Source organism: Xenopus laevis, chromosome 6L (genome assembly GCF_017654675.1).
Source record: "Xenopus laevis strain J_2021 chromosome 6L, Xenopus_laevis_v10.1, whole genome shotgun sequence".
NCBI lineage: Eukaryota > Metazoa > Chordata > Amphibia > Anura > Pipidae > Xenopus > Xenopus laevis.
The window spans coordinates 128,879,698-128,935,794 of NC_054381.1; the positions used below are offsets into that span (position 1 = coordinate 128,879,698).

The window sequence follows — 56,097 nt, forward strand, 5'->3', positions numbered from 1 at the left end:
ATATCTGGGCCATTCTCTATACCTGTGTGCTACTTATGTATTATACTTCCATACTTTATATCAATATATTATACATTCATATATTTACACTGTCTACATAAAAATAAAAGGGTCAAAAAATAAACAAACAGCATTTTAACCATAATCTCTTTGAAATAATTGTAGAACTATGTGCAGTTTTTATGCTCATTTTGTATCCTCTGATCAGCAGCTAGTCATGTGACATATCATTGTGATGTCATAATGGACATTATCACAGCTGTTCATAACCAGCCCAGACTGTCTCATTCTTGATCAGGAGACTGAGGTGAGTGGAGCTCATGACACGCTGGGGAAATTTTTAAAATAACAATATTAATATAAATATAAAGGTAGCTGCTGGATAGGCCTTATTAGTGTCTGCTAGTGGGGTAAATGCAGGGGGGGGGTTGCTTGGCCCAACAAACAACAATGGTGGCATTGCCTGTACTAATAGCCTATATATAATATTAGCACATTCCTTATTTTCATTTAACATACATATAGCAATGCAATAGAGTTATTATAATATCATAGTGCAGCCAACAAAAGAAATATTCCATTTTAAACACAATCTCAATACAGTCTTTCTATTTGCATTAATTTATAACTGTCCTTAAAAGAGCAGGTTATCTGCTAAACCTGAATTTCCTGACTGTAGTTTGCAGGAGTGATGTCATAATGTGGGACATAATACATTGTGATGTCACAGTGCACACAGAGTTAATGTTTGAAAACAATCTCTAACTGCCTCATTCTGTATCAGGCAACTGAGGTGAGTGGAGCTCATGACATGCTGGGGAAATTTTTAAAATAACAATATTAATATAAATATAAAGGTAGCTGCTGGATAGGCCTTATTAGTGTCTGCTAGTGGGGTAAATGCAGGGGGGGTTGCTTGGCCCAACAAACAACAATGGTGGCATTGCCTGTACTAATAGCCTATATATAATATTAGCACATTCCTTATTTTCATTTAACATACATATAGCAATGCAATAGAGTTATTATAATATCATAGTGCAACCAACAAAAGAAATATTCCATTTTAAACACAATCTTAATACAGTCTTTCTATTTGCATTAATTTATAACTGTCCTTAAAAGAGCAGGTTATCTGCTAAACCTGAATTTCCTGACTGTAGTTTGCAGGAGTGATGTCATAATGTGGCACATAATACATTGTGATGTCACAGTGCACACATAGTTAATGTTTGAAAACAAGCTCTAACTGCCTCATTCTGTATCAGGCAACTGAGGTGAGTGGAGCTCATGACACACTGGGGAAATTTTTGAAATAACAATATTAATATAAATATAAAGGTAGCTGCTGGATAGGCCTTATTAGTGTCTTCTAGTGGGGTAAATGCAGGGGGGGTTGCTTGGCCCAACAAACAACAATGGTGGCATTGCCTGTACTAATAGCCTATATATAATATTAGCACATTCCTTATTTTCATTTAACATACATATAGCAATGCAATAGAGTTATTATAATATCATAGTGCAGCCAACAAAAGAAATATTCCATTTTAAACACAATCTCAATACAGTCTTTCTATTTGCATTAATTTATAACTGTCCTTAAAAGAGCAGGTTATCTGCTAAACCTGAATTTCCTGACTGTAGTTTGCAGGAGTGATGTCATAATGTGGCACATAATACATTGTGATGTCACAGTGCACACAGAGTTAATGTTTGAAAACAATCTCTAACTGCCTCATTCTGTATCAGGCAACTGAGGTGAGTGGAGCTTATGACACACTGGGGAAATTTTTAAAATAACAATATAAATATAAAGGTAGCTGCTGGATAGGCCTTATTAGTGTCTGCTAGTGGGGTAAATGCAGGGGGGGGGGTTGCTTGGCCCAACAAACAACAATGGTGGCATTGCCTGTACTAATAGCCTATATATATAATATTAGCACATTCCTTATTTTCATTTAACATACATATAGCAATGCAATAGAGTTATTATAATATCATAGTGCAGCCAACAAAATAAATATTCCATTTTAAACACAATCTGAATACAGTCTTTCTATTTGCATTAATTTATAACTGTCCTTAAAAGAGCAGATTATCTGCTAAACCTGAATTTCCTGACTGTAGTTTGCAGGAGTGATGTCATAATGTGACACATAATACATTGTGATGTCACAGTGCACACAGAGTTAATGTTTGAAAACAAGCTCTAACTGCCTCATTCTTGATCAGGCAACTGAGGTGAGTGGAGCTCATGACACGCTGGGGAAATTTTTAAAATAACAATATTAATATAAATATAAAGGTAGCTGCTGGATAGGCCTTATTAGTGTCTGCTAGTGGGGTAAATGCAGGGGGGAGGGTTGCTTGGCCCGACAAACAACAATGGTGGCATTGCCTGTACTAATAGCCTATATATAATAACAGCACATTCCTTATTTTCATTTAACATATATATAGCAATGCAATAGAGTTATAATATCATAGTGCAGCCAACAAAAGAAATATTCCATTTTAAACACCATCTCAATACAGTCTTTCCATTTGCATTAATTTATAACTGCAGGTTATCTGCTAAACCTGAATTTCCTGACCGTAGTTTGCAGGAGTGATGTCATAATGTGGCACATAATACATTGTGATGTCACAGTGCACACAGAGTTAATGTTTGAAAACAAGCTCTAACTGCCTCATTCTGTATCAGGCAACTGAGGTGAGTGGAGCTCATCATCATACACTGGGGAAAATGTTAGAAAAATTAATATTCATATTCATATAGCTGCTGAGTAGGGCTTAGTAGCTGTTAGTGGGGTAATTGCAAACCATTTGAGTTTGAAGGGGATGAAGTGCTTGGCCCTACAGACAATTATGGTCGCATTCCCTTTACTAATGGTATACATATGTACATATATTATACATTCCCTATTTTCATCTACATATAGCAATATAGTTGCATATAGTTGTTGTGTAGGCCTAAGTATCTGCTAGTGGAGTAATTATGAGGATCGGAAAAGATATTAGTGTGCTTCAAAATGCTCATAATTACCTTAATGTTACCTTAATGTTACTGGCCATTCATTTTCAGTTACCTGTTAAAAAAATGGTTCAAACCTTATTTATAACCAATTCATAGGATTATTACATAGTGTGTAACCAATGATTTTTCTCTCTCTCCACAGAAAGAATTTTCAACATACAAATCTACAGAAATAATTTTTGACTTACAAATCTACAGAAATAATTTTTGACTTACAAATCAACAGAAAGAATTTTTGACTTACAAATCTACAGAAAGAGTTTTTGACATACAAATCTACAGAAAGACTTATCGACATACAAAAACCATCATGTTTCGACGTATATGCAGTATTTTCAACTGTTTTACGAAAGTAAGGGGTTTTTTATACTCATATCCTAGATTTTTAATTTGTATGGAAAAGCTGTGTAAACTGTTAATGACAAACTAAAATGCATGTGATTAAAATTAAAATTTCATCAAATGTACCTTTGAAAACTAATGTGCTATATATTTTCCTGTTAACTCAGGGGTCCCCAACCACTGAACTGGACTACTGAACAATTAACACGGTGCGCCCAAATTGGACGCTGACCTCTGCCTGACTCCTCCGACCCCTTCCCTGACACCCTCCCCGACCCCTCCATACCCCCTCCCTGATCCCTCCTGACCCCCCTCTCCGACCCCCCCCGGTCCTTGGAAAAAAAATTGGCTTTTTTGGTCCCCGTGCCAAAAAAGGTTGGGGACCCCTGTGTTAACTGATTCAAATTTGAGTTCACTGGCATAACTATAGAGGAAGCAGACCCCACAGTTGTGATGGGTGGCCCAAGGAACAGGGGGGCCTGGACCATGGGGTCCTCCTTCTCTATAGCTGTTTAAGGCTGAAGAAATCCCCCAGCCACTCTCCTACCTCCAGCCAGGGAGCAGGGGAAGCAGATGGATGGGGGACATCAGTGCAAATTAGGGGTGGGGAAGTAAATTGCATGACGTTTTGTAACAAAACAAGGAATGAAACAAAATGTTTTGACTTCCCACTCCTAATTATATATATATATATATATATATATATATATATATATATATATATATATATATATATATATATATATATACATGTGCAAATTAGGATTTGGATTCGGTGCGGTATTCAGCCGAATCTATCACAAAGGATTCGGGGGTTTGGCAGGATCCAAAATAGTGGATACGATGTCTAATTACAAATTTCATATATCTTTGGTTTTGGGTAGATCTAAACCAAATCCTTTCATTACTCATTGTAAGAAACAGCTTATAATAGCCTTATATTTTGTAAACTTTCTGCATATCTAATATTAAATAATACCTTGTTTTCTGTATTGCTTTATAAGGAAAATAGTTTTAGAGGTTGGGAATGGGATCTGCTAAGTTTCCTAAATCTAACTTCTAATGGACCTATTCATTTAGTTACACCTTGATCATTGCCTCTAATATTTGAACCTATTTTCTTTTGCCAGGTTAAAAAAGAGAAAAATGAAGTCATTTTGGTAAGTAGAGAAACTTAGCATACATAAAGATGTAGGATAATGTAACAATTTTAAAAGTACATTTTAATGTCATAAAATATAATAAAACTTAAAAACAATTCTAGCAGATATAACACTCTTCTTGAACTATGATGCATAGCCTAGCATATGTTACTCCCAAGGGGCCACATTTTGTTCAGTTTGTTAATTAGATTTTGTTAAATTACAAGTCAGACTTATCTGTGGATCAGTAGCCTTAGACACCAACTCTACACAAATGTATCTAACATTTCAGTTGATTTACAGATTGGCCATTGCCACTTACATACCAACATTGACCTGATTGCTAAGAACCCATTTCATTGCTAATGTCTAATTATCCTTTTCTTTTCCAGCAAGGGGCAGTCCAGTAACCCCTTGCATTTTACTGAGAAAAGAGATTCCAACCCTGCATTCATTTATACTCAAAACTATATCTCATAGTATAATGTGTCTTTTATTTATCTTGATCAATAATCTCTTACCCCTCTTTTTTTTTATTTAAAAAACAGGTACTACCGAAGATGTACACAGAAATGCCCTGTTTGGTAAGCAAATAATAGTTTATTATTAGTTATATTTAAATAATTTTAAATTAAATAAAGCAACATTACATATATGAACTGTTCTACTTTGCTGCCTTTAACAGGTGCAACCGACTGGATATGGCAATCTGTTCTGCCAGCTAAATATTTAGGCTAAAACAATTAAAATAAAACAAACCCATAATATCATGGGCATTTGGTATTTTCCAACAAATAATTGATTTCATAATTTTTTTTCTTTCAACTAGGAACCAGTAGAAACCACTGTTAATAATATCAGTGAGGTAAGTAGGAAAACATGAAACTTTGAAAATACATTTTATTTTTTATTAAAGTTATCTTTGACAACTGCCAAGTAATTGAATAATGGGAATTATAAAAAAAAAATTACCTTGTCATAAATGCATGTTTTTGTACCTTTTCTATAAATCAGAATTAATTTAAAATGATCTTTGTCATTCACTCTCTCTCTCTTAAGCATCACCAACCAGATAATCACAGTATTGATACTTGAGAGGAAAACATACCGTAGAGTTGAGCAAAGTTTGATGCCCATAGACTTTAATGCATTTTGTCAAAATTTCGCCGCCAGCAAATTTTTGGCAAAGGAAAACATGTCAAATTCACCCATCCCTACAAACAAGATATTGACATAGCACATTATTAACGTTATTTTCCAATACTGAGTCACATTGCCATATGTAATAGATATTAGTATTGTAACAAATGGATTCATTGTATGTTTTTATTCTTAAACAGAAACAACCTGAGGAAATAATTTCCCATGACAATTGCCAGGAGACAAATATTGGCCATAACAGCTGCCAAGAAGAACCTGATGAAAACAATGGTCATGACATCTGCCAGGAAGAACCTGAGGACAATATTAGCCATCACAGCTATCAGGTAAGTAGTTATAAATGAACTAAAAAAACAAAAACAGGCCTCTTCCCCAACAATACATGGCTTTTGTTAAATATATTTTAAAGCCTTCTTTGTAGAACTCAATTCATTATCTCACATTTACTTAACAGAATCAATCATGTGATCAATAAACTTCTATCTCTTTTCTAGGAGCAACCTGAGGAGCCTGGCACAGAGATCAGCCAGGGTAATGCCTCAGAGGAAGAAGAAAGTCTAGAAGAACAAGAGGAAGAAGACAACAATAGTGATGACATGCTTATATCTAGTGAGGAAGATGAAAGCATTAGTGATGATCTGTTTCCATCACTTGAGGTATGATTTGCTATGAAGGACATTAAGACATTTTGTGCATTGAACCGATTGATTTATTGGGACATGTTTAGCATAATGTTTATTTAGTATGGCTTTGTTTAGGCCCACTAATGTCTGGGAACCTAAAAACCAAACTGCAGTTTAAATCACCAGTCCAGCTCTCATGCTAAAATACTTTAAGAACTATAAATTTTTGGAGTGTCCACATAAACTGCAGTGCCCAGAGGGAAGCCATCAATGCTTATCACTACAACACCATGCTGCACACATTACATGGGGAAACCCACAAATGGGTCATTTTTTTTCTTTGCAGCTCTGGAATACATTGAAAACTTTGAAAATAAATTTTACTTTTATTAAAGTTGTCTTTGTGTTAGAACTCCCGTTATCTCTCTCTTACCCAGGGGAAACCAGAGCAGAATGTAGAAATTGCCACAGACAACTGCCAAGTAATTGAATAATGGGAATTATAAAAAAAATTTACCTTGTAATAAATGCATGTTTTTGCACCTTCTCTATGAATCAGAATTGATCTGAAATTATATTTGTCATTCACTCTCTCTATCTTAAGTATCATCAACCTGATAATCACAGTATTGATGCTTGAGAGGAAAACATACCGTAGGGGTTGAGCGAATTTTTGATGCCCATAAATTTTAATGCATTTTGGCAAATTTTCGCTGCCAGTGAATTTTTGACGAAGTGAAATGGATCAAATTCTGCCATCCGTACAAACAAGATATTCACATAAAACATTACCAACTTTATTTTCCAATAATGTGTCACATTGGCATATGCAATAGATATTAGTATAGCAACAAATGGATTAATTGTATGTTTTTATTCTTAAACAGAAACAACCTGAGGAAATGATTGCCCATGACAATTGCCAGGAAGAACCTGAGACAAATATTGGCCATTTCCAGGAGCAACCTGAGGAGCCTGGCACAGAGATCAGCCAGGGTAATGCCTCAGAGGAAGAAGAAATTCTAGAAGAACAAGAGGAAGAAGAAAACAATAGTGATGACATGCTTATATCTAGTGGGGAAGAAGAAAGCATTTGTGATGATCTGTTTCCATCACTTGAGGTATGATTTACTATCAAGGACATTAAGACATTTTGTGCATTGAACTTATTGATTTATTGGGACATATTTAGCGTAATGTTTATTTAGTATGGCTTTGTTTAGGCCCACTAATGTCTAGGAAACTAAAAACCAAACTGCAGTTTAAATCACCAGTCCAGCTCTCATGCTAAAACACTTTAAGAACTATATATATTTTTGGAGTGTCCACATAAACTGCAGTGCCCAGAGGGAAGCCATCAATGCTTATCACTACAACACCATGCTGCACACATTACATGGGGAAACCCACAAACGGGTCATTTTTTCTTTCTTTGCAGCTTTGGAATACATTGCCCAAAGTTTAAGGGGTTATTTACTAAAGAGGTAAAAGAAAAAACCCTCACCATTTCAAACCTGTCATGTATAGGTCAATGGGAGATGTCCTTTTTACAATTTGAAGGTATTGTGATCTGCTCTGGATTTTGTCCGATAATCCAAAAAATTCTGGGTTTTCAGGCAATAACCTGAAAAAATGGAGGGATTTAGGATTCAAATCCAAGAAATTTGTACGATTTGGGTTTTTGCCCAAGTTTAGCAATTTTTTCCCAACCTGACTGTTTCAAGTTTATTGATAAATAAGATAAAATTGTGGATGGGAGTTTGGTCGAGCTTAGTTTAATACAAATATGAGTTTTAGTAAATAACCCCCTAAAAGTCTCACACACATTAGTTCTATTAGGACAAACCATAACCCATATACATAAGAATAATAATCTTTGTAATAGTTATGTCCCCCATTAACAACACTGTTTGGGCACAAGGCCTCTTTGCTATACTAAATATAAATTAAAAAACTGCTTAACAAGGAACACAGTGAGGAATCTTATGGGGATGCCTCTCAACCTGAACAAACTAAATGAGCAACTAAAAAGAAAAGCTTGCAATATTTTTTTTGTCTATTTACTAATAAAATAATGTTTTCTTTTACCAGGTCCGCACTAAACATGGATTTGACAAACTATACCCGGTATGCAAAAAAAATTTTTTATATTATTATCCCTGTTTTCAGCCTTCTCCCTCTATTCTCCCCCCACCACCTGGCATTATATTGTCTTATTTTCAAATTTTGCATTTTACTTTTTTTTAGGACCCAACTGGCTGGATAGACCTCGAACAATGTGTTGGATCAGGAGGATTTGGAGTAATCCATAAGGTCAGATATGAGATTTTAAGATTGTAAGGGGCGGGAATGACCTACCTTTTGTGGCCCTTAACATCTCAATGTAATTCTATATATTGTATATATTTATCTATCTAGTATATAAATATTCATACATATGTCATGTATCACTAAATTGCCACATATGCCACATTTTAAGCAGGATTCATATTTCCTTTTGGAGTTTGTTTTTTGTTTCTGAGACTGCAAAGACTCATGTCCTTATACTCAGGTACTTTATCAAATTCAAGTCAAAATTCACCACAAATCTGTTTTCTTTCAGGCATGGCATTTTAAGGAAAAGAAAGAAGTGGCCATAAAAGTGATAAAAGACCTTAGGGTAATGTATATTTTTACTATTTAATTCATTATAATGAGAAAGTTGCGGAAAATGTTGTGTTACACATACAAATCAATTGCCAGTAAAAACAGACTTTGTAAACCATGATTAGCAAGTCGCCCCCTTATATAATGGATAGTCATAATGCAAAATGGAATTTGTAATGATTAGAAATGGACTTCTTTATATGCCCCAAGCTCTGCTCAGCCCGGTGAAATATTGATAGTAGGGATGACCTCACTGGATCAGAAATCAGGGAAACCAATCTTGGATAAAACCTGTTAATTTTATTAAACTTTACTAGCTTTATGCGTTTCCTGACTGGAGTCACTTCATCAGAAGTTTTTGATGAAGTGACTCCAGTCACGAAATGCGTAAAGCTAGTTCCCCTGCCCGCTTACACTTTTGTATTCTTAACATGGATTAATAAAGTTAACTGGCTCTATCCAAGTTTGGTTTCCTCGAGTTCTGATCCGGTGAGGTCATCCCTACTATCAAGTTTGTTTGGGAAGTTAGTATCTGTGGTGTTGGCACTGTGGTACACTGATGGCAAACTAATGAATTCTATGTTTTACAACAAGGATTAAATAGTTATCAAGACTAATTTAATGATCATTATTTCTGTATCTAGGATAATGAAGAGATCGTTACTGAACTGTACGTACTTCAACGTGTTTCTGGCCACGACAACTTCCCTGCCTTTTATGGAGCCTTTTATCTACGGCCCAGCATTTCAACTGAAGAGGCGCTATGGGTAAGGATATACTTCTTAAATAAAAAATCTCCATCAAAGTTAATAAATATATCACTGATTATTTCAGACCCGTTACTGCTACTGATTACTAGGAATGTTACACAGACACACAGACAGATTTATAGATTTTAGGCAACATATATATATATATACACTATAATATTTATATACACTATAAATAAAAACATTTTATTTCTATTCTAGATTGCTATGACAATGTGTGCTGGTGGCTCCGTAGACGCCTTAATTAGGAGCACGCCCAATAGATCCTTGGATGAGACCTGGATTTCATACATATGCTGGAAAGTTTTAAAGGTAAGACAGATATTAACCCCTTCATTGCTTTTCATAATCTCTGCTCACCGACTTTGTATCCTATTAATTCTAGAATATAAAAATATATACATGTTCATCATGTTTGCTTTATTCATCTTTCTAGGGCCTGGATTACTTACAAGAACTGAATGTGATACATCATGATCTCAAGGGCGCCAATATAATGTTAACTTCTACGGCCCGTGTGAAGATAAGTAAGTGACGTTTATTATCTATAGGAAGAATGGGTGCCACAAAGGGAAAGGGTACATTTATTGCTCATCTCAATGCCTAGCTTTTCTTAGGCATCATAAAACATTAAAGGGGATCTCTACCCAAAAACTGCACCTTTGTATAATTCAAAAATATCATTGTAAGCATCGTTCCAATATACAGTCATTAAGAATGTTCAGTGTTTTATTTGTCTCTGTCTTTACACTCTCTTTGCACCTGGTTCAAATCAATAGTCAGCACCAGACAAAAGAAAATACTGCTTCAAAAATATATTTCCATTTGTAATAACTGTAGCACCTTTCTGTATTGTCATAGATGTTATTACTGCGTTGTACAAAGTTAATTCATGCTTGTTTCTTTCAATTTCAGTTGATTTTGGCCTTGCCACAATAGGGCCCATCAGTACAAGTAATGCAGGAACCCGCTGTTGGATGGCACCTGAAGTCCATGCATGTTTTACAGGAAGTGTACATTATAACTACAAGGTATAATTAATAAAATAGTTGTCATTTAGTTACATTTTTGTGAAAGTGATTAAACAAAATGCTCTCTTAGGGTTAGTTCACATGAGGAGATTCGGGGAGATTTTGTCGCTTGGCGACTAATCGCCTCGTCTTCTGAGCGACTATATCCCCGAACTGCCTCAGCGTTTTTCCCATAGGCTACAATGAAAAGCTCCACCCCTTTTTGTGTCACGGCCCGCTCCTTCAGTTCCCCTTCCCCACCATTGGCCGGTAATTATTTTTGGTGGCAACCCTAATTGACCCTGAGACAGGATGAGGAGGGATAGTCAGTAGAAGTATCTTTATTATCTGTAACAATGATTATAATTTGTTTTCTAAATGGTTGTTGCTTTTTGTTTTTATTTTCTAGGTGGATGTGTGGTCTTTAGGAATCACAGCCATAGAAATGGCAGAATACAATCCTCGTAAGTAATCTTAAATAACATTTTTTGTGCGTTTATGTTCATTTATGGAGGAGTGTTTTAAGGAAGGTCAGGGGGTATCACCCATTCTGTATGTCCAATATCTGTCTGTTCCATCCAGACTGCATTTATTTACTTGTCCAAAATGTGTAGAACATGGGCACACTCCACATAATGCTTCTGCAGACAATCTTTTGAAGAAAACTTCTTTTATTTATGAGATCCCAGCATGGGATCTCATAAATAAAAGAAGTTTTCTTCAAAAGATTGTCTGCAGAAGCATTATGTGGAGTGTGCCCATGTTCTACACATTTTGGAATTTGAGGAGGCTTTTTATTTGCAGCAGGGCCTACGTGGAGCACCACCTGTGAGTAATTAAACAGTTTTGCATACGAAACAAGTAATTACAGGGAATGAGTTTACAAGTTTGGATACATTTATTTACTTGTTATGTATGAAAGAAGGAAATTCTATCTCTTAATCTCAAAAAGTTAAAATAAATCATCGGTTGGTTCTGATAATGATAATTTAATTATTTGATGTAGTCACCCCTCTACCGTACAATGCTGCAAAATATGTTGGCGCCTTCTAAATTTGTAAGAATAACAATAATAATATTGTGTTCTCTTACACTTACAGCACACATTAAACTCCGTGGTGCGGAGCTTTCCGAAAGGATTATGAATGGTCCAGCTCCAGCTCTAAAAGAGGATAAATGGTGAGTCATTTTTTTTTTTTACAGAAATAGGACTTCAGGTGGCCATAGACATTACAATCATTACAATCTTTCCTGGAAAAGATCTTTTCAAGAAAGATTGTTCATTTCAATACAAACATGTAGAGATGAATTGTCAGATATACAGGTAGAAACAATTAAATTCTACCTTTATCTGATTCAGCACTAACAATGGGCGATATTGGGGTACCTTCAAAGGTTTCTGATCAAAATTTTCCGGCCAGCCTGATCGATAAGCCAACCCATATCCAAGTCTTCTGTCAATATCGGTTGGCTCGTTTCCCACCATACACGCACCGAATATGGTACCAGAATTTTTTTGTACAATATTATTGATGTGTCTATGGCCAACTTAAGCAGTGAGGGTGGGGGAATGGGGAAAGAGACACTGGAGCATAAGGCCGGGGAAGGTGTTAAAGTGGGAAAGAGATAAGTTCAATGAGCTCAAATGTAAGTGTCACTACTGTATCCACTCTATCCATTGCTGTGATGATGGGCTGTGTTCAAGTTATTAGTATTCTTTAAGAGACATCAGCCTTTTTATAAATTTCATAAAAGAGCTTACACTTTGTTGGCCAAAATGATTCAATGAAAAGAAACATCTCCTATTTTAATTCCCTATTACCCAACAGACTTCAGTGTCCTTTCTGAATAATTCTGGCTCTGTGTTTTATTACATCATCAGTAACACTTCTGCCTTGTTTCTTTCCCCCCAGGAGTAGTAAATTCCAGAGATTTATTAATAAATGTCTTCAGAAGGATCCAGCCAAAAGACCATTTGCAAAGGAACTCCTATTAAACCGATTCATCACATATAATCGAGATGAAGAGGAGGTGCAATATAGCATAGCAGAGCATATACATAAAGGTAATGCAAATGACTCATATTCTTTACAATCAAAAAGCAATTACTGTCTATGTGGTTATTCCAGGCTCTATTGATTAAGGATTCCTATTTTGATCACTATCCAAAAAATTTCGAAATTGCATCACATGCATGCAAAATCTGCCCCTTAGTATTAATGCTTTTAGGGAATTTTCATTTTCAGGTGTAATTAGTATTGTTACTTACTAATGGCTTTAGCTCCAACCAGTTCTGCTTTAAATCGTAAACGTTTCAGTTACTAACTTAGCTAGCCAGTTAAGGAATCACATTATGACCATTTTTACAGTGCCCTATCATGTGCATAGATATAAAACACAGATCTTCTTGTCTAACATAAAAACATTTTCTCCTAGGAGCAAAGAAATAAGACCCTGAAGCAAAATATTCTCTTGCAAAACCTCATTAAGAAGACTTTGCCAAGGAAATGGAAGAATAATATATAAATCCCAAAATGGATTCTACCCTTGCAAGATCTGAAATGTGGCTCCTTCATTATGTTCCCAAAAGGGAAAGGAGGGAAAGGGTTGGGAACACAATGTAGGAGCCACAGACCATCTACTTTGGATACTTTACCAAATGTTTATTTTTATATAATCTATTTAAATGTATATTTATTTTTATATATTAATAAAAAACAAAACAAGCTGATGTTTGATGTTTGAATAATTAATATATAGTGTAAGAAAAAGGGCTGTTGAAGACTTGCATTAATTGTACAGGAGAGAGAAAGGTTTTAGAAAATATCAACTGGGAAAATATCAATTAGGAGAATATTATTGTGGATATAAACAACTGCTAGTACTTGTTTCATAATCTTCTATAATGTTGTACTTTCAACAGCTTATGATGATAGTTATAGATTTAGTACCCCTTTTGTAAATTATATAGTAAATTAACATTTTATCAATTGGCACAAGAACTGCAACAATTTTTTGTGCAAGCACGTATCAGTTGTGTTTGGAAATAAGCCCTAATGTTTTATAACTTGTGGGGTAAGAATGATAGCTCTATGGGTGTAACTCACTGAGCCAAAAAATTCTAACATCAGTGCATACACATGTAACACTATAGTAAATTAAGTTTCACCATTCTCTAACTATGAGCTTCACCCCAATACTTTGCTCCGGATAAGACCTCACAATGGTGTGGAGTCAGGGTGTAGTACAACTGTAAATAGGTGCAGTGCACAATAATTGGGCAACAGTGGTTTTTGCAACTTAACCAGAGAACATATTTATTGAACAGGATAGTCCACAGAGAAGTGTACATAACCAAGCAGGAACATAGAGCAACAGTTGATAAGCATATACTCACAACACCAATGATCAGTATTAGTCCCTGCAGGGAAGAGAACATACACAGTAGCAATGAAGGTACACCCAGCTTTCAGACTTTTCTCTAAGTGGAACCCAGGGGAATCACTACATCCCTAAGTCTGTATACTAAGTCAGTGATGGACTAGGGGGCAAGGGGCCCCCCACCACCACTCCAGGCCCCCACCCCAGGTGCAAAGCACCCTCTGGCTCCCCTCCCTGAGCTGTAACCTGCCTCCCCACACCTACCTTTTTAGTAGAGCCGTGCTGGGGGATAAAGGAAGACAGAAGCCACTTCTGGCTTCCTCCAAGGATTGGGTCTGGGTAGAGCCCACTGGGTTTTTTTCCCGGTGTCCTGCTGGCCCAGTCCGACACTGCACTTAGTCCCTACACTGGGCAATTGGTACCAGGTCCATAAGCATTAGAAACTCTAATTGACAGATAGAGAAGGGACAGTGAGGTTGGCAGACATATCAGCAAAAAACAAGCAACATGACTTTTATTTTAATTAACATTATGAAGTGTAGTTTTTTACATACAGGATGGCATCATTTATCATGGAAAATAAGATTGTATGGGGCATAATTACTTGTATATACCGTTTCTCACTTCCGAGACTGGGAGGCAGCGAGTGGCGTTTCAGGGGCTGAGATGCCGCACCCCGCTGCATTAGCAGAGCCAAATTTCTGTGTTATAAAACAGAAATTTGGCTCTTAAATTTAGCAGAGATGGCTTTTTGCCGCCCCTGGTATTTGGCCGTTACATGCCGCCTGAGGCAAGTTTCTCCGTTTGCCTCATTGCAGGAGCGGCCCTGGAGGCAGCAAGCAAACAGTTGGAAAAATAAAAACCATAAATTCTTAATTTATGTTTTCTCATAACAGACTTAGTTACTACACTTGAAGCTCTAAAGACCAAACTGCAGTACTACACAAAACATGTAAATTAGTCCCTGATCAAGAGATACCAATATTCTCTCTGTACAAGAGGTCGCATGTGCAATGAGCCCTTACAAACATGGAGAAGTTGTTTCGGATGAAAAGAGGATAGCCCGTGTTGGCTCAATGAGTAGCACTGTTGCCTTGCAGCAATGGGGTCCTAAATTCCAACCAGGGCAATATGTGCAAGATGTCTAAATGTTCTCCCAGTCCTCATGTCTCCGTGGGTTTCCTCCCCATACAGGTTAATTGACTCCTGATAAACTTGTCCCTATTGTGTGTGAATGTGATAGGGGCCTTAGATTGTTGGGGCAGGGACTGACGTGAAGGGTGTACATTTGTCACCCATGTTTAAACCTGACACTACTGGCAATAAAGTAAGTTGCTGATGGGAAAACATTGAAACAGACACGGTACAGTCATTGGACACACTTATGTCCCTACAGTTGTGAAAAATACCAAGGGCTCTAACTTACTAATATGTCTGGTGATCTTTTGCTTATAAGATGCTACCATTAGCTAGTCCTCATTCAGCGGGTTGTGATTTCCATGGCTTTCACTTAGGTCTGGTTTTACCCCAGGGTTCTATGTTCACTGTAGCCTGCCCTATACCAGGCTTGAACATTTCTACCCCCTACAGTAATGAGAGCAACGAGACCCTGCCCTGTATTTAATGAGGCAGATGGACAAGGCAGGCATATGGGGTAAGATCAGGCCCGGACTGGCAATCTGTGGGTTCTGGCAAATACCAGAGGGGCTGCTGTATGGTTCCATAGAAAGTTACCATATAGTGGGCTGGTAGGGGGCTCTTTGGGCCTCTGTGTACTTGGAATAGCAGGGCCTATTTTGACTCCCAGCCCAGGCCTGGGTAAGATGTCCATGAGACAGAACATATTGTGCCTCGCTCTTTACAATACAATGTACATAGCCTAAGTATATTTTGACAAGAGCACTATTGTAATGCTGTGGACATTGAGAGTAAATAAAAACCCATGTTTTTACCATCCCTCGATTGAGGTGAATTATCTGTGACAGTGAAACATTTTCTTTTAGGCTATATAAAAATCAGAAAAAGATTGCTGAAAAGTGTGGTACTGGGTGGCCCAGATGTTTTAGCACTATGGACCATGCTTTGTGCGGGGTGGCAAGGGTGCTTGGCAGGGTTGCAGGGCCGGGCCAAGGGGTAGGCAGGGTAGGCAACCGCCTAGGGCGCAATCACTGGGGGGCGCACTTCTCAGGGAAATTTATTTTTTTTCGTTTTTTTTTTTCATTTTTACCAATCAGTTTGTTTGTTACTATTTATATTATTTATTTATTAATGACATGCTGCTGTTTGAAAATCGCATGCCCCGACCCCCTTTGTTTCATCCAATTTAAATTGTGAAGGCGCTCCCCCACCCTGGAGCCTAACTTGGAGCCTTCCATGACGACGCGCCGATGCACATGCGCAGTAGGCTGCGGCGCGGGGACGCGTCCATACATTTGGCGTCAGTCAGGCAATCTGTTTGTTCTGGCAAATGCCAGAGGGGCTGCTATAAGGTGCCATAGAAAGTCAGTATTTAGTGGGCTGGTGGGGGCTGATTTGGCCTCTGTGTACCTGAAACGCCAGGGCCTATTTTAATTCTCAGTCAGTCTGGTCAGAGGGGTGCCTGTAGGGGTAGGTACCAAGGCCCTCTATAGAATGTTGGATGGAGCATGGAGGACCATATTAGGATTGTAGGGGTTGGGAGAGAAGTACCATTCTTTAGGTTAACTTTTGATATCTTATAGATTGTTCAGGAGCCAGAACCAGTAGTGCAGAGAATAGCAAGACAATTACTTTCAGCACCTATTCTATTCATTACAACCGCTAAAAATATTTAATCAAAGTATATTTGAAAATGACTTATGATGCTAAAAAAGTGCTCTTGCTGCCACAGATACCAGGCTCGTGAGTATTGTGGGTCATTTTTATACACCAGGCTTGCTATGCAACACAAATTGCATTCGCTCTTTTCCTCTCTATGCAGAGTTCCCACAACATACACTTTAATTACTGTGCATTCTGCAGGTATAAACTTAGATTTATTTGACTCAATTGGGTTACTTTAAGTTAAAAAGTGTTTATTTGCAGCCTATTGGGAATCTGGATTACACCATGCAGCCTGGTGGGGAAGAGATTGTTGGTCCACTTCGGCATCAGTCAATCAAGCCAATTGTGATTCCATAACTCAAGAAAACTAGATTCTCATTGACATGCAGGGGTGGTACATGGTGTGTCAGTGGATGAGGAGATGAAGGGGAGCAGCTCATCTTCACTTTATGTTATGGTTGAATTTTGAGTTAGTTCTCATTTGATTCAATGCCATTAGGGGGCCCATTGTCAGACTTCTGACACAAAGCAAAATGGTATAGAACACCTGCAAAACCTCAGCGCCTATTTCCACAAACCTCAGACATATGTTGGAGATGTCTTGAGGCGAAGGGTGTGATGCTGCACATCTTTTGGGAGCGCTCAATGATAAAGGCATATTGGGATCAAATAATCACTCTATCTGAAGGAATACGAAATTATACATTAGATAGAGAGCCGGCGTTCTACCTGTTGTTCCACATGGAGAAGCCTATGTCCACTTTTAAAAACTGTCTTCAATGCTGCAAAATATCTCATTCCTTTATATTGGAAGTCCAGACAGATACCAACAGTAAAAGACAAGCTCTATTTTTTTAAGGGAACTATCCGCAAGCACAGAAGAACAAAACTTAATTTTCATGGCTATATGGTGGAGATAGCTAAAGTTCAAGGAATCGGAGCGGTATAATATATTTATTTAAACCCTCCCTTCCCCCCCTTTTTTCACCCCCCTTTCTTTCCCCTCTCTCTCTTTCCCCCTATCTCACCTACCTTCTAACAGTCCACTCATACCACAGAAATCATATGTTGATTAGTTGTTGTATGTTTTATGCTATAATGTTGAAAGTGCAGAATTATTGCATTGAACTGTGAAAATGCACTGCTTTCATTTTATATTCTGTTGAAAACTTCAATAAAAGATTACAATACAAAAAAAATAAAGTAGTAAGCACAGATCAGCTGATGTTCTGCCCCTACAACAATCGTACAAAAGTTATGTCCGACTTAAAGCAAGTGACAGTCTCAGTGCCGGGCCTCGCCAGTCAGGTGACCTAGGCAATCTGGCCGGCTGCTGTGCCAAATAGCCGCATACATGCACACCAGTGCACCAGAAAAAAGTTTTTATTTCTATAGAACAATCATAAAACAAGTCGACTGAAAACATGTTTGGAAGGTGAACAACCCCTTTAATGGCAACTGCCTGTCACTGTGCACACGGGGAAGATTCTGGTCCAAAAAGTCACACATGAGCATTTTCAGGCAGTAGATGGTGGTTACCAGTATGGCCAATGGCAGACTGCACAGGGGGTATCAGGGGTGTTTGTCAGGTATGGTGAGTGCAGTATTGATATAAGAAAGCCAGGAGTTTGTTCTGTATCTGTATACGGTCTCATTTTATAAAGTCAATCCTTTTATGGGGCTATTTTCATTATCAGGTTCAGACTTTACTTTAAAAACAGAGATTTCAGCCTCTATTAATCTGGGGGGTCTGGGCAATATCTACTATACTCAGAGCGCACCCATTGCTCCCAGACCATATCCACTGTCCCTCCCCCGGGTTTGGGGCCCTAAGATTTTCTGAGAGTTACCCTCCTTCCATTGTGATCTCGTCAATGGCAGCAATATCTGGAGTACTGGAGAAAAACTTGGTGGACAACAGGTCACAACTTGCTGCATGTTTGTGACCTGCACCGAACCCTAACCCTCCACTTTGTACCCAACTCTAACCCTCCACTCTGCACCTGACCCTAACCCGCCACTCCGCACCTAACTCTAACCCTCCACTCTGCACCTAACTCTAACCCTCCACTCTGCACCCGACCCTAACCCACAGTTCTGCACCCAACCCTAACCCTCCACTCTGCACCTAACTCTAACCCTCCACTCTGCACCCGACCCTAACCCTCCGCTCCACACCGAACCCTAACCCTCCACTCTGCACCTAACTCTAACCCTCCACTCTGTACCCGACTCTAACCTACCACATCGCACCGAACCCTAACCCTCCACTCTGCACCTGACTCTAACCCTCTGCTCCGCACCCAACCCTAACCCTCCGCTCCAGAGCTGGAACTAAGGGTAAACACAAAAGACAGGAGCCACTGCCTGGGTGCAATTGCTGGGGCAGTGAATGGATGGGCCTGTGTGTCTGTGGGGGGCATAGGGAGTTTTGGCACATAGGCCCGGGTCAAATGGTGTCAATATCACTTAGAGTTTACTGTAGTTATGGAGACATAAAAGCCCACTTGTGCCATAGAAAGCCATGAGACATGTGGCAGCTACAAATACCCAGGGCCGGAGTAAGATATGAATGGGCTCCCATCACTGCAGAAAGACTGGGAAAGCAATCAAAGCCAAATGGAGAGCAGGAATGTTCAACCTGCATCCCCCCCAGCTGTTTTTCCCCAGCTGTCCTTGCAACAGCCTTGGCCCACTAGAAATCAATGTTAATTGGTGTTCAGAATGGGAGGGGCAGAGGCGAATGTGTGTTTTTAATACTGGTCCTGAAAATATTAACTAGTTGCACTTTATGTGCAGCCCTAACAGCAGCCCTGCATATAAGCCTGCATGACATAAGCCGCTAACTTCCTCTGACGTTCCAAGCATCACATTTCACCCTGCGCCCTAAACTCACAGCAGCTTCTCCCCCTGCCTGGGACTAACTGGCTGATGAGTTGGGTGGGAGGAGTCATGGCAGGGCCGGGCCAAGGTAGTTTGGCACCCTAGGCAAGGGTTTCTGATCAGCGCCCCCCTGCCGACCTGGATTTGCATTTCCCACCTTACCATTATGTTTTTTAATAAAAGAAACCGCATTATTGAATAAAACTTTTCATTTAAATAAATATGTAATGCTTATAAACAAAAATACAGTACACCAAAAAATACAAAGGTTTTATCCTGGTAAGCAAACAAAGTGCAAATTAAGCCATCAATATTTCCCCCAAGGTGGCAGGCCCGCCCAAGCCCCCCATGATCTGTACCTGTGCCAGCAGCCAACAATGAGCCCAGTCATACTGCTGCCCAAGCCCCCACCTGTATCTGTGCCAGCCCAGCAGCCATCAATATTTCCCCAGGCCCAAGTCCCCCATGATCTGTACCTGTGCCAGCCCAGAAGCAAACAATGAGCCCAGCCTTCCTACTGGTGTCCACACCCACACCTGTACATGTGCAAGCCCAGCAGCCATAAATATTTCCAATTCCCCAGGCCCAAGCCCCCCATGATCTGTACCTGTGCCAGCAGCCAACAGTGAGCCCAGTCATACTGCTGCCCAAGCCCCCACCTGTATCTGTGCCAGCCCAGCAGCCATCAATATTTCCCCAGGCCAAAGCCCCCCATGATCTGTACCTGTGCCAGCCCAGCAGCCATCAATATTTCCCCAGGCCCAAGCCCCCCATGATCTGTACCTGTCCCAACCCAGAAGCAAACCATGAGCCCAGCCATACTACTGCTGCCCATGCCCACGCCCACCTGTACCTGTGCCAGCCCAGCAGCCATAAATATTTCCAATTCCCCAGGCCCAATCCCCCCATGATCTGTACCTGTACCAGCAATCGTCAGGCAGGGTCAGAGGAATAAAAGAGCCCAGTCCCAGCACCAGCAGGACAGGTCTTCAGCGCGAGATTCTCCATCTAGCTCACACAGGTCCTCTCTGCTGCTGCCTGATCCATCTCAATGATGTGACTGACGCCAAATGTGTGGACGCATCACGCGCCGCAGCCTACTGCGCATGTGCATCGGCGCGTCGTCATGGAAGGCTCCAAGTTAGGCTCCAGGGTGGGGGAGCGCCTTCACAATTTAAATTGGATGAAACAAAGGGGGTCGGGGCATGCAATTTTCAAACAGCAGCATGTCATTAATAAATAAATAATATAAATAATAACAAACAAACTGATTGGTAAAAATGAAAAAAAACGAAAAAAAATAAATTTCCCTGAGAAGTGCGCCCCCCAGTGATTGCGCCCTAGGCGGTTGCCTACCCTGCCTATCCCTTGGCCCGGCCCTGAGTCATGGGCTCGTAGGAGGAGTCAGTGAATGCTATTCTGTGGGCCAAGCCCTTCCTTAGCTGGGTGTGGTTATAACTTCAGAGTGCAGAGCCAGGCCAGGCCGGACAGGCACCCTAGGCAACCTGGCCAGTCAAGGCACCGGCTGGTTGCGCACATGTTCATAATGGCGGTAATACACGGGCATTTAGAACAGACCGTCAGAGAGAGGGGACCGGACAGAGGGTAGACGAAAGAGGAGGTACGTGCTTGGTGCCCCCCCAGCTTTTGGGCCCTAGGCATGCGCCTACTCTGCCTACCCCTAGTTCCGGCTTTTTGTTAAACAAGTGAACATTTCAAAAATATTCATTTATTTTTTTTAGACTTTTTTTCACTGCACATATTGTGCTATTTTTGGGCTACTTTTGAAGTGCCTCTTGGCTAGTATTGGGCTGGTTTTGAAAATTAGACCTGGCAACCCTGCCATAGCCCCAAATGTCTGACAAACACACAATAACTTACAGTGAAGTCTCTGCTCCCAATAGTTTATCTGAAGTCCCAAGTCGTTTAAATTTGCTGCTCAAGGTTTTTGTTTGTGCCAAGGAACGAAATAAAGACATTTTTTCCTGGTTGCAGACAATACCAAAGTCTCTGGGTGGTGTATTATGTGAAGACTAGGGCTAGACTCTGCACGTTTTTTAGATTGACCAAAGATAACTTATTTTGGTGGGTCCCTGCATTTTTGTACAAACAAGGGCCACAATTTAGGGAGAGAAGGGGTTGATCACTTTTAAACAGACTTTTAGTATGATGTAGAGAGTGATATTCTGAGACAATTTGCAATTGGTTTTCATTTTTTATTATCTGTGTTGTTTGAGTTCTTTAGCTTTTTATTCAGCATTGCAATACAAATTTGCAATTTCAGCATCTGGTTACTAGGGTCCAAATTACCCTAAAAAAAACCAAACATTGATTCAAATAATAAAAAGTAGCAATAACATTACATTTGTAGCCTTACAGAGCATTTTTAGATGGGGTCAGTGACCTCCCAGTTTAAAAAAAAACTATAAAAAAATGAAGGCCAATTGAAAAGTTGCTGGAGCTGTTCTAGAACATACTAAAAATTAAAATAAAGGTGAACCATCCCTTTAAGGTGAGGACTGGGTGAAACTGAACCAAAATCTTATTTTACTCTTTAATTACTTTGTTTTCAACTCCAAAGAGTGCAGGTCACCTGAATTTTCTGCTTAAGTTTCCGTGGCCCCAAAATGGCGTCAGTGAAGATCAGTGCTGGCAGGGGTTTCCCTGTTTCTTGGAGGAGTTACACCACAACTGCTGTGACACATGGTTACTCACAAACAGAACTTTAGCTGGTTTTAGCCCAGTGTTTTAGGACAAGCAGAGAGGTATAAGCCCTTTTATACTATGAATAGAGGTAAACAAGTTAGGGACCACCGTGTGGGGTTTACCTTGTCGAGGTTTGGTGGCTTATCAACTTTATGATCATAACTCTTTGTAAACACATGTACTTTCATTTATACTGAATTACTTATGAGACAGGGGACCAGGGAATGTGCATTGATTAATTGGCCAAGTCAGTAGCACTTCCATTATACTTTTAATAGATTTTTATATAGGAGTGCTCCCACAACCACCCTTTTGTAGAAGAGAGGCAGACACAGACAGAAGATGTCCCCTTTGAACGCTGCTCTCCAAATTTGCAGATTTATAACAGGTTAAAATACAGGGGCGCTTTTAAAAGGAATAGTGGCTGTGGGGAGGAAACTTGGTGGGGGGGCAATGGAGCAGAAGTGGAGGGGGCTAGGGTGTATTTCTCTTTTAGGGCAGAGACACACGGTCCGATCTGGGAATATTAGTCGCCTGGCTCTTCTTCTGGGCTACAAATCTCCCAGAACTGCCTTCCCGTCGGCTACAATGTAAATCGCTGGCAGGATGGCACTCGGAGACCTTCGTTTGCTGAAGTCGCCCGAAGTTTCCTCGTGAGGCAACTTTAGAAAACGAAGCACTCCGAATGCCATCCCACCGGTGATTTACATTCTAGCCGACGGGAAGGCAGTTCTGGGAAATTAGTCGCCCTGAAGAGGAGATTTGTCGCCAGGCTGAATCTGACCGTGTGTCTATGTCCTTTAAGGGTCTTTAGGACTTCCTCACTGTGAAGATCAATTGGCAGCCGACTGCTTTTGATTCTGGAAGAGACTTTGAGGCACATTTATCAAGGGTCGAATTTCAAATTCATGTGTTTTTTTTTAAACTCCCCTAAAATCCCATAAATTCGACTTGTCCAAATTTATTAATAAAATCAAATTTTTAAACACGAACGAATTTAAACAACCCGCAAACTCGAATCAAATTTCGATTTTTTTTTTTCCTCCGAATGTCAGGAAGGCTACAAACATCGCCAAATTGATCCCTGGAGCTTTCCCAGTGACTTAAACCGTAATTCGGCAGGTTTTTAGGTGGCGAATAGTCGAATTTGAGTTCTTAAAGTAGGAAAAATCTCGAAATTCGAATTAAACTCAAATTGAGTTTGGATAATTTACAAATATCTATAGTTTTCCTTGAAGACAATGAACTATATAGAGAGAACTTCCCAATACATAAGGGATATAAGTCCAAGCACGAGTCAAGCATGAGACCACACCAATGCTAAAATCGGATTATAATGCAACACCGCAGCAAGCAGGGACACTAAAAAAAAAAATATCCATAAACCTTAATTTAACAAAAACTTTACTTGTTTCAGCAAATTAACATTTACAAACTGGTCCCAAAAGACGGAGATACTTTGTGACAACATTAACCAAACAGATTACTTTTCATGTATCAAACGATGGTCACAATTGAAGTAGAGCAAATGGCAGACATATTGAACATGTGTTTAAGGCTTCATTAGGAAAGATATAAATATATATTATTTTATCCAAAAATATAAATGCTGTATACAGATTCCCAGACATCACAATCATAGATGGATGAAAAATATATATAGAAAAAAAACACAATATCCGTGATCACAAGTAATAATGTTGTACGACAAGGTCTGTCTTGTGTCGCATTATTCAGCTTCAAAAGTCTTTGAAATCAGTGATTTAATACTCATTGTCTCCCTCACTAAAACTTCTGTATAGCTGAATGCACCAAATAAGGGGATTGACAGCACTGGGGCTCTAACACCCATTGGGAACAAATTAGCCCCCAAATAAAAATACAGGTATGGGACCTGTTTTCCAGAAAGCTCAGGGACCTGGGGTTTTCTGGATAACGGATCTTTCCGTAATTTGTATCTTCATACCTTAAGTCTACTAGAAAATCATGTAAACATTACATAAACCCAATAGGCTGGTTTTGCTTCCAATAAGGATTAATTATATCTTAGTTGGGATCAAGTACAAGCTACTGTTTTATTATTACAGAATTTTTTTTATTGGAGCTTTCTGGCGGTCGGGTTTCCGGATAAAGGATCCAATACCTGTATTTGCAGTGTTAAAGGGGTTGTCCACCTTTGAGTACTATGTTTATTCCGAGATCATTTGCAATTGGTTTTCATTTTTTATTACTATTGGCTTTTTATTCAGCAGCTCTCCAGTTTTCAATTTCTGGTTGCTATGGTTTATATTACCCTAGCAACCATGCACTGATTTGAATAGGAGAGGGTCTGAATAGAAAGATGAGCAATAAAAAGTAGCAATAACAATACATTTGTAGCCTTACAGAGCATTTGTTTTTAGATGGGGTCGGTGACCCCCATTTGAAAGCTGACAAGAGTCTGAAGAAGAAAGCAAATAATTAAAAAACTATAAGGAAAAAATACTGAAGACCAATTGAAAAGTTGCTTAGAAATGGCCATTCCATAAGGTGAACAACCCCTTTAAGGTTCAGTGCAGGACAACAAAAGCAAAGGGCGATGAGTAAAGGTTTTTACTAAGGGCTGGGAAATGACATTGGTGGTAATTTGGGAGGGGCAAAAAGGCTATATTCTAAATATACACAGGCCTCAAATTATACCACTTTATTGAAGACTTTAAAATTGCTGCAGAATATATAAAATAATGTGTAGAAATGAAATGGAAGAGTTGCACTCCAGATCCACTAGTCATGGCACTCCGAGTTGAGCAGAAAGAATTCATGATATACCCTAGGGATCAAGCACAGTCAGACCAGAAAGGCTGCTTAATGTTAACAACGTGTCTCGCCCAAGATTTACATTTACATTTAAGGCGTGATAGGGAAGAGAAGGCAGTTACTGTCTAACAACAGATTTGTTTGCCAAGCCAAAATTAAAAATTGTAACACTTAGAAAATAAGCCGCTATCGTAGCAAATGTGCACAATTCAATTTCTGTTTTATTGTTGTTTTAATCAAAAAAAATTGTCTTATAAAAAAAAAAAAAAAAAGTGTAAATACATTGATGACAGCAGTTACATCTTTTAAACAGTTTGGTTGGCTTATCAAAAGAGTAGAGTGCTGAATTTGTACAAGGGGACTTGGGGAATCGCCAATATTTCAATGTCTTTAGCGAGATTTACTCCACATTTGCACTAGTTACTCTGAACAACCCCAACAAGGTTTTTATATTAGATTTGGCTTCATTGGAGGCCCTCTGATAAGGGCTTGTTTCTATTTGCACCAGTGTAAAATAGGAGTAATGACTTGCATTATTAATCCATTAGAATGAAGCAGCGTTTCTGTAGCCTTTGTCCTGTTTGCAGTGGAACTGTAAGAGCTGTACCATTAAACAAATGAGGAGGGGACTGAGGAAAACAACCCTGTACAGTTTGGAAATTCATGGCATGATGTTGTATAGAAACACGTTGCATTATTAGTTGTAACAGTAAGAATTCTAGTGCTGTGGGGCCGAGTACAGCACAAGGCAACATCTCTTTGGGAAAAGAGGACATTGGGTCGAAAAGGATTCCGTTTATGAGTGTTTTTCTTTACGGCTGCGAGGAGAATCTGCTCCATTTGATGTTACTGTTCCATTCACTCCATTCTCTGAAAGAAAAAAAAAAAGACTCAGTGCCTATTGGTTCACAAAATCTATATCTATATATATCTATATCTATATATCTATATCTATATATCTATATCTATATATATCTATATATATCTATATATATCTATATCTATATATCTATATATCTATATATATATATATATATATATATATATATATATATATTCACTTCATGATCTGTTAAAATCCTCCTTGGAGTGCTGTAAATTTTTGCAATTTTATTTCTACGGACTGGCACCCAGGCTTCCTAATTTAATTATGGTTGTGTGTTCCATTCGTTTGGATTATATATAGACCACTATTAAAAGTTGCATTGCACTCTACACACACACGTGCAAAAAAATCATTCAAACATTAAATAAACCCAATTGGATTGTTTTGTCTGCAATAATTATATCTTCATTTGGTTGGTTAAATCTCAAATACAAAAAAACTTGAGTTGGGAAACCCAAAAAACTCAAATTGATGTAGTTTTTCGGCGAAAAAAAACCTTGAATCGCTTGAGCATTCGGGTCAAAACCTTCCAAAAAAACCTCAAACATCATGAAGGCTATGAACATCTTTAAGTGGTTCAAGGGACCTCTGCCATTGACTCCTACATGACCTCGACAGGTTTTAGATTAGTGTTTTAGTGAATTTTAGGATTCAAGCTTTTACCAGGGTCGGGGTATAATAAATCATAAAATAACCTTAAAAACATGAATTTTCATGGGAAAAAAAAACAACTCGGTCCGCAATAAATCTGTCCCTAAGTGTAGAGTTGGTCCCTCAGACCATGCTAAGAAGCACAGGAGATTTGTGGACTGTGACTACTGTCATTTAGTGAACCTGGGGAAATCTGGGCAAATTCCTAAATACCATGTAAAGATTTTTTTTTGTCTATATAAAAGAAGATGTATGCCAGTATCAGGGACATGCTTAGAGTACTAGAACTATTCTACCATTTGCCACTGGAGGGGGCAGTTTAATAATCCATAGTAGGGAATTTCTATATAAACGGTAGCATTGAATGAAATCATCAACCAGTAGAAATACCTTTTTCCTTTCGTGAAGCCTTGCCTTTAGCAGAGGTTGTTTTCTTCCTTTGAGAGGAGGGTTGAGGAGATGAATGCTCTCTCCACCGTCTCAGCTGGAAATTAATGAACTTCCACATCATAAATGCCTGGGTTATGCAAATAGATGCCAGCACGCTGATTCTAAAGCAAGAAAAGCATAATAATTAAGAGTGAGTTTCATAGTTCATTTAATGCAAGGTAACAGACATAAACCTTTTTTATAATGGCGTTTGCAAAAAGTACCCAGATTTAGAAATCATCCAGATTAAGAAAGTATCCATCAGTCAACTGAATAAATCAATATGAGACCAGGAGAGCCTTCGCTTTTCAAGTTATTAAGAGAAAATTACCAAAGACTTATGGATGGTAAAAACAAAACTACAAATTAGGGATGCGCCGAATCCACAATTTTAGGATTTGGCCGATCCCGAATCCTTTGTAAAAGATTCTGCTGAATCCTGAACTGAATTCAAACACTAATTTGTATATGTAAATTGGGGGAAAAGTGGGAAAGAGAACCACATGTACAGTGTGTGGTTAAAGGGGGGAAATTAAAATGTAATAACATCATACTGAAATAAGAAACTTTCTAAATACAATCAATTAAAAATTCTGTACTGTTTCTGAAATAATCAACTTTATATTCACTATTCTAGGCTCCGTTTGCCTAGAAGATGTATTAGAACTCACTCTATTAAAATCACCAGACATGTCTCTCTACATGCAGAATTTGTGCAAAAGGCAGTTATTTTGTTAGATTATGTTTGTACTGGAATCAGCAGTTATTTGAGTGAGCTCTAATTCATCTGCTAGGAAAGGGAGCCCCCCCCAATAAGATATATTAGATCTGTCTATAAATATCTGACACCCAACTCCTGCATGAAAACAGAATGAAGAGAAACAGCTGCTGAGAGAGGGATATTGAAAATAAACTTGGTTATTTCAGAAATCATGCAGAATGTTTAATTGATTGCATTTAGAAAGTTTCTTACTTCAGTGTGAGAAAGCTTATATTAAATATTAATTTTCACGATAGTTAAAATTTTTGAATTCCAGGTTTGTGTGACGAAAAGTCTCGTCATTTGTTGGATTTCGTTTGGCCAGGCACTCGGATTCTGTCAAATCCAGCTGAAAAAGGCTGAATCCCGAACGGAATCCTGGATTTGGTGTATCCCTAATACAAATCTCTGTGGTACACTATACATTGGAAGTAAAACATTCAACATTCAACAACAAAGCTTCGCTCCTATTGACAGTGTCAGTACTGATTGGTTTCAGGCTGGAAAGGATTATTAAAATTGCAATCTGAAGAAGAAGCTCCTCGTGCCATTTTCTTCTTTGTCTTCTCTTCATTCTAGTCCAAAGGCGCATGCACATTAGAGTGAAAGTTTAGATGCAAAAAGTCACTCTACTGTGCGTGTGTCTGGCCACACCCGAAAAAAAGAAGAAGATTGAAAGAGCTTCTACAGATAAGTCTGGAGCATCAAGCAATTAAAAGGCTACAATGTTCAACGTCAATGGACAATTCCATGCGTCCTACTGTGTAGCAGCATGCCAAGCAAATTCTAGTCTAGTAAAATCAGCTGCCAATAGAATCTGCATCTGTATATCAGTTAGCCAATGATCTAGCAGCCTGACTTCAGCAGGCAGGGAGTGCCATGATTTAGTCACAAATGGCAACAATTTCAGAATCAATCAATACCTGATGGCCAAAATGTTGAAGTTTCCATTACTTAGATCCAACTCTTGGTTTTCAGCCCGTGCAAGTCCAAAGCCGACAGTAAGAACACAAAGGATAAGCGTGAGGAGGCGCCCAAGGACAAAGAGAAGAGCCCACACAGTAAATCTGTAAAGAAACTCAACACATTATTTCATTTCCTACACACACAGCAAACTGTAACAAAAGGCAGCACAGTTAAGGAGAAGATTGATCAAAAATCAGAGAAAAAAATCCCACTCCTGATTATCTTTTCTCGCCAGCGAAAACAAATATTCTTTTTTATTTTTCAGTAATTGTGGATAGGTTGGAGGATGCAGTTTTTGGTTACAGGGGTAGGGAGGGCAGAATGCAGTGTTTAAAGGAGAAAGAAAGGAGCAGGTAGAGGATGTTATCTTTACAGACAGGGATTAAATATTCTTTGGATTGTGCTAAAGAGAGCCTTGCCCAAAGGCCCTAACATGCTTCTCTAGATTGTAGGGATGCACCGAATCCAGGATTCAGCCGAATCCTTCTGCCCGGCTGAACCGAATCCGAATTTGCATATGCAAATTAGGGGCAGGGAGGGAAATTGCGTGACTTTTTTGTTACAAAACAAGGAAGTAGAAAATGTTCCCCCCCTTCCCACCCCTCATTTGCGTATGCAAATTAGGATTCTGTTCAGTATTCGGCTGAATCTTTCGAGAAGGATTCAGGGGTTCGGCTGAATCCAAAATAGTGGATTCGGTGCATCCCTACTAGATTGTTTGTTCACCAAATGCATAAACCCGTCAATTTCTGTATGAATGCCTTTGGAAATGGGCTGGTTACCCTCATTATACCTATTTCCAGATCCTTTACAATTTCATTGTTGAACTAATTTATAACTGTTATTCATAGGATGCGTCTGACTTAATATTGTTTCTAGTCTTCCCCCAGCCTTATATAACATAATAACTTTTTTTAAAAATTTTAAACAGCCAATTAAGAAATGTGCAGATATTCTTTATTTTGTTTATTTAAAGGAAATGATAAGAACAAATGATGGACAATGGCAGAATAGACAGAGTTGCTCCTTTGGGTCCAATGCTTTGTTTGAAAGATGATGCTTAAAACATCTTACAAACAATTGCTACTCTCATAACAACATTATCTAATATGCTAAAATTAAGATTAAAGGAAAACATTACCCCCTGGACAATGTAGGTCTCTATAAAAAAAGATATCAAAACCCTGCTTCATGTAAATAAACTTTTTTCATAAAATTTTACTTTATGTGCCATTGGGTAATCATAAATAGAAAATTGCCATTTTAAAAAATAAGGGCCGCTTCCTGGGATCATATGATTCACGGTGCACACAAACAAACTATACAGGTCACATGAGCCAATTAACAGACTGAGTTGTGTCTTTTGCTTCCACACTTCTTCCTGTTACAGTTAGAGTTGTAGTATCTCTATTAGGGATGCACCGAATTCACTATTTTGGATTCTGCCGAACCCCCGAATCATTCGTGAAAGATTCGGCCGAATACCGAACTGAATCCGAATCAATATGCAAATTAGGGGTGGGAAGGGGAAAACATTTACTTCCTTGTTTTGTAACAAAAACTCATGCAATTTCCCTCCCGCCCCTAATTTGCATATGCAAATTAGGATTCGGTTTGATTTGTCGATTCCGCCGAATCCTGCTAAAAAGGCCGAATCCTGGTTCGGTGCATCCCTAATTTCTGGTCAGGTGATCTCTGAGGCAGCACACAGACCATCATGAAATGGTGGCTCAAGGCAAGAGATGTAAAAGGACAATATTTACTAAATATATATTCCAGTTTGGTAAGATTATTATATGTCACTTAATATGATGTAAACTATCTGTTGATCAAGTATTCATTTTGGGGGTATAGTTTTCCTTTAAAAATAATTTTTCATGCAGTCATTTTGCCGCTTGGGACACTTACCCTTTCTGGTATTTCTCATTGCTGAAGTAAAACAGACGTGACATGTGGAACAGGAATTCTACAAAGTAATGCAGAACTAGTAGTACCAGACCCAGGCGATTGAGGCTGGAATACAAAACAACAGCTGCTGTTATACAATGGGCCCAACAGTGACAAGCTGGTTAGTAAACCAACATGAATCTATAAGAATTTAGTTTTTTAGAGTGGGTAAGAAAACAAATACTTACTTGAGAACATAAGCTCCTAGAATATGGAAGAGGTACAAACCAATGTAGACCAGCTGCCTGGGAATGTCTTCCTATTGGATATTAAATAAGGGACAGAATATTTGTGACACAAGCCAGTATAACAAAAATATTACAAAGCAAAACATTTCACACTGAGAAAAGCCAAATATAGTGAAACCGAGTAGTGCCCAATTATGTCGCATATCAAATATAATTATTTCTTTAAAAAAATATAGTTATTTAAAGGATGGAAAAGCAAGGAGGCCATAGGAAGCCCGACATGACTTCTGGGATGATTATCACCTGTATCAATAAGTAGCCCAGTCAGTGCATGCCCTACAGAAAGCATCAGCAAGTGAAAGTGTGTGGCTCACTAATTGTGTAGTGTTTGGTCAGATCAGAATAGCATTAAAAAAAATCCTATACCCCCACAAGAAGGAAATGCTTTCACACTTGATAAAATAAGTGGTCTGGGATAGGTTTTATTCTAAACGATAAAATAAGTGGTCTGGGATAGGTTTTATTCTAAACTTAAGGTGGCCATAGACACACAGATAATATCATATGAAACCAAATTTCATACAATATTCGTTGCGTGTATGGTGGAAAAAGAGCCAACTGATATCGGCAGAAGACTTGGATATCGGTCGGCTCGTCAATCGGGCTGGGCGTAAAACTTTGATCGGGTGCCTTTGAAGGAACACAAACAATCGCCCATGGTTAGTGCTGAATCGTCAGATACAGGTAGAATTCTATTGTTTCTATCTGTATATCTCCCTGTATATCAGATGATTCAGCTCTAGACATGTGTATTGAAACAAACAATCTTTCTTGGAAAGATCTTTTCCAAGAAAGATCGTATTAAAGGAAGACTAAGTTACTCCATGTTTGGTCCTTGAGGGGTAGATCATTAGATTACCAGAGCACAGATAATACCCCTATATAACGTGTATCTGCTTAGCTCTGCACTGGTAATCCAACTACTCCCTTGCAAGGACATGGAGCTGCTTCAATTTCCCGGTTTACCTCAAGAACCCCCCCCCACACCAAAAAAAAAACCCCATAAATTTATTGTGATTAGAACAATAGTCAAAAAGTATGTTTGGCACAAGCCCATTTTGATATATTGCCCCTTTAATTGACCACAACTGAATAGATGACAAGTTAACGTACAGTGTGATAGGGTTTTTGCACACAAAGGTGATGAGTTCATGCAGTGTTCCTGTGCCTCTCACCGGCATATGTATGCATCTTCTGGAAGATTACTAGCAAGAACAGACACACATAAGAAAACAATTGTACCTTTTTAGTTTTCTGGAAGTAGAGCTCTGGAAAAGCATGAAACCAATATGCTAGCTGGGAAATGTAGAAGAACTTCATCTGGAATCTATGCACGGAAATAAACAGTTATAATGTCACTATGTTATGAGGATTTATCATGTCACTCAGTGTCAGTGGATATCCACACACAAACACATACATATTATATAGAGACACACAAACACATAAAATACATCATATACAAATCTGTGAACACGCTTCTGAAAAAGAAATTAATGCCATACTATAATCTGTGTTGTTTACAAGCAATTTCAGGTATCTGTATGAGTGCAGACTGGGCTATCCTGTGCAGGTGGTGGCTATGGGCAACATGTATAAGACTACCCAAAAAAGGGGAAATGGCAACACACCTGTGTCACTCAAAAACACACAGGCTAATGGGTGTTCATTCAAACACACGATAGATGGAACATGCAGTCAACAAGAGCATAGCATTTTACTAATGTATTAACTTGCTGGGGCTATTGGGCTAATGTGTAGGTGTCTATAGCAGTGGTCCCCAACCAGTGGCTCAAGAGTCACATGTTGCTCTCCAACCCCTTGGGTGTTGCTCCCAGTGGCATCTAAACAGGTGCTTCTTTTTGGATTCCTGGCTTAAATGTGAGCTTTAGTTGCATAAAAACCATGAATACTGCCAAACAAAACCTCTCATAGGCTGCCAATTCACATAGGGGCTACCAATAGCCAATCACAGCCCATATTTGGCACCCCCAGGAACTTTTTGTATGCTTATGTTGCTCTCCAACCTATTTACAGTTAAATTGGCTCACGGGTAAAAAAAGGTTAAGGGCCCCTGGTCTATAGCTTTGCTGTTCTTGACTGGTCCCATAGAATTGATGACTGACTGCTACCAGCAACTCCACCAGTACTAGTAGTGCCTGTGTTAGTAAATATGCTGTGTGCGTATTACACTTTCTTTATTTGCAGCACAGAAATACATTTGTACCTGATCCATGCAACAAACACACATGTTGTAGACTTACGGAAAATAAGTGTGAGGATACCCTTTCCACAGGCTTATCGGATCAGAAAAATAATTCTCCTAAGATGAAAAAGACAAAAATGCATTTTTGTTCACAAAAGGTAACAAAAAGAATTATCATTGGTGTATGCTATAAACCACCTCATAAGTGTCGAGTATGAAGCCCAGCTACTCTTGCAGATACAAGCGGCTTCACAGCTGGGTCAAGTTGTTGCTATGGGTGACTTCCGGGTGATGCACTGCCGGGTGATGATGTGATACTGATTCAGTTAATGACTATAAGAATGGCTTGGATGATTTTCTGGACAGACATAATATCAAAGGCTATTGTGATACTAAGCTCTATAGTTAGTATAGGTATGGGTATATAGAATTTAATTAAAAGTAGGGATGGGTGTGTGTATGGATGCTGGGTTTTCATTTGGAGGGGTTGAACTTGATGGACTTTGTCTTTTTTCAACCCAATTTAACTATGTAACTAACTATGTAACCCATGGAATGTATAACCACAAAAAAGGATCTACTTGCTTTCTTGAATTTGTATCAGTCCAATTTGTTAGGAGGAAAAAATATTTACTATTCTTGCAATTCTGATGCAATATTATCCATGATGTTTAGGTTTTACTGCACTACAATATAAGTAAATTTTTCAGGCCAAAGACAGTCTGAGCTCAGCCTACAAATACCTGAATGATTTAGTTTGCCAATCACGCTATATAGTGTAGATAGCACCACACCCAATACAATCCAAAAGTGGAAGAGCTGTCCTCAGCCTGGAAGCTCCAGAGAATTTTGTAGCACCACAGTACATAGCAAATATATTTCTGACCCTACTGTGTTTGTGTGGGGGGTTGAACAACTATCAGAAAAACCCTTATAGTGAAATTAGTTACAAACATTGTAATTAGTGACTGTGCAAGCTGAAAATAACATTACTGTTCTGAGGTAGTTGCTATGGTAATACCAGAGACTTATTGCTGGCTCTACGGGCTAGCTCATCGGCCAGCCAATTTGATCGGTTAATTTTCAGTGTTTTATTTGTGATCTGTAAAAATTAACAGTGAGCTAATAGCCCTGCTTGTATTGGATAAGCAGCAACATTTTTATGTAATCTTTTTGTTCAACCCACTGAATTAAAGCTGAAAGTCTGCTCCCATAGACCCCATTTTATCTAAATAATCGAGTTTTTAAAAAATTATTCTTTTTTCTCTGCAATAATAAAACAGTACCCTGTATTTGATCCAAACTAAGATATAATTAATCCTTATTGGAGGCAAAACCAGCCTATTGGGTTTATTTATGTTTACATGATTTTCTAGTAGAATTAAGATATGAAGATCCAAATTAATGAAAGATCCGTTATCGGGAAAACCCCAGGTCCCGAGCATTCTGGATTAAAATTCAATTCATTCCAAAATTAAATTATTTGTGTTAGTATGGTCTTTAATTGACTGAGCATTACTAGAAGATCTACTTACCGAGACAATAATGCTCGCTCCCCAAATGCAAGAGAACAGATAAAATGCACTTAGCTGTCCAGACTCGTTAAACTTGCTGTGCTTTGTCTTGGAAAAGTGCATACGCCGGTTGATTTTCTGAAACAAGAATAAAAGTTGAGACAAAGTGCATAGGCTAAACTACACATGCTTGTTCTATTATTTACATATATGCATGTGATATTTTCTGTAGGATTTTTTTTTAAATTTTTATTTTTAGAGGAGCAAGAAAGTGGATCCACTCTTAAAAGTATCTTCATCGACAGGCCTGGCATCAGACTGTGGGGAGTTACAGGAGTGGAGGTCGGCAAGGAAATGTCAATGTATGAATTTTCTCCATGAACTGTTTTGCAAACTTTACCTAATCTTAAGATGTCTAAATGGAAAGTCCAGGCTTTATATGTGTCCATATATAGATCAAAGTCATTCAGATATGAAATGAGCCAGGTGAAAAATCTCATTGGCTAATGCTCTACACACCATGCATTGAGGCTACGTCTTCATTCGTAAGGAAGACAGACCTCTGTGAAAAAGAACTAAGGGAGGTGGATGCTGAGCATAGAAACCTTTAAGGTTTATTATAATGAGCAGCGTCATGCAGCTAGCTAATAAAGTTAACAATGTTGAAAAGTAAGAATGCAGAATTACCTTAGTGCCATGCAGAAAATTATTGTAATAAAGCCAAGAATGTAGCATTTAATTTTTCCTTCAAACAAAGTTTTGGAAGGTTAGCACTTATTTCATAAAAAGTGCATGATGGTCTAGCTATCCATCAACTATCTATCTATCCATCCATCAACTATCTATCTATCCATCCATCAACTATCTATCTATCCATCCATCAACTATCTATCTATCCATCCATCAACTATCTATCTATCCATCCATCAACTATCTATCCATCCATCCATCAACTATCTATCCATCCATCCTTCCCCTAGCCATCCGTCCCCTACCCATGCGTCCTTCCTCTATCCATCCATCCATCCATCCTCTATCCATCCCTCTACAAACTCAGAAAATTCTTATTGGATTTGATACTGACGGCACAATATGCTTTGCTGTGGGCTTAGCATATTTGCTTTTACTTGGTTTGCAATGGCTAAAAATAAAGGCATCTTGCTGCACATTCTATACACAGAATAACGAGCACTAATTTTGGAATTGAATCTGAAGCAGCAGCAGGAAAGCCAGACTGATTAAATCTGTGTGCACAAACATGGAGATAAAGCTGGCAAATGTAGTCAATTTTCCAGCAAATTGACTGAAGTCATACCAAGTGATTTTCTAAAAATGAGAACATTACTGGCAATTTTATAAGACATGAAGTTAAATCCATTTAGCGGATAACTGCATCCAAAGCAAGACTAGATTTCCAGCCTCCCCGGCTTGATATAATCTTTGTGGTGATAGATGAACCTGCAGCTTATGGGACAAACAGATACAAAAATGTCTTTATTCAGCCAAGGGCAGGAGAATAACATAAGAATAAACTTACATCTAATATGTATTCTTGGATAACAGCATGTAGTATTATTGCCACCAGCATGTAAAAGAATACAGTGGCCATATCTTTGATGCCATAATGGTACAGCGAAGCTTGTTCTCCAAGCACCCCTGAAAGATAAAAAAAAGTTAGCTACAATCCCTGTTTCATAGGCTTCTTGACTCTTCCATGCAGATCGTGTTTGTGCAAGCAATGCTGCTCAATAAACCAGTGCACTAAACCTTATACTTTCATAGTGTGCAAGGTTGTTGTTCCAAGATCTTGTTTTAAAAAGAGAACTTCCATTTTATTACAATTAAATCTGTTCAATTAAGAAATACACCGTAATTGTGCATTTAGGCTAATGCCACACCATGCGGTTTCTCATCTGCTCTCTTCTGATCCTCCACCCGGAGCAACTCCATCAGTCCAGCTACAGACTCGGGATGAGAAACAGTCTGTTCTGGCTTCAGATTTACATTTTTCAGAACTACGTCATGTTTAGGTTTCTTCCATGCAGAGTATGGGTTATGGTTAGTAATGCGTGAAAAAATTTGCGAAATGCATTGAAGTCAATCGGCATTTTTTCACGCGACAATTTTTCTCTTTCCAAATGCATTAAAGTCAAAGGGCGTTTTTTCTCATGGCGACTTTTTTTGTCCTAATGCATGAAAGTCAATGGGCATTTTTTTTCTCATGCCGACTTTTTTTTTTTTGTCCTAATGCATTAGGGCAGGGGCACACAAAGCTACTGGGAGAGATTAGTCACTTAACGACAAACCGCTTCTTCTTCTGGTGACCCGAACTGCCTCCCTGCCGGCTAGAATCTAAATCGACGGCGGGATGGCACTCAGAGTGCTTTGTTTTAAAAAGTTGCCTGAAGTTTCCTCGTGAGGCAACTTCGGAAAACAAATGGGTCCGAGCACCATCCCACTGGTGATTTCGATTCTAGCCAGCGGGAAGGGGAGATTAGTCGTCCGAAGAAGAAGCAATTTGTCGCCGGGCGACTACATCTCCCCAAATCTTAGCGTGTGCCATTAACGTTAAAGTCAATGGGCATTTTTTCTTATGGGTGTTTTTTTCTCTGATAATTTTTGTGAAAAAATTTGCACACTCATCACTAGTTACGGTCTTTTCTCTTAGGTAGAATATTAACAAAACAGGTCATTTGACCAGGGGTACGCACACCATACACATATCCAAACTTACTCTTCATTCTGCTTAACAATAGTTTTGACATCCCTGTATTAGAGAAAACCATGGTTTCAGACAATAAAAATGACAAAACCAAGGCTAGCATCTTTTAAGGATTGCAGGTTGTTTTAATGATGTAAAATTCAAAAAAAAATGTTTTAAAAAATGAACCTCGCAAGTGGTGAGATGATTGTGCTTGGCACTTGATCAAATAATGATTCCCAATCATGTTCTTCAGAGTCTGTGGGCTGTTCTGTGATAAAAACAAGCTGCATTGAAAAATAGCAACTGACAGCTGGGAAGTTGAGGCTATTGTGGAATCTGGTTTCCCCCCCTGATAATAGGATAATGTGGGTTTCTTAGGCAGATCACAGCAGAATTAGATATAAGCCTTGCTATAAAAAGCAAAGCAATAAGCAGAAAACGCTGCATTTATCTCATAGTGCCGTCAGCTGACTTTCTGAAGGCTCATGTGTATCTCACTTGAGGGGAATGTGACACAGAATGAAACTCGTGGATGCCTGTGTGTTTGTGAAGATGAGGCAAAATTCAAGATGAACAAGTTTTGGATCAGGGAAGCACAATGGCTTCAGACAGACATATTTTATAGATACATTTGTGTAAGTGAGCCACATTTAAAATGATTCCAATTGTAGACTACAGTAAAGCAGAGGCTGCTAGATAACCAAGAATCATAAACGTTCATAGTCAAACGGATATAATAATCATCGGCTACATTCAGGAACAATCAGACGTTTGCTTAAATCAGAAGAGACAAAGTTTTCTCCATGCTGCAGGTGCTGGTACTTCTAAATAGCAAAATTAAAATTGAATATGAGCTATAACTCATGAACTTTCTAAATATAATCACTTAAAAATTCTGTACTAACTCTGAAATAATTTACTCTTTAGTAACCTGCTTTAAGCAATGTGTCTTTTTTTCATGCGGGAGTAGGAGTCAGATTATCATTGACGGCTCTAATACCCAGATAATGCACTAGAGTTAACCGTTATCATCTAGCTTTAATTCTGGCTATGAATGCTGCATGGAGAGACATTGTGCTGAGAGGGGGGGGACAATAGTTATTCTGTAAACAATATATATGAAATGTATATATTTATGGCATGAATCAATTTGCCAATATAAAAAGCAACCGGCAAGTGGGTGGACAAATGCGATTTATTGTGAAGAATGTCTCCAGGCCTTTTTACTTTTAAATGAGAAGGGAAGCTACGGAGGCATTTTATTGCCAATAGATTAGCTGCAATAGTGCAAGCTAGAATGCTATATTTATTCTGTAGAATGCTTTACCATACCTGAGTAAAAAGCTCTAGAAACTCTCTGTTTAAGATAGCAGCTGCAGTATAAGCTTGGCGTGACATCACTTCCTGCCTGAGTCTCTCCCTGCTCACGTATAGCCCTGGGCTCAGATTACAGCAGAGAAAGAGCATGCTCAAGCCCAAGCCCTGGAGGTTTAAGAAAACAGGAAGTCTGATACAGAAGCCCATGTGTACACAATAGAAGGAAAGAAATGGTGTGTTTGTTTTAACAAAGGACTCAGAGCAGCATTACTTTGAGGGTTTACTGGTATATTTTGGTGGACCTTTCTGATAAGGCTTACTTAGTTTTTATCCTTTCCTTCTCCTTTAATGAAGGGGATTCAGCCTTTTTTTTTAGCAGGATTCGGCCGAATCCTCGTGCCTGGCCAATCCAAACCCTAATTTGCATAAGTATATTAGGGGTGGGAAAGGAAATCGGGTAACTTTTTGTGACAAGGAAGTAAAAAAAGTTTTTTCCACTTTTCCCCTACCCGTCCCTAATTTGAACTGCAAATTAAAATCCAGACAAATCTTTCATGAAGGATAAGCGGATTCGGTATATACCTACAAAAAAAACATCTTTAAAACAGTTAATCTGTTATGAGAGGTACTTGCCTTCTACTGGAATGGTGACATTATACTGGAGCGTGACAAACATGACGGCCGCCTTTGCTGTAATCTAGGGAAAAAAAAGACAAATCTGGTATAAGCAAAAAAAAAAAAAAACAAGCAAAATGTCCATCTGATGTTAAAGGGATGGTTCACCTTTGAGTTAACTTTTAGTATGTTATAGAATGGCTAATGCTAAGAAATGGCCAAATTGGCCTAATTTTTTCTTTTTTTATAGTTTAAAATGTATTTGCCTTCTAATTCTGACTTTTTCCTGCTTTCAAATGGGGGTCATTGACCCCATCTAAAAAACAAAAGCTCTGTAATGGCCCCCATACACGGGCTGATAAAAGTTGAGTCAACACCTTATTGGCCCGTGTGTGGGGCCATCCGACGGGCTTTCCCAATTGAAATCGGTCCGAAAGTCGGCCAGATCTCGATAGGGCAGGTTAAAAAATCCAGTCGGATCGTGGCCACATCTGTGCATGTATGCAGGCCCTAGGCCCCACAATCGGACCAGCCCGATATCGCCCACTTCAATGTGGGCATATCGGGGAGAGATCCACTCGTTTGGCGACATCGCCAAACTAGCGGATGTCTACATCTATGGCCACATTAAGGCTACAAATGTATTGTTATTGCTACTTGTTATCACTCATCTTTCTATTGAGGCCCTCTCTTATGCATATTCCAGTCTCTTCTTGAAATTAATGCATGGTTGCTAGGGTTATTTGGACCCTAGCAACCAGATTGCTCAAACTGTAGAGCTGCTGCAAACTGGAGAGCTGCTTAATAAAAAAAACTAAATAACTCAAAAACCACAAATAACATCATACGTAAAGTTAACTTAAAGGTGAACAACCCCTTTAAGAAGAGATAAAATCCAATTATTATATTGCAGTTTGATAAAGTTCTACTAATTATACACACCACTTTTGTAGCTATGGCAATCTTAATCCACACTAGCCTGCTAGTTATTTGATTTCTGGTCCCAACTAGAAACATTTTGTACAACTTGGCCATGTGATGGGGTGGGCAAATAACATTGTCCTATTGGTGGTGCCCTTGCCCTGATAGGAAATGAGTGGCATTGCCCCTTACTCCCTCATCTGTCCATGCTGGCACCATGAAGGTGTAATTTCAGTCTGGACTGACATCACAGGATTGGCTGTTACAAAATGCCCCTGAACTACTGCACATGCCTTCCCAAATCTGATTATACAGATCTGATTATACATCTTCGGACTGAAATCTGTATAGCTGCTGAAGAATGCTGCTTTTGGATTATATAATGTAAGTACCTGCACTATTTTACTAGAAACAGCAGTTGATTTTTGCCTATGTTCTGAATTCCCAACATTTGTATTTTAGGATTCCTTGTATATTTAACGCTGGATTGCCTAACATAGTACTCAGGGCTCTTAAACACTCTTATGCATACAAACGTATACTGGGCAGGTAAAAAAACATATATTGTGTTTAAATGTGTTTTTTAAATGCAACAAACGGTGGCCATACATGGACATATTTAATCTTCTGATTTGAGCCCTTTAGATCGCTTCAGCAGCTTATCTGCCTATGTATGGGGACCTCCGATCAGACCTCCTGAACAATTTCTGGCTAAAAATCATCCAGATGTCGATGAGGCAGGTTTGCTCTTTCCATAGGATTAGGGACCACATTGACTAGGTGATGCAATTCTCGCTCCCACGGCTCATTTACACGTAGTTGTAATCCGATTGTTTGGGGCTAAGGCCAACAATCAGAGTAAAGACACGTATTGTCCAATTTAGGTGGGCAAATCAGGGAAAGATCCTGCTCATTTGGCAAACTTGAGTGTATGGCCCCCTTAAGTGTTTTTTTGAGTTTCAAATGCACCCCTCTATTTTACGGGTCTTTTGAGCGCACACCAGCTGCAAAAAGAGCAACATGGTGCGTTAAAAAAACGAAGGATGCACCAAATCCAGGATTTGGTCGGGATCAGTCTTTTTCAGCAGGATTCGCCCGAATCCAAGTGTCTGGCCGAACCGATTCCAAAAAATCATGCAACTTTTCATCATGCAAACAAGGAAAATATTTTTTTTACTCTTTTTTCCCCCCCTCTTTCCCCCTAGTCTCCCTAATTTATATATGCAAATTAGGGTTCAGATCTGGTTAGGTATTCAACAGAATCCTTCTGAAACGATTCGGGCGAATCCTAACATAGTGGATTCGGTGCATCCCTAGAAAAAAAACCAATAAAATGAATCAATTAGCTGATGTGTTTAGGCGTGCCAAATGCACACAAAACCCCACCTGTGTACAAGAGCCATAACTCTCCTCACTCCAGGAAGACTAAGAAGTGTCCATGTTTGGTACTTTTTACAAAAGTCAAATACTCCAGAGGCCAAAAGGACAGCTATATTAGTAGTGTGATTTCTTTGTGCAATTAATATTGTGGTTTGCACAATTAAAGGACATAAGTAAATACTTGATGAGGTAAAATAAGTGTAAAATATGCATCTACCCCACAGAATAACAACAAAATAGAACAGGGGTCCCCGACCTTTATATTTAAATGTAAAAAAGAGTTGGAGAGCAACACAAGCATGAAAATGTCCATGAGGATGTTAAATAAGGGCTGTGATTGGCTGCTTGGCAGCCCCTATATGGACTGGTAGTCTACAGGAGGCTCTTTTTGGCAGTACACCTGTTTATTTATACAACAAAACTTGCGTCCAAACCAGGAATTCAAAAATAAGCCCCTGCTTTGATGCCACTGGGAGCAACATCCAAGGGGTTGGTGAGCAACATGTTGCTCGCGAGGTACTGGTTGGGGATCACATGGAGCCAGAATATACACAATATAGTCTAATTAGATTTATTTCATCTTTATCTCATGAGCAGAAAAGCTAAAGCAGTTACCTGCCTGCCTGCACACCAAAGAGTAACGAAAGCATCTTTAATAGAGAAAAAAAAAAAAAAAGATCAGTGATATAAATATATAAATTAGGGGTTACTGAATATCTCTATAAGCAAACTTTAGCTAGTGCTGGATCTCTTTTACACAGGCCTGGTGCCTTGTTACTTGGGAAGAGGTAGAAAGAAACACTTATGGACTAGCGGAAGAATAAAGGGGATTCTACTTTTATTGCAATTTTTTTTTTATTACAGTTTCTGATGTGAACAGTGGGGGAAGCTTCCCAGGGGGATCTAGTCTGTCCATTTTACTAAATTATTTCAAGAAAGCAAAGAAAATTCATGCAAAAAATGGGATTCATAGGAGGCGGATAGGAATAGGGATGATTTGGTATTCATACACAAACTCCCAGTCAATAAACATACACTAAATCCAGCCCGAGATCTCCCACGTGTGTTTGCTTTATGGATCATGTGTTAAGCAGTACTGCCACGTTAACACTGTAGCTCCAGGCAGCCAGCCAGCACAAGTACAGCCTTCACTATACGCTTCATTTACCCCTCTACTTACCAAATGAAACACTCCTCACAATGCTGAAAGTTGTAGTTCATTAACAGTGGCAGGTGCAGAAGCTATACAAAAAAAAAAAATCTGCAGGTAGAGGTATGGGACCAGCAACTCTGATGCCCTAAATCTGCACTGAGGGGTAAGTAAAAAGTTAGGGGCATTTACACGGGGTAGCAGCTAGGTTGGGGGGGTAGGAGTTAGGGGGGGTCTATGTAGGGGGGTAGGGTTTTTTTTTTAAAATAAGAGGTGGAATTCTTCTTTAAAGACAATTGTACAGGTATGGGGTCTGTTATCCAGAATGCTTGGGACCTGGGGTTTTCCAGATAATGGATCTTCCTGTAACTTGGATCTTCATACCCCAAGTCTATTAAAAAATCATTTAAACATTAAATAAAACCAAACCGACTGGTTTTGCTTCCAATAAGGATTAAGTAGATCTTATCTAGAGTACAAGCTACTGTTTTTTTTACTACAGAGAAAAAAGGAATCATTATTCTTTAAAAAAAATTGGATTATTTGGATTAAATGGAGTCTAAGGGAGACAGCCTTTCCGTAAATTCGAAGCCTTCTGGATAATGGGGTCCCGGATAACAGATCCTATACCTGTACTTTGATCTTCAATGATCTACAGCAATGTAAGTGACAGCAAAGTCTTGCTTTCTTAACAGAAAAAAAAATCTGCTAATAAAGTTTACCCTCCCCCCATTAAATTTACATCTCTGTACATCCAATGCTGTGTCATTTGCCTATGGGCAGATTTCCTAACCTATCCTGACAGTTTATACATCAATGTTCCTACAGTGGGAGAAGCTGTCCTGGATTGCGCTATGAGACAAAATACAGTATTACCAGTGCCCTTCCTCTCTAAATATGGGTATGGGATCCATTATCCAAAAACCTGTTATAGAATATAATTCCGTTTAAAAAAAAAAAAAAAAAAGTCCCTTTTCTCTGTAATAATAAAACAGTACCTAGTACCTTCATCCCAACTAAGATATAATTACTCCATATTTAAGGCTAAACAATCCTATTGGGTTAAATGTTAAAAGGATTTTTTTAAGCAGACATAAAGTATGGAGTTCTAAATTACAGAATGACCCCCCCCCAGAATTCTGGATAATGGGCCCCACACCTGTATGTTAAACTTCCAGCTCACCTGTGCAACAAGACATAACTGCTTACAGTTTCCAACGCAGAGGGGCACTGGAACCATGCAAGATTACATGTAAATGAGCCATGATATGTAAATATTGGGTTCACAGACACTAGACTATTCTCAAGTGCGGCACAGAGCACAGCAGAAATACATGGGTCACTAGCAAGACATACTAGTGGGGCTCATTTATAAGCACTGGGCAAATTTGAGTTAAAGTTACCCATAGCAACCAATCAGCGATTAGCTTTTTTAAGCCAGCTGCAATAAGAACAATGAATGCAACAATCTGATTGGTTGCAATAGGTTACTGCCCATGGGCAAATTTGCCCAGTTTTGATAAAAGACCCCCACTGTGATCCAGGAATATGCAATACGTGCTCCAGTTTCCAGGAATGCTGCATAGACATAAGCTTGCGAGTACCTCAGCACACTTGCTATTGAGCAACAAAATGCAGGATTCACTCATATTTGTTTGTGGGGCAGTAATCCATTTATTGACTCTACTTTTTTCTCTCCAAACACTGTATTTGTAGTTTTGGCTCAGCGATAAATGGATAAAATGATCCTTAATAAAACACAATATAAACATTTACAAGTCATTAACAGGCCATCATTTTGTGATTACCCATTACAGGTATGGGATCCGTTATCTGGAAACCAGTTATCCAGAAAGTTCGAAAATTACAGAAAAGCCGTCTCCCACAGACTCCATTTTATCCAAATAATCCAAATTTTTAAAAATGATTTCCTTTTTCTCTGTAATAATAAAACAGTACATTGTACTTGATCCAAACTAAGATATAATGAATCCTTATTGGAAGCAGAACCAGCCTACTGGGTTTATTTAATGTTTACATGATTTTCTAGTAGAATTAAAGTATGAAGATCCCAATTACAGAAAGATCTGTTATTTGGAAAACCCCAGGGCCCATACCTGAACTACTCTGCTGTATAAACTCGAAAGTCTTTCAGTTCCTCATCAGATAGATAAGTCAAAAGATCATTTTCCAGTAACTGTTGCTCAAACTTAACCTAAAAAATAGGGAAATAAGTGACTTGTATTAAACAGGGCTTCTACAGTTAGTTACATGCATTTTGTCCTCCGGCCTATCCACTGCCATCACAATTACATATTTCGGGCCTTATCTTTGTCGCTGCTGAGCAGAATCTCTGGGTTTCATTACAGGCAGCTGTTAGACTCGATACAATAGTTGTTAATACTCCAGAGATGCTGCTGAGAAATGGATCAAGTAATGTAGCAAATTGTAACAGTTCTATCTAACAATCTAAAAACAACTGAACTATTTCTATTGGTTACTCACATCCTACAGTGCTACTGGTGAAAGGACACGAACACCACAGGATCAATGGGGAACTCCAATAAAGCTGCAGTTTTTATGGAGAATACTTTTTAACTCTTAACAGGCACCTTATATTATTTATTACTGCCTGCCTGATGAGGTAGATTAAAAAAAAACAAAAAAAAAAACATATCCCCTTTACAATTAAGAAGGAAACTAAAAAATGAGTGGCACACTGCATTATGTGATATACACATGCAAATATATCATGATTAAAGGGGTGGTTCGCCTTTAAGTTAATGTTTTGTATGTTATAGAATGGCTAATACTAGCCAATTTTTCAATTGGCCTTCATTATTTACTTTTTTTTTTATATATAGTTTTTGAATTATTTGCCTTTTTCTCCTGATCCTTTCCAGCTTTCAAAAGGGGGTCACTGACACCATCTAAAAAGTAAGGCTACAAATGTATTGTTATTGCTACTTTTTTATTACTCAGGCCTCTCCTATTCATAGTCCAGTCTCTTATTCAAATTATTGCAAAGTGGTTGCTAGGGTAATTTGGACCCTAACAACCAGATTGCTGAAATTACAAACTGCAGAGCTGCTGAATAAAAAGCTAAATAACAAACGCAACAAATAATAAAAAAATAAAAAAACAATTGCAAATAGTCTCAGAATATCACTCTTCTACTAAAAGGTGAACATTTATTTGTTTTACAGTTTTGAATTATTTGCCTTCTTATGACTCTTTCCAACTTTCAGAAGGGGAGGCGATCACTGACCCTACCTAAAAAATAAAGCTTTGTATGGCTACACATTGTTATTGCTACTTTTTATTACTCATCTTTCTATTTAGGGTCTCTCCTATCCACACCCCAGTGTCTTAGTCAAATCAATGCATGGTTGCTAAGACAATTTGGTCCCTAGCATTTGGAGAGCTTCTGAATAAAAAGCGAAATAACTAAAAAAAAAAAAAAAGGTGAACAAACCCTTTAAATGGTTCACTTGCATGGATTCATTCATATAGCAGGGCTGCGAATGGAACAACTTTGCAGAGGGCAAGTGTTTGCTATGCATTTAACCTCGTATCAGATGTATGAGCAGAGCAGTATCTATACAGGAGTAGACGTGTACTTATCTACTGACTGGGCAGGGACCGCAGAGCTATAGACTGTTGTGAAATAAAAAAGCACAATGAGATATCTGTGATAGGAATAACATGTAATCACTAGCAGAGCTGAGAAACGGTAGAGCCACAAAGAAAGTAAAGATTCCAGATGTGGAGTCCCTACATGCCGACACACAAACTAACATATGTACCCACATTAGGGTAACCTTTCATCCACATTAAGACGGTAACTGAATAATAATACACAAAGCAGGACTATGTCTTTTCACGTGTGCCAACTGTGTAACACAAAGAGACAGGAGAGTCAAAGTTACAACTTTCATCCCAACTCAAAGACTTCAGTTCCTTGTAACTGCTGGAACATTCCTGCTATAAAAACCTTTGCTAGATGGATCCTTCAGGGCAGGACTCTAAATTATAGCAACATTTGTGGAGCCCCAGATCTTCTGTGGTAGTGTTACTTACCTATTGGGCCTTCATTTAATTAACATGCATTTATAAAGTCCCAGCATATCATGCAGCACTGTACTATAGATGCAGTTAAAGGGCACCTATTATTATCTCTACTGTTACTATAGGCACCATCTCTCCCTACTATACCTGCTATCCCACAGTCACACTCCCTTCCCAGAGACTATTATATCACTGCTACTATAGGCACCATCTCTCCCTATTATAACTGCTATCCCACAGTCACACTCCCTTCCCAGAGACTATTATCCCACTGTTACTATAGGCACCATCTCTCCCTACTATACCTGCTATCCCACAGTCACACTCCCTTCCCAGAGACTATTATCCCACTGTTACTATAGGCACCATCTCTCCCTACTATACCTGCTATCCCACAGTCACACTCCCTTCACAGAGACTATTATCCACTGTTACTATAGACACCATCTCTCCCTACTATACCTGCTATCCCACAGTCGCACTCCCTTCCCAGAGACTATTATCCCATTATAAGCACCATGTCTCCCTACTATAGGCTCTATAGCTGCTATAGCCCAGGCGCTGCCTATACACTAGGGGTGAGTAAGTGGTGCATTAGTTCCTCACAGCTGCTGCTATTCTGGTTAGAGACAGCTCTGCATTATTCCCAGCCCCACTGACAAGCTCGTATCCACGCTGTATAAGAAATATTCAGTACTATGCTGCCCCAGGAGAGCAGATCGGTGGCCACACTGAAGGGCTCTGTGCTCGGCCTTAGCCTGCAGTCCTGCTCTCACCTCGAACATAAGCCCAAGTAGAAAGACCATGGCCAGGCAGGAGACGATGTCCGCATGGTTCTGGATAATGAACTCGTGGCTCAGCACCGGCGGGGTCTTGCTGCTCTTCTTACGGATGCCCATGGTTACAGGATGGCGCTTGCAGGGCCGCGGCTTCTATCTGCCACACACACCGGCGACACGGGATGCAATTGCTACAATCACTCCTCCCTCCTCCTCCTCTCTCCTCCCCCTCTGGCTAAGGCTGACGTTGTACTGTACCACTGCCCACCACGTCAGCACTGTCAGAAGGAACCGCGTTCCCCAAGGACACGTGATCCTGAGGCAAGCAATTCCTGCCGCCATCTTTGATGGTGGTGCCAGCCCGCAGATTATATCTTTAAGAACACACATTGCCAGTTACAAAAATGGCCACTTCCACTCTCTGGAGTAACATCTGCGCGGCTATGCAAAACGTCCGGGCGTGGCCCCTTGGTTAATCCAGTAGCGATGTGGTGTGAGTTGATTGGATGTTAGGGGTCATGTGAGCCGTAGAGCAAGTTTTTTAATGTGGAATGTTTCGGTTTGGCTCATGTTTTCTTTTATTGTTTTTATCAACTAATGGTCACTCAGTGTCAAAAATTGCTTGGGACTCACCATCGAGCAAACCACACATTCTTCGTTCTTCCACTGAATTCTAGCTGCTAGTATTTTTTTCTATATTTCAAGCGGTTGTTCACCTTTAAATTAACTTTTTGTAGCGAGTGATAGTCTCAGACAATTTGAGGAGGATTTTTGTTTTTTCAGTTATTTTGCTTTTTATTCAGCAACTCTCCAGTTTGCAGTTTCAGCTATCTGGTTGCTAGGGTCCAAATTCCCCTAGCAACCATGCATTGATTTGAATAAGAGACTGGAATATGAATAGGAGAGGGCCTGAATAAAAAGATGAGTAATAAAATGTATCAATAACAGGACTGTATTAGGTATTTGTTTTTAGATGGGGTCAGTGTAGGGTTGCCACCTGGCCGGTATTTTACTGGCCTGGCCGGTAAAAATGATGGCCGACCCCAATGTTATTGATATATAGGAAGGCTGGTATTTTTTTCTAGAAAAGGTGGCAACCCTAGGTCAGTGAAAGCTGTAAAGAGTCAGAAAGAGAAGGCAAATAATTTAAAAACTTTAAAAAAGAAGAAATATAGGCCAACTGCAGTTGCTTAGACTAACCCTAACTCCAATATGGCTGATATATGGCTGAAGATCCATCAGACATTTTTAAATCTTATCAGATTATGAGGGAATCGGTTTGTTGATGCATCTTTGTCCTGATGGCCCTGTTCCTGTGATCCAATGGTTTGGCCCTAGCTGTAAAGGTGGCCATATCAGGGAAAGATCCTCTCATTTAGGGACCTTATCAAACAAGTGGATTGTCCAATGTCTGGCCAGCTTTACAGTTCTGTGGTGTGGCACACAGCTTGCTAGCTTCATTTGTGGAAAGTGGCTGAGACGGAAACTGGTCTTTGCAAATAAACAGAGGCATAACTGAAAGCTTGGTGTAATGGCAGCCACTGTTGACATAAACTACTATACAAATTTTAGTTCTCTTCTTATTGCTGTCTAATTTTTTTTCACAATTAACTTCAGAGGCATCTATGAGAGTATACAACTAAGACTATATTTCATGTCAACATTGCACCCTTCCTAAATGGCTAATTAGCAGGTGCCGTTATAATGATCTAAAAAAAGAAACGTTACACATAAACATCTGCTGTAGACTTGTAGTTGAAGCAAAGTGGGAATATTCCCTCCATTCCTAAAAACCATCCAACCCCTTCTTAAAGCTATCCAAAGTATCAGCCTGTGCCGTAATGAACCCCTTCCGAATATTTAGCCAGAATCTCCTTTCTTCTAATCGGAATGGGTGACCTTGCATCAGCAGGAAAAACCTACTGGTAAATAAACAGAGAGATTATTATGATCCCCTTATATATTTTTACATAGTTATAATATCACCCCTTAAGCACCGTAGGCTTCCCATACAAATACAGAGTAGACAAGAAAAAAGGCAGCACTCGTTGTATCAAAAAGTGAAAAAGAGATGCCTGAGAGATGTTCTGCCTCTAACAGGTTATGAAATGAACTTTTAACTTAAATACACTTTTTTCACTTTTTGATACAACGAGTGCTGCCTTTTTTCTTGTCTACTCTATACAGTGGTGTGAAAAACTATTTGCCCCCTTCCTGATTTCTTATTCTTTTGCATGTTTGTCACACAAAATGTTTCTGATCATCAAACACATTTAACTATTAATCAAAGATTAGTCAAAGATAACACAAGTAAACACAAAATGCAGTTTTTAAATGAGGGTTTTTATTATTTAGGGAGAAAAGAAATCCAAACCTGTGTGAAAAAGTAATTGCCCCCTGAACCTAATAACTGGTTGGGCCACCCTTAGCAGCAATAACTGCAATCAAGCGTTTGCGATAACTTGCAGCGAGTCTTTTACAGCGCTCTGGAGGAATTTTGGCCCACTCATCTTTGCAGAATTGTTGTAATTCAGCTTTATTTGAGGGTTTTCTAACCGCCTTTTTAAGGTCATGCCACAACATCTCAATAGGATTCAGGTCAGGACTTTTACTAGGCCACTCCAAAGTCTTCATTTTGTTTTTCTTCAGCCATTCAGAGGTGGATTTGCTGGTGTGTTTTGGGTCATTGTCCTGCTGCAGCACCCAAGATCGCTTCAGCTTGAGTTGACGAACAGATGGCCGGACATTCTCCTTCAGGATTTTTTGGTAGACAGTAGAATTCATGGTTCCATCTATCACAGCAAGTCTTCCAGGTCCTGAAGCAGCAAAACAACCCCAGACCATCACACTACCACCACCATATTTTACTGTTGGTATGATGTTCTTTTTCTGAAATGCTGTGTTACTTTTACGCCAGATGTAACGGGACGCGCACCTTCCAAAAAGTTCAACTTTTGTCTCATCGGTCCACAAGGTATTTTCCCAAAAGTCTTGGCAATCATTGAGATGTTTTTTTGCAAAATTGAGACGAGCCTTAATGTTCTTTTTGCTTAAAAGTGGTTTGCGCCTTGGAAATCTGCCATGCAGGCCGTTTTTGCCCAGTCTCTTTCTTATGGTGGAGTCGTGAACACTGACCTTAATTGAGGCAAGTGAGGCCTGCAGTTCTTTAGATGTTGTCCTGGGGTCTTTTGTCTCTCGGATGAGTTGTCTCTGCGCTCTTGGGGTAATTTTGGTCGGCCGGCCACTCCTGGGAAGGTTCACCACTGTTCCATGTTGTTTCCATTTGTGGATAATGGCTCTCACTGTGGTTCGCTGGAGTCCCAAAGCTTTAGAAATGGCTTTATAACCTTTGAAATTGAACTCAGGTGTGATAAACCACAGTTAAGTTATTTTTTAACAAGGGGGGCAATCACTTTTTCACACAGGCCCATGTAGATTTGGAGTTTTTTTTCTCCCTTAATAACGTAAACCTTCATTTAAAAACTGCATTTTGTGCTCAATTATGTTATCTTTGACTAATAGTTAACGGTTTTTGATGAGCAGAAACATTTAAGTGTGACAAACATGCAAAAGAATAAGAAATCAGGAAGGGGGCAAATAGTTTTTCACACCACTGTATATATATATATATATATATATATATATATATATATATATATATATATATATACGCTTTGCTAAGACTCTAATTATGTTTTTGCAGAGGTAACAAACATGCAAAAGAATAAGAAATCAGGAAGGGGGCAAATAGTTTTTCACACCACTGTATATATATATATATATATATATATATATATATATATATATATATATATATATATATATATACGCTTTGCTAAGACTCTAATTATGTTTTTGCAGAGGTAATTCTCAGCATTGTCTATGGCAGGGTATTTCTGGCATTCTGTGGCCGTGACAAGTATCTGCTACTAGTAGCTCTATGTGTCTTCACCTGTAGTCGTTCAGTGTCTGGAATGTATTATTAGGTGTACAATGAAAGAAGAGTACGTCTGTACTATGTTAGATAAGGTACAAGGTGGCATTATTGGGGCACTTAAACTATATACTTATCAAAGTCAAATATAAAGGCATTAAATATGTAGCCAAAAACAACATTGTGTGTGATACAGGTCCCTTTCAATGACACAGTCTCTTTGCAAAGTCCTATAAATGAGAAGAGGTAAAATCACTACGTATTGGTAAAGTGTTAAGGCACCACCCACTGATTCTAGTCACTTACTTGCTTCCCTTCACATGTTTTCCTTTTCATGGAGGGAACTGTTTTAGCAGCATTAAGCTGGCATCTTGTTTTAGTGTCCCAGGTATTCCTAAGCATGTACTTTACAGAAAAAAAGAAATAAAAAGAGATTTCCAAAGGACTTACAGGCACATTTATCAAAGGTCAAATTTCAACTTCATTTGTGTTTTTAAAAACGCTCCTAAACTCCCATGTATGCGAAATTTATTTTAAAAAAAATCAAATTTTTCAAACCCAGATGAATTAAATCGACTCAAAAACTCGAATCAAATTAAAAAAAACTCGATTGTAAGGAAGGCTGCAAACAACTCCAAATTGATTACTGGATGTCTCCCAATGACCTTAACAGCAATTCGGCAGGTTTTAGGAGGTGAATAGTCAAATTTGAGTTCTTAAAGGGCCAGAGTATGATAAATTTCGAAAATTTTATTAAAATTTTTTTTAAAAACTTCGACTTCAATACTTTGCCAAATTAAACCTGCCAAAGTGATATGTTAGCCTATGGGGACCTTCTAGAGCATTTTTCTAAGTTTTTGGAAGTCGAAGTAAAATCATTCGATTGATCCCTGAAATCCTTCGAATCGTTTGATTCGAAGGATTTAATCAGTCGATCTAACGATTTTACTTCAACTGCAGGATACCCAATATTCGAAGTCGAAGTATTTAAATTCGATGGTCGAATTTCGAAGTATTTTTAACTTTGAAATTCGACCCTTGATAAATCTGTTCTTTGGAAATCTCTTTTTGAATCTTTGTGGAGACTTTTGATGAATTTTTTCTTCCAAAGGGAGATTTATATGAACTATTTTTTTGCCAAAATATAAAATAAGTGACAATTATTTTTACAAGAATCTGCAAGCAACACAGTTGCATGAAAACACAACATTTTTTTGGGACTTAAGGAATCAATAAGGTGTCATAGAAGCTGCTGCTAAAATGTAAGACCCAATAGGAAAGAAGGAAATGAAGATTTCAGAAAAGCTTCCCCTAGGTAAAATGAATAAAGATCATAATAAACATAAGTTCAAGTGAGTTAATCACACAGGGATGATTCACAAGCTATGAATCCAGTCACAAAGATTCATCATTCCTTTTATAATGCTTTTACTTTCTGTTCTTTTTACACAAACCCATTATTGCTGGAATCACTTTGCCAGTGAGAAGGGAATAATTTAAGGCCATTCTTGGATTTGATGCGTCTGTGCAATCATTTTTGGAAATGCAAAAGTTGCTGTGTGCACTGTTGCAATGATGAGTGGAATGCTGGATCGGGTAAGCAGACGTTCAGACCATAGTTACTGCAGCGGGGGAAATACTGTATGTGTATTTCGGTATGTTTGTATTATGTGCTATTAAAAGTTTGATCAAAGTTCAAGGTTCTGCTTACGTTTTTAATTCAAGAAAAAATGTTGCCCTGCCATCTAGTGGTGGATCAGAATGATGTTTCTAATTATTCATCAGCACATAAAGGGGTTGTTCACCTTACAAACACTTTTTCCAGTTTCAGATTTTTCCCCAGAAATAAAGACTTTTTTCAATTACTTTCCATTATTTATTTTTTACAGTTTTTCCAAAATCTTTTTTTTTAAGTTAAATGTTCATGTTTTGAGTCTGGCAGCTCAGTAATTCAGGTGCAGACTCTAAACTGTTACAATATTACAACATTTAGGGTAAGGTCACACTGGGAGATTTAGTCGCCCAGCGACTAATCACCTCTTCTTTGAGGCGACTAATCTCCCCGAACTGCTTCCCTCTGTCTTCCGCTTGCTAGAATGAAAAATCGCCTTCGGCATGACACCCTCGGCACTTAATTTTCCGAAGTCGCCCCAAGTTGGCAACTTCGGAAAATGAAGCGCCGCAATAGCCATTCAGGCGGAAGACAGAGGGAAGCAGTTCGGTGGTGATTAGTCGCCCCAAAGAAGAGGCAATTAGTCGTCTGGTGACTAAATCTCCCCAATCTCCCAGTGTGACCTTACCCTTAGTTGATCCATTTCTCAGCAGCATCTGTGGAGTATTACCAACTATTGTATTAATTCAGCTGCCTGTGATGAAATCCAGGGATTCTGCTCAGCAGGGACAAAGATAAGAAATGTATCAACGAAATGTATCAATTTAGAACAGTTTTGGGGGGCCAGAGCTGCTTTAGAAGATGAAAAATGTCACTTTTCAATTTCAATATTAGAAAAACGGTCACAAATAGAAAGTATTTGGAAAAAGTCGTTATTTCTGGTGATCTATCTGAAAATGACTAGTTGTTTGAAGGTGAACAACCCCTTAAAAGATTATAATCTACAAGTCTTTATAAACTGAGACTTTTGCCAAGTATTTGCTCTGTAAATATTTATAGACTGAGCTTCAGATGTTTAGAGACCATGACTCAAATCTTTTCTAACAAAGCGAGTTTCACCATATCTAGACTACAATGCTTTTTACAATTAAACTCTCAATTCAGTGTTTTAATATTTTTATACACAAACTATTACTTCTTTTTGTGTAAAATATTTTAGACAGCTATAAATGCTGTTTGCCAAGTCCTTGAAAGGGTTATAAATATAAGTCTCTTGTCGCAATTGCACTAGCAATGCGGCCCCCCCCCTTGGGCTGTTCCGGGGCTCAATACAGTGAGCTCTGGATACGAGGCGGGCAGCATCAGAAAGGCCTCCTCAGGTTGGCAAGGACCCCCTGGGATGACACTGCTCCAAGTGATTTTCATACACTACCAGCCAAGAATACAGGTATGGGACCTTTTATCCAGAATGCAAGGAACCTGGATCTTTCCGTAATTTGGGTCTTCGTACCTTAAGTCTAGTAGAAAATCATCTAAACATTAAATAAACCCAATAGGCTGGTTTTGCTTCCAATAAGGATTAATTATATCTTAGTTTGGATCAAGTACAAGCTACTGTTTTATTATTACAGAGAAAAAGGGGAAAAACTTGTATTATTTAAAAAAAATCCGTAATTCTGAGCTTTCTAGATAACGGGTTTCCGGATAACAGATCCCATATCTGTAACATTATATGCTCAGTAACTAATAAAATACATCCATAAGCACAAGCACATTTTCTAGGTAAAATACATAAACATCCCTCACACCCAGAAAGAGTTACATATCACAGCTGCACTAAGTGTAGGAAAAATTGAGAGTGAAAACAAAACATACCCTTTCCTCCATCATTATAGGTCAGCAGTGACACTTAACTGTAAATCCAAGTTGTCCACTAAAACAGTTGTTTCATCCATATTTTAAAAGATATATCTACTGCCCACTAACATTTATTAATTTACGTGTGTCTATCTATATATATATATATATATATATATATATATATATATATATATATATATATATATATATATATTTAAATTTTTTTTTATTATAATATATATTATTGTTATAGTTTATACAGGAGCAGTGACCAGCTCCATGTTGTAGCTCCCACCCTTCCCAGCTATAGTCAGGTGATCCCACTGGTGTCTAATAAAAGGGCAACCAAGTCATATATAACATATGTGGTAATAAAAACACATTCAAGCAGCAAGTACTGCGTCTGGCTGAATCTCTCAGTAACTATATATATATATGACTAATTTTCTACACCAAGGTGGAGGTGTAAACTGAGAGTGAAAGGGCCAATTATTTAACCCTCCAAGCGCGGTCAATCCAATTGTGTGGTAAAAGGGCAGCCAAGTTTAGGAGTTTCACTTTGAAAGCAGCTAGTAAGTTGCAGGTAAGACTTAGTCCGTTTGTAAAATGTATAATGAAGCAATAGAATTCTTAATGAATCAGATGCAATTTGAGTGTAGGACTGGCCAGATATGGGATGACTTTGACGTAGTTGGCCATCTTAAATATATTGCAATATATGGACAAACAATCCCTGTTTTGTTTAAAGGGTAAGGCATTTTTCAGTAGCAGTATGCACAAAATGTCGCTGTCTTAAATATATTGATAATGAGTTGAGTGTATATATATATATATATATATATATATAT

General features: G+C 38.7%; 1 protein-coding gene and 1 long non-coding RNA gene across 2 annotated transcripts; one reads left to right on the forward strand and one right to left on the reverse strand.

The window, feature by feature from the left end:
• The first annotated feature begins 10,067 nt into the window (after positions 1–10,067).
• LOC121394884 lies at positions 10,068–11,261 on the forward strand. Its single transcript, XR_005962065.1, has 3 exons — positions 10,068–10,251; positions 10,640–10,755; positions 11,144–11,261. It is a non-coding gene; the product is annotated as an uncharacterized LOC121394884 (long non-coding RNA).
• A 14,244-nt stretch (positions 11,262–25,505) lies between these two features.
• Positions 25,506–48,067, reverse strand: tram1.L (translocation associated membrane protein 1 L homeolog). The gene is made up of 11 exons (NM_001093156.1): positions 47,841–48,067; positions 39,564–39,627; positions 36,447–36,565; positions 34,931–35,047; positions 33,454–33,512; positions 32,432–32,516; positions 31,130–31,200; positions 30,903–31,007; positions 28,952–29,095; positions 27,230–27,390; positions 25,506–26,172 (listed from the first exon to the last, which is right to left on the reverse strand). The coding sequence occupies exons 1-11, from the start codon at positions 47,961–47,963 to the stop codon at positions 26,099–26,101; spliced, it is 1,122 nt and encodes a 373-aa protein (NP_001086625.1). The 5' UTR covers positions 47,964–48,067; the 3' UTR covers positions 25,506–26,098.
• Positions 48,068–56,097: the final 8,030 nt, after the last annotated feature.

Coding starts and splice junctions, on each gene's coding strand:
- tram1.L (NM_001093156.1), bottom strand. CDS start 47,963: ATGGGCATCCGTAAGAAGAGCAGCAAGACCCCGCCGGTGCTGAGCCAC. Junction 32,517..33,453: donor TATCCTCACACTTATTTTCC/GTAAGTCTACAA, acceptor TTCCGTGCATAG/ATTCCAGATGAAGTTCTTCT. Junction 27,391..28,951: donor TTCAACATTTTGGCCATCAG/GTATTGATTGAT, acceptor TTCTTGCTTTAG/AATCAGCGTGCTGGCATCTA.